At 42.5% G+C, this 72,089-nt stretch overlaps 1 protein-coding gene and 1 long non-coding RNA gene across 4 annotated transcripts in view; one reads left to right on the top strand and one right to left on the bottom strand.

The window, feature by feature from the left end:
• ID4 (inhibitor of DNA binding 4) overlaps positions 1 to 2,131 on the top strand; it is a 5,325-nt gene extending 3,194 nt beyond the window's left edge. Inside the window, exon 3 of one of the 2 annotated variants that reach the window (XM_083449717.1) lies at positions 1,711 to 2,131. The gene's annotated coding sequence lies outside the window, so the exon portion shown is untranslated. Of the gene's footprint in view, positions 1 to 582 lie in introns of both variants that reach the window. The other variant, XM_083449716.1, reaches the window with a different exon arrangement.
• A 48,548-nt stretch (positions 2,132 to 50,679) lies between these two features.
• LOC310681714 lies at positions 50,680 to 56,347 on the bottom strand. Of its 2 annotated transcripts, XR_014513542.1 has the most exons (4): positions 56,069 to 56,347; positions 55,558 to 55,676; positions 51,986 to 52,124; positions 50,680 to 51,033 (listed from the first exon to the last, which is right to left on the bottom strand). It is a non-coding gene; the product is annotated as an uncharacterized lncRNA (long non-coding RNA). The 2 variants fall into 2 exon arrangements; XR_014513541.1 differs by having other exon boundaries at positions 55,558 to 56,347.
• Positions 56,348 to 72,089: the final 15,742 nt, after the last annotated feature.

Genomic DNA, 72,089 nt, shown 5'->3' with positions numbered 1-72,089 from the left:
GGGGGAAACAATGCACTTTCTCATATTCCTTTAAGGAAGAGGAGTGTTGCATTTTTGTCTACATCTTCAGGCTTTTAACTGGTTCACAGATCAGGCCGTCTCCTTGGCATGTTCCTTAGGAGTTCTGTCCCTTCCCATGAAAGCAATGAATAATACATTTATGGAAATGTTGGTTGTCTTAAAGGAATTCTTTGACAGTCAGGCTGTGATCTGCACACCCACTTGCTGGGAAGCAAGTCCCATTTAACTCCATGCTACTTGCTGCCAAGTAAACATGCCTAGGACGGGGCGCAGTGTTTTCTTGCCCCTCTGCCCGATCTGCAGCAACAAGAGATGGGAGGAAGGACGAGGAGGAGGGAAACTCCTCCTTTCTTTTTTCTCTTCCTCTCTCCTCCGGAGAGCTTCTAGCTTGGACCTGCAGCTGTGTGTTCCTCTGCTTGGCCTAGCCTGGGAGCTGCGGTTGTTGTTTGACCTGGTTTGTTTTGGGTTGTTGATCAAGCATGTCTTCTGTTTTGTTGGTGGCGCCAGTCAGTCTGGAGCAGAATGGTTCACACCCCCACTCTATTCATTCCTCTTCCACAGGTGTGCAGCAGGCAGATCCCGAGCCAGAGACGCAGAAAGAAAGACACATTAGAGAGGGAGGGGGAAAAAAGAAAGAAAGAAATGTCAGCCACTGGGCAGAAGGAAAAATAATAATAAATCAACTACTCCAGAATTCTTTCCATACTTCCTTTAGAAAAAAAGAGAAAGAGAGAAAAATAATTTCACAACTTTGCACGTCCATAGCATTTTACACACATGTCTCTTAACTCTTTTGTTTTAGATCAGATGTGAATTGTACACTTGTCTGGGAGGGAGGGGGTTTAAATCTTCAGCATACGTAAGTGTGGCCCTTCTGTTGATAGAAGATCAAGGGCAAATCAGAGTTTAGAAGTATAACTTTAATGCGCTGAGCAGCTGAAAACTGAAGCTTTACTAATCTACCAGAGGCGTTGTAGATAACTTTTGTTTTGACATCTATTGTTTAAAATAGATGATTTTATTGTTTCCTCAGGGACTTTCTTCTCCCTGCAGGAGTGTTACATATTGTATAGATTAAAAAAAAATAAAAAATGAGTGACATTTCATACTATGTATATAGAGAGAGGTTCTATAAGTGTGAGAAAAGTATATGCTTTAATAGACCTACTGTAATTATAAAATATTTTTAATTAAATATTTTTTTGTAAATATTATAAAGCTGTGTATGTTTTTTTTTAAAATCTGTGGGAAGATTTCTTTAGGAAAACTGTTTCTGGCTTAAGTGCAGAACTGCTGATGATGAAAATATGTTGGATGTCGGGGGGGGGTCGTCTCTTCCTTTCCTCTCCCCCCCCCACCCCCTTTAGATTCAGAAACCACAGCTGTAGGTAAAGTTGGTCCTGCATGAATGCATGAGATGTCTAACCACAAATAAACTTGTTGAGTCCATACAGATGTGTTTTTCTTTAATTTGAATTTAAAAAGATGTTTGTATCATACGGTTTTGAAGCTACATTTTTTTGTCTGTTAGGCACAGGGGGTGGTGGTTTATATTACAGTGTATGCGAAACAGCGTTGAGATGTAAGGGTTTTGTTTGTTACGAACTGAGATGACTACTTTTTTCAATATGGGTACAGTGCTGAGGAATAATAATGAGCATTTATAAAATTCTTTTGTTGCCTAAACAGAAATAGGAATCACAAAACACGGAACACTTTTTTAACACCAAGAGGGATGCTACCCCAGAATTTCAGCCCTGTGGCATATTGCTTTGGAAAAACAGTGAAAAACGTTTTCTGCTTATAACCAAAGGGCAAACTATCAACAAATGTACAGTTGCTGTTTCTTTCGTCCAAAGACTATTGATACTGAAACTTTGGGAGGGGGGAATAGGGGTGGGACAAGAGGGAACATTTCAGTCTGATTACTGGTGTAAATCAATTTCAAAGAACTTAGACCAAAAAATAAAAATCAGATGACTGTATCAAGATTATTTTTCTAATATACAGCAGCATTCATTTCATTACAGCTCTGTTACATCTGAAAATCCTGTTTAGTCTCTTGTTATGTGTAACTTCTACATGTAAACATTAAACTAGATTGACGTGCCCTTGTGCTGTGCTTGGTTTCTTTCTTCAGTACTTGCAGAACTCCCTATTATCTGATCCACTTTCCTTAAAACGTGGTGCTTAATGGTTAATCTTATAGCAACAGTTTGTATAGTCCATGTTCCACCTTCTGTCCAGCCTCTGAGAAAGGTACACATTTTGTGGGATCATCAGTATTCCACACACCAGTGAGATAGGATTTTCACAGAGTGGGTGAATTAAGTAGGATTTAATTGGGTGCTTTGTAAATAGTTAGCCAACTGTGTGTAGCATGGTCTGCTTGATTTATTAAAAAAAAAAAAGTGGGCGGATTTGTTTCAGATTTTTAAAAGTGTCAAAATACTTTGGCCTGAGGATCTTTTTTATTCTGCAAAATACTTATGTGCATACTGAAATAATTTATCTACTGACAAATGTGGTAAAAGGTCACTGTTTTCTTAATCAAAATGCCTAGTATTTGCAATGAACTTAGCCAAAACACTAGCTTACAGTTGCAGATATGCTGCACCTAATACTATATATTTTTCTTACTGTAAATCCATTAAATGAATGATCTTCACATTCATGTAAGAGCCTAGACACCTGAGTTTGTTTGTTGCCCCAGCGTGAATTTGTTTGAAAGGAGTTTTAATGAACAACAATAGCAGCTGTTTTATAAAGCAACCGTTCATAGAAATGAAGAAATTCAAACGAATGAGGATTTCTTTATGGAGCATACTAAAAGGCTACTTAGAAGGATTGATAATTCACTGTCGCATTGTGACATCTCAGAAGGAAAATATATCAAGCAGGTAGGTCAGCTCTCTGCTGAGGATTACCAAAATTGTTCTCAGGCTTCAGTTTAGTTAAGGTTAAAGAACACTTACATCCACATGTGTACATGGAAAAGGTACTATTTTTGTGCAGAACAAGAGGAGAGGGAAATAATCAAAGACATGATTGACTTGCTGTTTGCAGCTATTACTGTGTCTCATTCTAAGGGCAAGAGAAAAAGGTAGTTTGGAGGTTTGGATGGGCTTGCAGTTGCCCTTGCATGTCATTTGCATGCTGCAATACCTGCTTCATCTCAGAAGTCACTTGAGCCTTTTTCACAAGTGACACTAAGAACACCTCTGAGTCTAGAACGTTTCCAGCGTGGATGTTAATGCAGCACAGTGAGCAAAATAAAGCACATCCATGCCACTTAGATCCTCTCAATCAATTCGCATAGCGGGGGTGAGAGATGCAAAAGCCAATCCAAATGTGTCTTTTCAACGCAACCTTGCTCCAGCCAAACCTCAGAACTATTTCCATCCTCATTAGCTTGAATAATAATGATAAAAGGCTCCTCCCAAAGTGGTCCATCGCTGTCGTGTGCTGAAGGCCACCTTCTGTGCTGCTGACTGCTCAGTTTGATGGTTATTCCTTGCATAGTGACATTGAGAAGCAAGTACATCCTTGTAAGTGGAATAAATGTTTGGTTTACGCTGTAAAAGCAGTGCTAGCCGGCCAGTTAAATCCGGAGTTTCAGTTGCACTGTCAACAAGCAGTTAAACTTGCGCAGGCGGCTGGAACTTGCAAAAATGAGCCAACCTTGAAATGAGAATAGGACTGACAATAGGATTCACCGGAATAGTTTCAAAGCGCCGTTCCAGTTTCTTACAAGCTACTTTTGCTGTTCTGCAGAATAACCCAATTCTTCAGTAAACTCTTCCAAATAATTGACTGGATGCTCATTGTCCGCTTATACAAAACTAAATAACCCTATCATTGCTGGAAATATTAAACATCACTGACAGGCCGTTGAGTATCCAAAGTTCATAATAATGATTGACAAAAGACATCACCATGTAAGGTGAAATGGGAAAGATCCGTTACATACAGTGGTTGCAATCTATGGCTTCATTTCCAGGCTTCTCTTACCAGTTTAATGACGGTGCCAACACTCACGACTGGAGAAACTAGGTTGAGCTGCTGTGATGTTTTTATAACACTTAAGTGCTTTTCCTCTTCACAGACACCGCTGTCTAGGCATGTGGAAGTAAGTTCCGCAGCTGTAAATGCAACTTACACAACGAGAGCCTTTCCGGATGAGGCCAAAGGCTCATTTTCTCCCAGTAGCCAACCAGATGCATATGGAAAACGTGGGACATGAGTGTAAGAGCACAGTCCACCTTTGCGATTCCCAGAAATTGCTATTCAGAAGCAAACTGTTTACCTCCAAATGTACATAGGATTTTTAGGCGGAGGGAGGTATTTAGGATGGGGAAGCTTGCATATTTGATATATTTTTAGGCAAACTTAACAGCAGAGCAAGAAACGTCTGTACGAGTGCAGTTTCCCCCAATAGGGGGAGTATTGTGCAACATCTCTTACCAACTTGTCCCCTGCGTATTCTCCGCTCCTACAGGATGTCAAGGAGAGTGGTTGCTATTGCCTAATGTAGGAGAAGCCAAGCAAATAAGTGCAATAAGATAAACATAGTACTGCATCCTGCCCTGTCATGGCTGCCACTGATAGTAGGATTGCTGACTGGAGGAGGCTGGGAAAGAGTGTGGATAATCCCTGTTTATTGCTCTGTCTGCACTGATTCCTAAATATCTGTGTAGCATCTGTACAGCCATGGAGGATCTCAGTGCAAATGTTAGCCCAATGCTGTTTATGTGAGCCTCACTTTGGACAGGTCATTGGATCAATACCTGCTCCACACCTACAATATGTTGATGCTTTTTATCTTTGTGATATATGAGTTGACAAAGATGTCTCTGGATTCCACAGTGGGAAGAAAGCACACGAGATATGAAAGAAAAAAGCTACGCATCTTTAAACAAAGTAAAAACCACCAAGTTCAGTGAAGCCCCCTGCAAGGTGCGCATAAGATTGCAGCCTTGGCTTAATAACTAGGTGGCAGTTTGCAGAGGGTTGCTAAAGCAGAACCCCATTACCGTATACTTTTTATTTCTCGGGGGGGGGGGGATTCCTGCGGAACCATAGACAAGGAGAGCAGATCTGTCTTTTTGTATTTTTAGCTGATCTTTTGTTCACCGAATGCCAATGATTAATGGACTAATACTGACTGTGTGTAATGAAAAGTAACAGCAAGGTTGTGGGTTTTGCAGTCTCTACATGATGATAAAGGCAACGGAATTGGTGTCAAAATGTAGGAACTGCTACTAACGTTTTCCTTGTCAGAAGTTATTCAGGTATGAGATGTTTTTGCAGGTAAACACATTTTAGTAGCAGAGAAGCAACTGGATATACCCCCTGGTTACCACAGGGGTTATTGTACACCAATACTCCATTAATTAACATATATAGTATTTCTAAGGAGAAAAAAAATACTCTGCAAATATAGCATTTTTATGCTTCTGATGTTTAACTGTATTTGTACCAGCAAAAGAATTTACACACTGGTTTTAGTTGCAATGCCATGTCACAAGCTGCATTGTATGTCCCAATATTTAAATTAATTCTAAATCACTCCTCTGGTTCTCAAGCTTTTATTACAGTTATGTGCAATTTGTAAAATTTAATTAATAGTACAATAAAATTCATTTCTCAAAAATGAAACATGTTTCCAAATACAAAATGTTTACCTGGAGATGTACTCTAAACTGCAATGAAACAACATGAAGTCTTGATATGTTCGCTTTTTTGTGACTTCATTTTATCCCTCATGGAGCATTCTAGAGCTTTAGCCACAGAGCTTGTGCTTACTCCCGCCTCCAACAAAAAGGGCATCTCTAATCCACAAAAGAAACATTTCAACCAACCAACATAATACACACTAGAAACAGCTTCAGCTAGACATGTTTGCTCAGAAGTAAGACCCACTGTTAGGATTTAGTAACAGCAGAATCCCATAGGTCTACTCAGAAATCAGTCCCAATGAGTTCAATGCGTAAATGACCTCAGCATTGCTCTTGGTGTCATCAATGTCTTCTAAAATACATAATTTGGGTGAAATCCATTCAATGACCAATGACTTTTTCCAGATATCTAAGTAGATTGCATGAACTGTACATCCTTACACTTGCAGGAGACCAGAAGACAAGAGCCGTGGCTAGAGGAACATGATTCCTGATTTTGAACAGTGCATGGTTCAAAGGAACCTGTGTACAAATTTGCGCCAAAAGAAGTTATAAGGATAAGAGTCTTTCAACATTAATCTCTCTGATATCCAATAATAATAATAATTTATTATTTATACCCTGCCAATCTGGCTGGGTTTCCCCAGCTACTCTGGGTGGCTCCCAACGGAATTAAAAGCACAATAAAACATCAAACATTAAACAGGGCTGCCTTCAGATATCTTCTAAAAGTCAGATAGTTGTTTATTTCCTTGACATCTGATGGGAGGGTGTTCCACAGGGCAGGCACAACTACCTGGTTCCCTGTAACCTCACTTCTCGCAGAAAGGGAAACGCCAGAAGGCCCTCAGTGCTGGACCACAGTGTCCGGGCAGAATGATGGGGGTGGAGACGCTCCTTCAGGTATACTGGACCAAGGCCGTTTAGAGCTTTAAAGGTCAGCACCAACACTTTGAATTGTGCTCGGAAATGTACTGAATATGTTTCTATCCAAGGGTGCGTACAGATTTCCTTTTACTCCGCAACCAATGTGCTCCCACCACTGGTTTGTGAAGCTATGTGCACACAACATTAGCCACAATCCACATGTATCCTGTAGTTTCTTGAGAAATGCTGTATTTTGATGCATCTTCTCTGAAAGCAGCTTCAATGCAATTTGAAATCATAGGCCATATGAAGACAAACGTGCCCTCTCTCCAACCACTGGTAGCAGACTACATAGAAACACATCCCGTCACACTGATGCATACAATGATGTGCAAATGCGATTTGAATCAGAACCGGGGAATCAGGCTTGTTGCTGTGTTTTAAACCAGTAACGTTTACCCAGCACAAATCAGTTTCCAGTCTTGGTTTAACTACCTTGCAACCTAGCAAGTTTCTGCCTTTTGCATTGCCCTTTCTTTGCATTACAGTGGTACCTCGGGTTACATATGCTTCAGACTCCGCTAACCCAGAAATAGTACATAGTACCTCGGGTTAAGAACTTTGCTTCAGGATGAGAACAGAAATTGTGCGGTGGCAGCAGCGGGAGGCCCCATTAACTAAAGTGGTACCTCAGGTTAAGAACAATTTCAGGTTAAGAACGGACCTCTGGAACGAATTAAATAATTAACCCGAGGTACCACTGTATAGGAAAGCAGAGTCCATGTTCCCAATCACTTCCTTCAAGTACTCTTCATTCTGACTCACAGCCTTTTTTGTCTTTTCGTTTTTAAAGGTGTATTGCTTCTTTTTATGATATGGGCTTGGCAGAGTTCCACTTTCTCCTGCGTAGAATTATGAGAAATGGGTGTCTGTATTTTTAATGGTGCTGTGTGAAGAAGATTGACTGACTGGCAAGTTGATGCCTGAAAGTACATGTTTCAGGAAGAGAAAATAGGCTAAGCCTAGGAGACTTAACTGGTTTGATATGATGAAGTTGGAGGAAGCATTGGTGGCTTCTACTTCCTATTCTTGCATATTTTTTTCAAGGATGGAGAGGGCTCATAGGTGACTAGAGAAGATATTCCCCATATAGAAGGTTCAAATGCTGTCATTGCCAATTAAAAGATCTTAAGTATCAAGAATGAGATACTTGGCTTGTGACCTTGTAGATCTATCAGTTGAAGCAAACAGTACTGGGCTAGAGAGACCAACAGTCTGACCCAGAGAGATATTTCTATCTCCTTTTCATCCAAAAGAGAACTTTCACATCTCTCAGGCATGGGGTGGGGGGAATGAATGATAGAAATGCGGGAGGAGCAGGAAGCATGAGGTACTTCCATTTCTGGTTCCCTCTACAACACAGGCATATCTGAAGCTGAGCTGAAGGTGGCATGAGCACCATCCAATATTATGGCATGTATTCAATACAGTGGACCCTCGGGTTACGTTACCTTTGGGTTATGTATCTTTCGGGTTGTGAATGTGGCAAACCCGAAAGTATACAATTCCAGGTTTCGCAGCGCAAGCATGTGCAGAAGTGCTTTATCGTGCCATGCGTGTGCGCAGAAGCAGTGCCTCATGTTGCAGACTTTTCAGGGTATGTACAGATCCCCGGAACGAATTAAGTTCATATCTGGAGGGTCCACTGTACTCTCATTGGGCTGGACCTACCATGCAACAATAATCCTGCTAATTTTCAGGGTTGCCACTACTTTCTTCTTCTACTACTACTTCTCCTCCTCCTCACTATTTGCTGCTACATTTTTATAATCCCCACGTAATACACCGACTCCACAGCAATGTGGAACTTCAGGGTAGAGCAATGAACAACATAACAATATGACAACTATCTACTCTCCCTCACTTATGCTGGTCCCTACAGCTGGCCTACAGCTGGCCTCAGGTGATGGATACTGAGGGGGCGTGGCTATGTGTGCCACGTGACCTGCCCTGCATCTTCCCAGCTCACCCCTTAGCCCCAACCATGATGATGAAGAGCTACTTAGAAAATGAGCTCCACCTCAAGCAACACACCTAAGACTAATGAGAGGTTTCAGAACTGCGTATGGAGACAACAACTCCTTACGACGTTTGCAAGAAGAAAATGTGAGAAGTGACTGAGCAGGCTAGAGAAGACACTCGCCAAACAAAAGGCTGCTTGGTCTGATTACATGGTTTACAGCAGTCAGTAAGGATTTCATGGAGAATACCTGGTTGACCTTAAAGCAGCTAAAGGTAAAGGTAAAGATACTCCTGACCGTTAGGTCCAGTTGTGGACGACTCTGGGGTTCATGCTTATCTCACTCTATAGGCCACGGGAGCCGGCGTTTGCATGCAGACAGCTTCTTTGTGCAATTGGTTGGCTAAATGCTGAGGGAACATGCTTAGAATCACATTTAACATTCAATCTGGAGAACTTCTGGAGGAAACAATGCTCAATTACATTATAAGCATTATGACCTAGACAAATTTGCATACTGTGAACTCAGTAATCATGAATTTTGATACACCATTATTCAGAAAGAAATTAAATTTGGATGTCTTTCCACTTTCAAAAACTGCTGGAACCCTGACAGTTTAGGGCCCATGAGCTTTTTAACAGTAGACAGAAGCTGTCAGCATCAACTCTCAGCATTCATTCCTTTTATTTTCTATGGGTCTTACCATAAACTGGGTCTTAGCTGTCTTTCACTAGATATGAGAGTGTAATCCTGCATACAAATAACATTTATTGATAACCACAATGTGACCCAAAGTGAAAGATGTTCGTTTTCATGGGTGGAATGGCTGCCTAATTGACAATGGGCTTGAGTTTCTAAATCCTAATTTGGGGCCCATGTTATTGCTCATTTGCAAATTAACATCTTTTTGACTGGTTTAGCTTGTTTTGCAGAGAACATGATTCGCTAGCAGTTGATAAAAGCAATGCTTAGACAATTTTTACAATGCATCCCATTTACTTGAAGAGCGTAATGGCTCCTTCTGAGCCGTATGTCATGTAAATAAGTATTTCAAACATTTTTTAACATGCATATTATGCACTCCATAGATCAATGGCTCCTTTGAAGCGCTTGCACTTTATCTTGTAAGTTGCATTTAGACTTTTTAAAAGATGTATTATTTATTCAATAGGCTATCACTTCTTTCAGAGATTCTTCATTCTATCATCTAAATATGTATTTAGTCCATTTAAAGATAAATATCTCTTCATGTCGTCAACAGATTGGAAGAGCTCTTCTGGAAATATTAATCAGGGAAAATGTGCTCAAATGTACCTAAAGCAGCCTGTAGCATAAACCAACATGCCTTGCTAAGGAATGTTTTTTCATGCTTGTTACTTTTACTCACCACCCACGGATTTGGTGGTTCAGAACCTATTTGGCCTGGCACTTATGTTGTGGTGCTAAATTTGAAACCTCACATCAAAATATGCAGATGTCAAAAATGAATAACATTATGGATGGTTTGCATTAGCAGGCTCAGGGCTTAGATCGGGGGGGGGGGGGGAGGGATCCCAGTTTCAATAGCACAGAAGTGTAATGGTATGAGCACAAGGTGGGTGTCTTCACCCTTTCTGGTGTTATATTAAAATCTTTCCAGAGACCATGTGGAATGGACAAGACCCATGCTAGGAATGGAAGCAGCTGCAGCCTCCACAGTGCTGGTACAAGTAGATGAACTGAAATGTTCTTTGATAATCATTTCATTTTCTTTACTATCATCCTATTAAGTGTGAAAAGATACAGTGGTCCCTTTTGGGAATCATGCATGCCAGGGAGCAGCATCAGCAAGATTGGCCCATCTGGGAGATGAAGCTGTAGGTCCCTCTCCACTGAGATTGGTCAACAACACAATTTGCCCATGTCATTCACTGGCAGCTGTATGTAAGTTCCAGTGTGGTTGTTGGCAGGTGCTGTAAGCTATCAGGAGTCTCAGACTGGGAGCTGGGATCAAACCTAATAACTTGCCACATCAGTGTATCCATTTATTGAAAGGGGGAGATTTCTCTCTCCTGTGTTTCAGCACCACCACCATGGCTAGTGGCTAAGGAATAATATTAAACTACAAGCTCGTGAAGCTGAGGGTCCAATACTTTGGCCACCTCATGAGAAGACTCCCTGGAAAAGACCCTGATGTTGGGAAAGATGGAGGGCACAAGGAGAAGGGGACTACAGAGGATGAGATGGTTGGACAGTGTTCTCGAAGCTACCAACATGAGTTTGACCAAGCTCCGGGAGGCCGTGAAAGACAGAGTGCCTGGCGTGCTCTGGTCCATGGGGTCACGAAGAGTCAGACATGACTAAACGACTAAACAACAACACAAGCTCAACAAGGGTTAGGTGACACTACGAACCAAGAAGGTTTCACCTGGCTCTTCAAAGCTGCTGGTTCTGGCTGAGCACTGAGACTGCTAGGGGCGCCTACACCCAACCAAGGACTTGTCCTGCCACCTGCATGGGGCAATGTAGTCTTCACAATTCTCTTACACCCCTTTCTCTCCCCTGCTGTACATCCACTTCTAAGTGAGTGGCAGCAACAGGAAGAAAGGAGAGAGAGATGTTGAGAATATACACCCAGAGAATCATAGCAATTCATGCTCATACAGAGCAGGCCATGCTGATGGTCCTATGAAATCACAGCCAACCCCATTATATTTCCTGGCGTTATCAAACTCTACTCCAGCCCCACAAAGTCTACCCTGTATGTCCTTTTGTGGATCTGTGGGAGGGAAATTAAAGCTTCCTTCCCTTTTAAGCATGGGATTTGATGATGAATGTTGAACCTATGGATCACTGCAAGGAGAAAAGGGTTGGTTTATTTGTTTTATTTGTTTACTTGGCCCATTATCTTTTCCCTTGCACTAGCTATACTTGCCATGGTTCTTTAATATATATGCATATTTAAAAAGCTCCAAAAGTTAGAGGTAGATAGCTGCCTGTCGGCTCCTCCATCCAGACACCAATGGAAGGCTTATACTAATTTATTTACAGAATCTGCATATCAATTTAAGCAGTTTACAACGTAAAATCATAATAATCAACAAACACTAGCCATAGAAGAAGCCCAATAAAATCTTTAGTGAGTGCCAAATGCTCCTAAGAACAGCAGGACTACATAAACTCTGTCCTCACCCTCAGACCTCCTACTTCACAACTGAGGGCATGGTTCTCAGAAGTCCAGGAGAATAAGATACCTCTGAAAAAAGATGGAACTAAGCAAGCTTCCTGAGGAAGGGCATTCTATAACAACAGGGCAACAGCTGAAAAGGCTCTGCTCTCAGTGGGTGCTAAACTTGCACCTACAAATTAATGCAGCCCAGGAAATCCTCCCTAGGCCGCTCTTCGAATTCAAGAGCGGGGAAATCAAATGGGAGAAGTTACTATCTTGCATCTTCCCTCCTCATAAAACTATTCTGTCTCTAATGGGGAAACGGAGCTGAGGGCTAACCCACAGGAAAACCTTAGTGTCACTGCTTAAAAGGAAAAGCTTGCTTTGCAGTAGCAATCCACATAGACCACTACAGGATCTCATATAGGATGAAATAATCAAAGCTTTCACTGAAACAGAAAATGTGCAGCTCTAATAAGAAGAAAGCTAAAATTACTTTCAAGCTAGCTTGCTTGTAGAACGAATGTCATTTGCAAAATCTAATATGAGTGTTGTTTGTACACTCTTCTTAAATTCCCATTCTATGTTTATTTTTATTAGCATTAACATCCAACAGAGACCTCATCATTTGCTATGGAAACACAATAAAAATAAGGAAGGGGGAGTTTCAATAAATGCACGTTTCAAAAAAATGGTTGCAAACTAAAAGTTTCTTAGCACTTGCTCGTAGGTTTTGGAACGATGGCTTTGCCAATACACCTCTGAGGGGAAAATATTTTGTGACTCTGCCTCTAATGTTTATCTTGCCACCCATTAATACCATCTAAGTCATTCACTTTGGACCTGCCATCAATATTGTATGGGTTGAATCCAGACTGAATTAGTTGAATTTAACTCCCATTGAAATCAGTAAAGCAAAGTGAAGTCAAGACTAACTTGCCCAATTGATTTCAATGGGACCTAAAGTTGTCTTCCTTAGTCTGGCTCCAAACCTTATGTATTCTGCACTTCCAAAGTTCTAGCTTTGCATCAACTCTGAACTCATACTGGAATTAGAAAATTCAGAATATGTGAGGATGAAAGGGCACATAACACCAGGAGCAATTGAGATCCCTGATCCCTAACATTTTGCAAGCCTTGATTCAGCCTCTGCCTGTTTTCCTGTGTGGCTGTACCTAGTATTATGAATAAACTGCCCTTGATACTTGATATTTCAGCATGGCATACAGAATAGCATTCTGTATAAAATTTCAAAAAAGACCATAAAGCAACAATACAGTAAAATTAAGAAGTATTAAAGTTTTAGCTTCAATAAGTCAAGTATTCTAAAAGTCATCTAAAAGTTTTTAACATGGTATGGAGAATAATATAGTAATTATGCCAGATGTAAAGGTAAAAAGTAAATGCTTCCGGTCCCACCTGCCTTAATGGAGGCAGCCCCCATGAAAGTGGGGGATCATTGGCAAATCTTTAGCTGGAAGGAAAAGAATCCAGGGGCTGTGATAAGAACGCTACAGAGATTCTGGGAGTTGGAAAGGAGTATTAAATCTTCAGCACATTTGAAAATTCCCCATTTTTTTTCTAGGCTGAGGGGGAAATGGCAAAGACCTGTGAAATGTTTTATTAGTGAGACAGAATGGTTTCTAGCAGACTGTCACCTGTTCCGAGACATTGAAGCAAGGGACAGAGAGATAAGACCTCTGAGAAACTTTGAGATTCAGTTCCGCCCCAAGACACAATGGGAGAAAATAATAGCTGGGAAGTGAAAGAGATAAGGCCATATATGGACAGTAAGAATCTCCATGGATATAACAGTTTACACGCAGGGCGAAATAACGATACTAGTTTGAGTTCCTCACTTGAAGCTTTATAAATTTATATATTATAACATCCCAAATGGAAATAATTAATTATGTAGCTGTTGACTAAGGGACTATTATAATAACTGAAATGTAACTGATATTAATTAAGATTATGGAACACAGGGATATAAGATCAGAAATGCACCCAATCCACCATGTGGGGAGCCACTTTAACTAAAATGCATTAATTGGAAGTTGATTGGCACTTTGATAATTGTATAATCTGGGAATTAATCGTTATTGTTATAATTTGGCTATTATTGGGGGTATATTGGAAAACTAATTTCAAAATTTAAAAAAGAAGGTAAAATGTAAAGGACCCCTGGACGGTTAAGTCCAGTCAAAGGCGACTATGGGGTGTGGGGCTCATCTCGCTTTCAGACTGAGGGAGCCGGCGTTTGTCCACAGACAGCTTTCTGGGTCATGTGGCCAGCATGACTAAACCGCTACTGGCGCATGGAACACCATGACAAGAGCCAGAGCCCACGGAAATGCTGTTTACCTTCCCGCCATAGCAGTACCTATCCACTTGCACTGGAGTGCTTTTGAACTGTTAGGTTGGCAGAAGCTGGGACAGAGCAACAGGAGCTCACCCCACCATGTGGATTCGAACTACTGACCTTCTGATCAGCAAGCCCAAGAGGCGCAGTGGTTTAGACTACAGCGCCACCCACATCCCTGCCAGGTGTACCAATCCTAGGAGGACATTCCAGAATCAAGGAGCCATCACACAGAAGTCACTGTTTTCCTGTACATATATAATGCATATACAAGAGCCTTCTCTTATAATCTTGTGCAGAGGAAGAATTTGTGGTAGCATTATCAATTGCAGCTTCTAATAATGGCAAATCTATTAGATGAAGTAATCCCTCAGACAGGCTGGGTTAAAAAAAGTGGGGGCACCTGATGCACAGGATAATCAAGTGTCCAGATCACAGGAAAAAAGTGAGTGAAAACTGGGGACGTAGCAGTAGGAGGAGGAAAACAAATGTCTGAAGAAAAATGAGAGGGCTGAAGAACTTTGTTCTGAGGGCAGAGTGGGAGGAACAACACCTGGGGAATATAACAGAAAAAGTATAATGCCACTGATGCACTTGAAGAACCACTGTGAGCCATTGGTTCCAGACTCCAGTTCCTAATACAGTGGTACCTCGGTTTACGAACTTAATCTGTTCCGGAACCGAAACCATTCTTAAACCAAGGCACGCTTTCCCTAATGAGGCCTCCCACCGCTGGTGCCCTTCCACCATTCAGATTCCATTCTTAGACCAAGGTAAAGTTCGCAAACTGCGACACTACTTCTGTTTTGCGGAGTTCATAAACTGAATAGTTCGTAAACAGGGCTGTTCTTAAACCGAGGTACCACTGTACATAACAAATGTACACATATGTCGGTTAATCGCTGTGCAAAAGGAATAGCTCAGTTCCTGTGTCTGTATTGTGTTCTCACATGCCTAAACTTCTATGTTCAAGGGACATAACTCTTCTGAGCAACGTAGCTTGCAAACTAATGTTTTTAGATAAACTTTTCTGTGCTGCTGTTGAAATCGACAGGAACTTTGCCATTGTCTTCTATTGGAAGAGGATTAAGCTTTTATTGAGATTGTTTGGATTTAATTTTTCACTCTGTTAAGCCTGAGTGCTAAATATGAACCATCCTATCCTGCTTTGTTTACTCAGATTCACCGAAACCTTAAAACAAACACACAATTCCAGGTAAATCTGAGGTTACAAACAATCCCTATTCTGTTCTCTGTCAGACAGGTGTGAGAGAGCACCTGTGCAACTCTGCGCAGAGTCACCCGTTTTCGGGGCGGGGCAGCATCGATGGGGGGCAAATCCTGCTCTGCAAGGATGTCAAGCTAATCTTTGTTTAACTCTTGCTGGAAGTATCTGTGGCAACAAACTGGATACAGGCAAACAAACAGCTCTATCCGCCACTCCCCCCTCCCTCCATTCCCCGCCGGCTGTCATTTTGCAGCTTACTACAGGCGCTTATTATGTGAAGCAAAAGCAGGGACTCAGTGTCAACAGAAGGTAATGGGCACGACGATTATTTGAACAGGTGTGTGAGGTGTTACTACACTGAGAGTATTCAAGAGTTGCTGGAGTGAGCGGTTAGGACAGAGCTGTGCATGCAATAACCGGAGCTCGCCGGAGTTTATTGTCATAACAATCGCGTACAGTTTTAAGGTTTCACAATGAGCTGCTGTGATTTGGCCAGTGTGTTTAACCGGTTTTCAGGTAATTGCCCTCTCCTTACTCCAGGAAAAGTCAGCATTCGTACTGAGAATGCAGCCTTCCTTCAGCAACCATTACACACACAGGTAAGCAGCTAGGGCAGTGATGGGGAACTTGTAGCGTTAGGCTGTTTGCCCCCAAACATGTTAACCTGCTCCACACCTGATCATAGCTGTCAACATTTCCCTTTTTTTTAAGGGAAATTCCCTTTTTTTAAGGGAAATTCCCTTATTCTGAATAGGATTCCTCACAAGAAAAGGGGAAAGTTGACAGCTATGCACCTGATGTGGAGTGCGGAGAACAAAAAGACACAGCTTCGGAGGAACAATTGTCAGCCTAAGAATACACTCTCGAATGGTCTTCTGCAAGCAGGACTCGTTGCCTTTTAAATTTGATGGCAAATGCAAGAACCTCTAGGATTGGCCCCATTTGGGAGCTCCGTATTATTGCTTCCAATTGAAGCCAAACCCTTCAGAAAGCAGGGCTTGCAGTCAGCGCCAAAATTAAACTCAGCACAAAGTGCAGCACCCACTGGGATAGGCTCCTGGAGCTCGCAATGAGTGGAGCCTATCTCTTCCCTAATCCAAGTGCAAACTCCCCCTTCAGCAGGGATCTTTGCAGCTTGAATTCAAGCCAGGGGGTGCAAAGGAAGGAAGCAGAGCCTACTTCAGCTGTGCTGCACTGGATTTAAAGCTGACATTGGATGGCATTGAGTGATTGACAAACGGGCATCCCCGCTGAGCTGTCGGAAGTGGCTTGTCGCGAGTAGCCAGTTCTGGATCTGGCCCATTGGCTTCAGCAGCTCAATAACCATATGGTCACATCTGCACTATACAGTGGTACCTCAGGTTACATACGCTTCAGGTTACAGACTCCGCTAACCCAGAAATAGTGCTTCAGGTTAAGAACTTTGCTTCAGGATGAGAACAGAAATCGTGCTCTGGCGGTGCGGCAGCAGCAGGAGGCCCCATTAGCTAAAGTGGTGCTTCAGGTTAAGAACAGTTTCAGGTTAAGAACGGACCTCCGGAACGAATTAAGTGCTTAACCTGAGGTACCACTGTACATTTAAAACATAACTTCCTCCAAAGAAGGGTGATGGGCATTGTTGCTCTGTGAGAGGCAAACGATAGTTCCCAGGATTCTATGAGGGAAGCCATGTGCATTAAACGTAGTTTATGTGGCCGTACAGAGCAGAGGGGAAGCCTTACTTCTCAAAATGAGTAGTGTAACTTGGGAATATTGCATACAGCAGGGTGGGGGATGTTTTTCAGCCTGAGGGCCACAGTTCCTTTTAGGCAACTTTCCAGGGGCCACATGCCATTGGTCAGTGGGGACAGAGCCAAAGTGGGTGGAGCAATAAACATTATACCTTTGTGCCTTAGGCTAGATTTTAGACACAAACACCTATCTATCCTTCATCCAAGTAAACAAGGAGCATGATCACAGTTTAAGGAGAGATCCCAGCCAAGATGTGAAGCGGGGCCAATGAGAGGTGCAGCTAGGGATGTGGGTGTTGTCTGTGGAGAGTCCTGAGCACTAGATACAGCGGCCTAGATTTGTTCCCCTGGCCTGAGATTTCCCCACGCTCACTTTTAAAACAAGGTGCTTTCCGCCTCGCTTCATGTGTGTATTAGTGCTTTTCCTTTCTCATATTAGAAACAATTTGAAAAAAGACCCGTTCTAAACTGCTCTAGGCAAAGGATAAAGAGAGGGAAATATGACATTATGTCTCATGGAGATTCTCCAAATGGAGAGTCTCCACAGCAGTAAAAGCGAGCTGCGTGAACGCAGCTTTATTGCCGCAGTTCTAGGACGTTTAGGGGCTAACGTTGATTTGCCCGTGGTACAACTCCAAGTGCTACCAAATCCGCAAAACCACTCTGCCCAGTGACCATTGTGGGGCTCAAAAAGAATGAGTGTATTGAGGGCAACAGCAGCTGTACAATAGTGCAAGTCTTTGAGAGCTATTTCTGTACACACAGCTGAGAGAAAGAGAGGGAGAGGGAGAAAGACAGAGTGTTAAACACCTGGGTATTAACATCAGAAGAGGGCTCAGGGGATAAATATGGCTTTGTTCAAACTTGGTCCTATATATGTATGTGTGAAATAATGAGAGAAACATGCAAATCAGGTCCTTTGTTTTCCTTTTTCAAAAATAAGGCTAGCATCTGTTAGAGGTTATACTTCAAAAAAATGTTGCTGGCGCGCTCCATGTCTGACTGCACAGATATATATCTGCTCGTGATTCTCAAAATGTGATTCGGGACTCCCTGAGGAGGCAGAGGCAGAGCTAGAGGGGATGTCATCTTGCTCCTGGTCATTTGAACCCTTTATTGGGACGGTTAGCCTTGGCTGGGGTATGATTAGCCATCTGAGCCTTGTGGCTAGAACCCAGAACACCGGGGTCCAGTTGTCCCCCTGCAAATGGGCTCAGCAACTCTGGTCTACCTCTCACAAAGGTGGTAGACCTATGTCTAATGTTTACCAATTCAAGGTGAAAGTGGGGTGTAAGTTGACTGAACGGTTAATAACGACAACAACAACAACAACAACAACAACGCAAATAAAAAATGCCCCGCACACCATTCTTAGTTGGTACAGAAATCCAAGTATTCTCTCTGACCTGATAGTTTTCTATGTAATTTAGTCATGGGATTTCCAATCCACTGTCTTTAGATGTACACTTGCAGGAAATAGCTCTACATTACTTACCAGCACTCTTTTGGAACTGTTTATGAAGGGGGTCATTTGTAGGAGAAAAATTGTAGGCAGGAAAAAGCGGCAGCCCTCCCTCTCCTGTTACATCTCCACTCTAAAGTTCTCCTCCAGAGGCAGCTTTTCATTTTAAAATATACTGAAGCTTAACTGCATACCCCTGCAGTTAGCACTTTAGGTGTAACACTTGAAAATACAATACAACATGAACTGGCTGTATGAGCAGCACGTGAAGCCTCTACAAAAGCCCTTCCGGACTGGAACATAACTGCACCTCTTTATCTGGAGAGGCATGTTGGCTAAGAGTGGTGTCATCACTTGACCTCTTTCACCTCTTAAGCACCATGCAAGGGAGCATGGATAGACACACTTAGGCTCCCCACATGAAACACAGAGGGGACACAGACATGAAAATGTTTTTCCGCTGCTCAGAGCAGTGATACAGGCAGCACAGCAAGGAATAAACTGAATCGAAACAAGTGGAGGGCAAAGCGATGGAGGGGCTGTGGTGCTCCTCCCATTCCCCCACATGCTGAGGGAAATAACCTATGGAGCAGGGGGCAATTTTATCCATACAGTGGTACCTCGGGTTACAGACACTCAGGTTACAGACTCTGCTAACCCAGAAATAGTACCTCAGGTTAAGAACAGTTTCAGGTTAAGAACAGTTTCAGGTTAAGAACGGCCCTCCAGAACGAATTAAGTTCTTAACCTGAGGTACCACTGTATTGGCTTTCTGCTCATTTGGAAACCCTGGAAGTTCAGAGTGCTAAATTGTCTGGGGGGGCTACACAGATTGTAAAGACCCACTGCTTCAAAAGTTATCCCTCAACACATGAGGTGCTGCGAGGGGCCAAAGGGATCTCAAGAGTGGGGCTTAATGTGCAACCCAGCCCTCATAGTCTCCATGTTGCCCTTTGCAATGGCAGCTCATGTTTCAGCCATAAAGAAATGGTAAGCTAGAAAATGAAATCTGGGAAATTAAATCAATAAACTAAGCAGATGGTATTACAGGACATAGAGAGTTGGACTAGATGATCCTTAGGGTATCTTCCAACCCCACAATTCTAGGATTTTCAGAAGGGTCTGTTTAATAAATGTTGTGTGTGTTGGGATGTTCTTTCAGCAAGAATGCAGCGCTTTCTTTTTGTGAATTGTTTGTACATCTTTAATGAGAAAAAGGAGGGAGGGGATAATTCTTCATAGGCATCCTCTTTGTACATGGATTTTCTTAACAATTCACTCAGGAAGAGCAGCTACATAAGATTACACAATGGTGGTATCTCCACAAATTGCTTAAAAGATGCTACAGACAACTTGACAGTACTTTTATTCATTCGTCAAATTGTTTACAGCTCAGCTTTCAAGGGTTTTAAACATCAAGCAAATGATGTTTCACTCACGCTTGATCGTGGCATCGGCTACAAATGTTTTTAACGAGCAACTTTTTATTAAGCTGAACGAGAATAAAGTGATGATTGTGTAATTGTCCCTGTTGTCTTTTCCCCACCTTAAAGTTACACTGCGTGCTGGCTGTGGGAAATATTTGTTTTAAAAAGTAAAGGTTGCAAAAAGTTCCAGTGCAAACCACTCACAAACATACACACACCCCTTCCCTGGAGAACAGGAGTGGGGGGACATTTCTCAGTTTGGGGGCCACATCACATTCTGGGCCTGTGGCTCACATACCATTGGTGGGCAGGGCCAGAGCCAAACGTAAGCAGAGCAATGAATGTGGCTTTTTACCTTTTTACAGTAGGCTGGGACCACTCCCTATCTTCCATGCAGGGAAGGAAGAGGCATTATCAGAGTTCAAGCACACATGCCATTGGGGTGGGGGTGAGGGAACCAACACGTTGTGAAGCTGAACCAGTGTGGACTGGGAAGAGTTCAGAGGACTCAGCTGCTGGGCCTGACGTTCCCTATCCCTGCTGCAGAAGGAAAGAGAAGATCTGAAAGAGCAAAACACTTAGTCCTTTCCCCCACCTGTTTCTAAGAGCCTCCTCTCTACCACAGAAGTCAGGGCATGGGAGGGGAGAATCTATCCTCAGAGGCAGATTTAGGGCAGCTTGATCCATTCCCCCATATAGGCCGGGGAGGGGTGACTTCCCGCCTCCTTCCTAAAGCCTAGTAAGGCTGGGCTTTGGGAAGAAGGTGTGAGGGCTCTGGCAGGGTCCTAGGATCCTCATGCCTCCTTCTCAAAGCCCAGAGCTTCACTTACCTGGCTTTGGAAAGGTGGCACAAGGGCTGGGAGGGTGGCATCAAATTAGGCCTGGCACAGGGCACTATATTATCAAGGTCTGCCCCTGCTGGATGGATGGCAGAATAAGAGCTCAGCTCCACTCCCTTACACACACACACACACACACACACACACACACACACTACTAGGGTTCCTAGCTGGAGAGCTTCAAAATAAGGAGCGTATTGTATACACTCACACACCCATTGTATCATACTCACAACAGTGGTGCCTTCAGAGCAGGACTTTGGGGGAGAACCCCAGGGCCCCACTCAGCAGAATGAGCAGGAGTGCTCCCCAGATTCAGAGAGATTGTCTTACCACATCTTGTAGGAATAAATATTTCTGTCTAAAGAGGGTGGGCCAGGTGAAACAGGCACTTTTAATTGTTGTGTTGAAGGGGGAATTTCAGCAAGCACAACTTGCCACACTCCAACCCATTCATGCTGGATATCCGTCCGAGAGATTCGTAGTTGAGCACAGTTATTGGGTACGTGTGACTCTCATCTGCTTGACCTTCATATCTCAGAGCCTGCTGCTGCAGGTTGGTTTGAAACAAGGTTCAGTAAATATTTGCTAAATATGCATAGTCTCCCCTTTTCTCCCCCTGCCCTTTAGTCACATTAGTAGGACTGAGGAGGAAAAGTGGGTGGAAGGTTTCTGAGGGAGAAAGAGAGACAAGCCACAGAGCTGCTTTGAAATGTAGACACTCTGCTCCCATCCACACCATACATTTAAATCGCTTGTATGCTACTTTAATAGCCATGACTTTCCCCCAAAGAATCCTGGGAACTGTCATTTGTTTAATGGTGCTGAGTGTTGTTAGGAGACCCCTCACAGAACTACAGAGAGAATTTCATGGGAGCTTCAACCACCTTTCATTATTTCTCACAGACAACCGTAGGAAAAACCCAAGCCCAGAGAAGAACTGAGTCATCATTATAACTTTTGCAATGCCCTAAACACCTCCTCCTCCTCCTCCACTTCCAGTTAGGGATGGGTGAATTTGGGTTCACATATTGTTTCAGGAAGTGCAGGTGAGGTAGGCTGAGATTAAAGTTCAAACCAAACTCAAGTTCTCCCCTGCTTCCTTTTGACTCCTTCCTTGGGAGGTGCCTCAGTCTACCAGCTGTGACAAGCAATTCTATGCGGCAATAAGGACCTGGAAATACATTTCAACAGGTGCATCTTGGTTTGGCATGAAACCAGATACTGTTTTGTTGCAAAAACAGTCTGTCACCACATAATGCAAACTGCTACTGATATTCACCGTAAACATTCGCACCAAGTTTCCAAAAAGAGCACAGGGATTCCAGAGACATTTTGTGGCACCATATTAAAAAACCTGCTCAATTGAACCTGAATATTAGGAAACAACATATTTCAGCAGACAAGTACCACCTCTTGTTCCCTACAGAGTAAGAAAAGCAGCGATTTTTCCCTCACCATCCTCAATGGCTGAACTGTGTGACTTTCACTATTACTATATAAACAGCGTTTGCTTGAAAAACCCAAGAAACTTACGCTGACTCACATTCTGCTGTCACAGGGCCACTTCACATGCCGAGAAATTAGCGGCACATCTTGTAACATGTGAAACAGAAACTTAACATTGCCACCGAAACCCAGGCTTGTAGCTGCAGTATCCTCTGGAGACTCCTCAGAGTGTAGAGGATAGAGTTTGCAACTAAGATCAGGGAGATCTGGGTTCAAATCACCATTCAGCCATGAAGTTAACTGGGCGTGGTGACTTTGGTTCGGACACTGTCTCTCACCCACAGGGTTATAGTGAGGGGAAAATGGGAGAGGGGGAAATAACCACCCTGAGCTCCTTGGAGGAATGGTAAGATAAAAATGTCATGAACAAATAAATGAGGAGCAGGAAGAGGATGGGCTGACTGCATAAACAATCTTGGAATGCAACCCAGTACTAAAAAAATTGTCTATCCCTCTATGCTATGAAAACAAAGAGTTATGTTCAACAAAGCCATCCCGCTTGCGCAAGGGCTTCAGCTTGCACAATGGAACTTCCATGCCCTCCCGTCCCTGGCACATCCTAAAATCTGTTCTGGGTTTCTCCCCAACCCTCTGGAGAAATGTGGGGAGGGAGCCTGAGGGGAAAGGAGGAGGAAGGGAAGTTTTACAGCGCAAGTGGAAGTCCTTGCACAAGCAAGGCAACTTCATTGGATACAACCCAAAGAACAACTGAAGGGAGAGAACCGGCCTCAGCCCTTGCTTGTTTTGACAACTGGCCTGAAAGCAAAAATACTGGTTGTTTGGCAACCGAAAGCCAAATATTGGAAGTACAACCATTGCCCTTTTCGTGGCATGAACACTACCATTTTCATCTCCCTCCCCACAATGAAAGAATACAAGCTATATTATCAAAGAAGAGCAAGCACATCTTGAGTGGTGGATAATTTTTTAAAGGGTGACTATTACGAGATGAAAAGGATTGTCAGTCACTCTCCCTATAAAATTAGACACAGCTCCGTTGGCTTCCCCACGGATGCTGTAGCATGCCTACCATAATGGTTAACCCAGACAGGAACGTTGCAGTCCTTGAAGAAACATGGATTTATTTTGCACCTTTGCTGGCAAAGCTGTGCACGTTCTGCAGCATTTCCTCTCAATATGTTGCATCAGGGCACTGTTCATTTGGAGGAACAGTCGTCTTGATGCACGTATTTTATAATGACAGTCACGGATGTGCAACAAGGAGTCATTATTTTTAAGAAAGCCAAATGAATTTGCTAATAACTGCGACCAATTAAAAGCATTTCTATGTAAATATACAGTCTCAAGAACATAAATTCATTGTACATTAAAATTAATCTCTCAGAACATGATGTGTGCTTTTCATAACTACCAGTTTTCGCTTAAGAAATTCTTTCCCCGACTTGGATTCCTTTGCCTTCCTAGCAGCCTAAGTAAAATGCTGCCCTCTTTTGAATTTAAAGAGGAAGTGCGCTTTATCCAAGCAAGAGTTGCCTGAACGAGAGAAAGAAAAACCTACTGGCATGACTATCGCAGGGTTTTAGCTGTCACCCATGACCTGTGAAAGACGTTACTGTCTCCTATTGTTGCTTGGAATTAAAATACTGTATAATATAGTTGTGTGAAGTGGAGCACTCTTCACATGTTCAAATCAATGCACATCACTTGAGGATGGAGCCCTGCTGCCATGATCCTGCCATAGCTGTCAACTTTTCCCTTTTCTTGTGAGGAATCCTATTCAGAATAAGGGAATTTCCCTTAAAAAAATGGGAAACGTTGACAGCTATGGATCCTGCTTCCCAGGCCTGCCCATCTGAATGTGTGAAGCCCTTGCCAAGGGCTTTCTCTGCATCACTGGATACCTTGCTTTTCCAGGGTTCTTGATCGTATGAAGAAAGCCCTGAGAACATGCATACTGGCTTTCTTCATGAATTAAAATGAATGAGAATAACTCAGCCTGACAAAACCTTGATCCCCTCATGCCCATCTGCATTTGTTTGAAGATCTACAGTGGGCTACAGGAGGGCCTTCTTGGTAGTGGCGCCCACCCTGTGGAACGCCCTCCCATCAGATGTGAGGATTTTTAGAAGGCATCTGAAGGCAGCCCTATATAGGGAAGTTTTTAATGTGATGTTTTACTGTGCTTGATGTGGGCGCCAGTCACATGGGCAGCATATTATTGTTGTTGTTGTTGTTGTTGTTGTTACAGCCTTACCCAACCTGATGTCTTCCAGATGTTTTGGACTAAAAGTCCCATGAGCGCTAGCCAGCATGGTCAGTGGTCAGGGATGAAATCCAAAAGAACTGGAAGGAACCAGGTTGGGGAAGATGGGGCTAGAGTTATGAGTTCAGGATGCTTAAGCCTGTTCTCATGTTGTATGTGCCCACCCATTAAGAAAGGCTCAGCCCACATATTGAAGCAAGATTCAGCCCAGAGATCAACCCAACTAGAGCAAGCAGTAGTGCAATGAGCTATTGAATGTTGGGATCTTCCACTTCCCCGTAACTCTGTTTACAGGGTCCTCCACTACTTTAGAGATTTAGTGCTGTGATCATACGATTCATCCCTGCCTCCTGTGTAGAGGAAGTTAAAATTCAAGCTGGCCGCCCTTATTTACAAAGAGTTGAAGATGGCATGTTGCGGCTGTCCTTTCCCATCATATGCTTTCTTTCATTCCTATTTTTAATGTTCCACTATGGCCTCCGTTCAAATAATATTTTATATTGCACTTTCGGAACTCGCAAAACCTTTGTCCAGAGACAACCGCAGGACATAAGAAAGGGCGCTGTATACCAGAGACAGCAAAGGCTCTAAATTGCAACTTCAAGTCTCTTTAAAAACAAAAGTCTTTTCCCATTCCGTGTGAAGACCCTCTTTCCCTCCAATCATCTGCTTGGCAAGGATGAAGGAGGCAGGGAAAACCACATGCGTGACTCCTCTTGCGGGTCCCTGGAACTGAGGTGACTTATGCAAAAATATGCGCGGCGATTTCACAGAACCAAACAATGCAATTCTGTTACTGTTGCAACTGATGGCGAAACAAAAGAGGAGAAAAATACTGTAATATTTTCTTTTCAGAGCTTGCCGTACAGTGTCTGGAAAGACCTGAAAAGCACACAAAGGTCTAATCTTCATTCATTTCCCCCTGAGAATAATAGATCAGTCAGTGCTCTGATGCTGTTTTAATAATGTACAATTTACAATTCATTGGTTACTAAGCGCTCAGAGTATAATTAATTTCCACAGACCCTTCCTGTGAATTCACACACAGTCTAGAGTACAATATGGAAAGAAGGTAGGGGAAACAATCTTCTTTCTTTCTCTCTCTTCCCCCCTCCTCCCCCCCTTTGGTAACAAAACAAACCCTGGATTCCAAGCCATCTGTGTGATTTTGACAGGCAGTTGCTGTGTGCTTCTGAGTGGGAAGTGGGGTTTTGATTTCCCGTCACTCACTACATATATGTTACTGGGAGGCAGCAGAATGTGGCACAGCAGACACTGTTGACAGTGTCATGGGAAGAGATCTGATCAAACCACATTAGTTGAGTTGCCAAATCACACAGCCACATTAGCATCATTCTTTCAAGGCACAGCTGTTCGGCTCCTTCTGGATGCGAGATGTGTGTGGCCCACCCTGTTGGTCCCAGGACGTGTGTGGCAAACACTGGAACACAAGCTGGGGCGAGGGATGCACAGATTCTAAAGGATAAAAGGCAAGTGGGGAGCATTCAGCTTTCACACTGACCAATGCCTCTCCTGCCTTTCAGAGCCTCTTTCTCTGTTACACAGGCGGCAGCTGTAAATGTGGGAAGCCCTGGATGTATGGGAAGCGATTCACACCGAGGAAGAAGAGGCAGCAAAGCACAGGCTCAGGCATGCCACAGATTTCTGCAGATGCCGTTCTCAAACTGATGATGAAAAGAAGCATCTGTATAGCACTTTTCAGTGCCTTAAGGGCTCTGCTTTCACTATCTAGTTGTAAACAGTACAACAACTCTGTCCGGTAGTTTTATTTCTGCCTTCTACCCCATTGCGGATGAAGGAGGGATTGAAGTAAAGCGAGTTTGTGGCAGAAGCATAGGAACCAAGTCCTAGTGGCTGAGGTCTCCTCAGCCTCCCCCAATAAAATATCTGAGGCAATTGACGGGCATTGTCATTCAAATGGGTGCTGTGTCTTGTGAGGGATTATGTGGGGCAAGGCTCACCTGGGCCCCGACAATATTTTATTCAAGTTGGCACCCCTGGGCAGAAGTGAAAGTCAAACTGTTGACTTTCTGACTCCAAACTCAGTCTCTGTTCATAGGCTGAGCCAGTTATCGGAATGTACTACTGAAATTCCTTCATTCCCAAAAGTATATTAGGCTGAAGTTGCACTACTTCAGGCTACGGTGAAGACTTATGGGACTGAATGTTCCTACCACACCAGGGGTGGAGAGCCTATGGCCCTCCCAATGTTGCTGGACTACAACTCCCATCATCCCTGACCATTGGCATGTCTGTGGCTGACAGGAGTTGGAGTCCAACCACATCTGGAGAACCTCAGACTCTCCACCCAGGACTGCTTGAAGAGGGGACTTCCTCCCTCATGCTTTGAGTCCTTTCACTGCACTACACATGAGCAAGGGGAATGAACACAGGCAGCTTCCCCCAACATCAGAAGGAAAGGGGGCGGCCTCAACTCAGGTGGAGCTTCGTGTGCATCTGGGAGACTCGCAGATCTTTGGATTGCATGTAAAATAAAGATACGAGACATTTGAAAGTTATTTTTCTATTCATTACAAGAAATAAAGTTCAGAGACACACAGAGAGAGAAAGTGCACATACGCTACGTGCTAGAAAAACAAAGTCATTTTGTCTAGCATGAAGATGTGGATGAAGAGAAGCTATAAACAGTAATAGTCTGCAATCTGCATACTAACCAACACTTGCCAAACAAAAAAAGGTGCACTTACTGTAAGTGAGAAAGCAGCAATGGGATATCATCCCAGCAGTGTGAACAATCAACTTCTTCTAGGCTTGGTGGCTGACACATCATCCCATTATGCAATCTTGGCAATTCTAATATTTCCTATTCCAAGCTCAATATAAAATGCATTTGAGGGCTACTTTAGCACCATCCAATCCTGCTCTGGGCTGGTGGGGAACCTGGATAAAACTCATGCATCACAAATATTCAAAATGGATTTTTACGCATTCTTTATTTTAATTGTCTCACGACAGTTCTGCAATTATTGTACATGCAATGCTGCTTTCAACACATGGTAGTAGCTTTCAATCCCCAGAAGAGAGAGAAAAACAGGACAGAACTTTTACAAATAAATCAATAAATCAATGTGTGCCAAAACACAAAGCTGGTGAATTATTATGGCAGCCTTCTACTACAGCACTCTCTGCCAAGCAAAGATAAAAAAAGATATCTCTGATTACACAATATATTAAAAATTCATTTATCCTTTCACTTTCTTCCTTAGATCTATAACAGAGGAGCCTTTATATCTAAGCAAGAAAGTGAGTAATGTGAAATAAAACACCTTCTATCACACAGAGCCCAGAGCACCAATGTTAAATTGCAGCACTATCCAAATAAAACAAAACTTACCGACAGCAGAATGAATAACAAGTTATTAATATTTTTTAGACCACTCGGGTGGGGGATAGCACAGAGATCTGAGTGAGTCAGTAGCTCCACCACCCAAACTTTGGTTCTTTCAGACATGTCTTCCTTCTCATCTTCTAATGTGACACATTCCATAATCTGTCAACAAAGCCTAAAGGCAGTGCTTTTTTCTGGGGGGACGCAGGGGTACACATACCCCTAAACATTTTGTAAATCTAAGTTTGGCTTCACTGAGGGGCAATATTTCAAAAATGAGTAGGAAAATGCGAGCACCCCTAAAAGTTTTTTTGGGGGAAAGCACTGCCTAAAGGTGGCCATTCTTGAACAAATAAACTTCAAAGGCAAACACAGTGTGAAACTATTGAATTCCATCAAGAGGTTCAATGCTACAACTTGTGTATTGAATAAGCACAATGGATCTTTACCATACTACATAACTTACCAATGCCAGGATGTCTGTGTTATTAAGTACTGGGTTTGGGCGCTTTTTTCCTGAATGACCACCATTAATAAAGTAGTTATTGCTGTATTATCTCATTTCATTTCCTTTTGACCTCACTGTTTGCAGTTTGTCCCACCGCTATCAAGTATATATGTACAGTGGTACTTCGGGTTAAAAACTTAATTCGTTCTGGAGGTCCGTTCTTAACCTGAAACTGTTCTTAACCTGAGGTACCACTTTAGCTAATGGGGCCTCCCACTGCCGCCGTGCGATTTCTGTTCTCATCCTGAAGCAAAGTTCTTAACCCAAGGTACTATTTCTGGGTTAGCGGAGTCTGTGACCTGAAGCGTCTGTAACCCGAGGTTACAGAGGTGGACTATAGTCCGTGAAAGCTAATACCATAATAATTGTATTACTCTGGAAACTAGACACAGGGTGGATCTACACACAGAAAAAAACCCTGCTATAAATGCCATAAATTAAATTGTTATAACAAAAGAAAAAGAAAACTCCATGTAAAATTGCATCAAAACGTTTTGTGCTCCACAGCACCATCTGGTGTTGCATGTTTATAACACATTCAAAACACTTTTTTGACTAATGTAGCTGAGTCCACAGTTGTTAATAATGGAGATTTTGGGGGGTCACAAAGCTGAATATGCTCTATGTGAGGCTTCCCTTGAGTCTAGTCACAAATGTACAGCTGGTGCAAATTGCTGTGAACAGGTTGCTGAGTGGAGCCCTGGACACACATGTATTACACCTGGGTGCAGAGGGAAGCGTACTGGTTGTGAAACAGCTACAGGGCCAAGCTCAAGGTTTTGTTACTAACATATAAAGCCCTGATCAACTTGGATTTCTGAAGTACCGCCTGTGCCTCCCCCACCCCGACCTGTAAAATCACTGAGATCTGAAAACAGGTATTGTCCACCACTGTTCCCTGCATTGTAGAATGCCTCTCTCTCTGCTATATGTGAAGCACCATCTCTCTTGGCCAGGGATAGCGCAGTCAGTAGAGCATGAGACTCTTAATCTCAAGATCGTGGGTTTGAGCCCCACATTGGGCAAAAGATTCCTGCATTGCAGCGAGTTGGACTAGATGAAAATCTATGATTTTTAGTTCCTTCAGACACCATGTAAGGATATATCTTTTCTCCCAGGCTTTCGCAGACCCGTATGACTGGACCCTTTTATCACTGAATTCCTTTCAGATGTCTTTATTATGCTTAGCTGCATCTGTTTTTATGATACTGTTGTGTTGTAATTTTTTTATCCTGCTGGGCAGTTTTTAAATATTGAGCTGTTTAGAAATGCTTTTAAAGACGATGCAAAAGAACTTCCTGACAGTAAGAGCTGTTCGGCAGTGGAATTTGCTGCCAAGGAGTGTGGTGGAGTCTCCTCCTTTGGAGGTCTTTAAGCAGAGGCTTGACAACCATATGTCAGGAGTGCTCTGATGGTGTTTCCTGCTTGGCAGGGGGTTGGACTCGATGGCCCTTGTGGTCTCTTCCAACTCTATGATTCTATGATTCTAAATAAATAAATAAGCAGGAGCCCATGCCTCCCATTTCTGTTTTTCTTTTTAAAAAGCTATTCACTGCCCCAGACAAAGGTGATCCTCTGGCTGCAAAGGCAGCCTGCCCTCTGTCTGTAACACGGGGACAGGGATAGCATTGCAGATGGCCTCTCTTCATATAGCAGTAGCCATCTGCAGGATTATAGCGATGGGAGAAGACCTCCCATCTGGACACAGTCTGCACTTCTTGTGAAATAGATATGATGTGTTATGGATGAAAAGCACACAGAGGCTGCAATCTCCACTTACCCGGGAGTAAACCCCATTGAATTCAATAGGCCCTGCTTCTGAGTTAGATGTGGTTAGGATTGCAGCCCTGCTTATGTGTAGTCCATGGTGAGATGGTGGTTGCTTGCAGGGGGGAAAGAAAGCAGACATGGAAATTCAGTGGGCCAGCCCAGCAAGAAGAATCACAGAAGCCTCAATCCAGGTAAATGACCATAAAGGTTGATTGAGGTCTTAATGAATTCACAGCAAGCCCTTTGCTCTTTACTATTTTTTTTATATTAAATTGTCAAAATAGCTGTGTATTTCAGAATTTGTGATAGCTGCTTTTCATATTTGATAATACCCAGATCCTAATTGTGAATAATAATCAACTGTAATCTGAAAAATAGGGTGCTGTTGTCCCACATTCCCTAAACTTCACCCTGATCACATGATGTCTAGGTCAAGACCACTTTAGTTAATTAAAACTTTTACACATGCCTTTATTTTTATTTTTTTTAACTGTGTCTGTTTTAGGTAATGGGCCCATCAAACAGATGACGAGATAGCAATAGCAAAAGGGATTGTTTCTGAATTTTGTTTTTGAAGTTTGTATCAATAAACAAGATGCAACATTGAACTTTAAATTAAAAATGCTGCCATGTCAGGGCATCAAAAATTCACTGAATCACATGTGAGGGGGATTACATGTACCCAACAGCATTATGTGCAGGCACCTTCTTTTTCATGTCTCTGAATTGCATTGTATCCTTATTTGAACTTGGGCTTATTTCCTGCTGACCTGACTAATCTTTACGGAGTGCATACTAAAATCAAGGAAGCAAACACTCATTAAAGCAAATAACCTTAACAAGCTATCAACAATCAGCCGCACAAGGTCAACAGCAGCACTCAAGAGCTTCAGCACAAGAAGTCCCCGAAGAACAAGCAGTGTGCTTAATAAGATCTCCCCAAACGACTCAGACAATGAGTCATCAATATTGGGAGACATGGCAGGTGAGTTTATGGCTCTTCCAACATGAAATACCTGGCAGTTCCAAAGGAACAAACTAACCACAGCTGTAATCTACCATGATCTGGAGCATATTCACTGATCACAGCTGTGTAATTTCAGGTAACATACTTCTGTTGTTTAGTTTTGTTTAACATTGTTAAATATATAGTCAGACCATCTGCACAGTATTTTTTTAAATTGGAAATTACAGCCATAACTTCCTTTTTATATATCAATAAACTAAACAGCAAAATTTCAAAGGGATCCTTCTCCACCAAACTCTGAGGCAGAATGTTTGTCCCACGCCACACCATTGCCTAATTGCACACTAATTGGACAAACGTGATTAAATATTTCAAGATCTTTCCTAATTGCCTCTATTTTAGCTTTCAAATTTGCTTGCCACCAACAAATTTAATGACACTGGTGTCTAGTCATCAGCAAAAAGCCCAAGAGTTGCTCTTTAAAATGTACATAGTCAGAATATTTACTGATTGTGCATTGTTGTTTCCAATGTAGCTTAATTAGAAATCCAATCAGTTCTCTAAGTCCAATTATACTTGATTTGTAGATTCAGAGTATGATACATAATGAAGCTAAGCAGCTAACGATAAACGTGCTTGAAATGAAACAAAAAAGAGAAATATTTTAATGTGTCTCTTGTTGTTTTATAAACTTGAAGTAATATATGATGAAAGTGAAACACATCAGGATATACTGAAATTTATGACTCAACGAGATATTTTTGGCAAAACCTGTTTCCATTGTTTGATTAATGAACAAAGAAATTATGTGGGCCTGCTGCTGTAAAATCTTTTTACTTGATAAGACATGAAGAACAACAATATATTTCCTGAATAGTTAAGACATTAAATAGGTACATTTTCTGGTATTTGAGATTCGCGTGGCACAGAAATCTTCCCCTGACCCTCATTAGAAAGAAAGAACACAATACATGAGAAAATATGACTGGTTTAAAACAGCCACAATGTTCATATAATTCATCCATTCATATAAAAGGATATAAATAAAAAATACCCGATTTATTTCCATATCTTTGTATGGGATATTTACAAACATTTGAAGAAAAGTATGTGTGTTGTTGACCATGGTCCTGAGCAAGAAAAGGAACAGTGCCGGTGATAAAACGGAATGTATCCTGCCTAATAAATTTTGAATAAAAATGCCCTGCTTTGATAGGGATACAGTGGTACCTTGGTTCCTGAACAGTTTAGCTGTTGAACAAATTGGTTCCTGAACACCGCAAACCCAGAAGTAAGTGTTCTGGTTTGTGAACATTTTTCGGAAGCAGAACATCCAACATGGCTTCCGATTGAGTGCAGGAAGCTCCTGCAGCCAATTGGAAGCCACACCTTGGTTTTCTAACAGTTTCAGAAGTCGAATCAACTCCCGGAATGGATTAAGTTTGAGAACCAAGGTACCACTGTATATCTTATTTTGTTCTAAAGGGACTTGATCCGGCAATTAATTCTGAGCCGAGAACTACATACATGCCCATGCCAGCCTTCTCCAGTGAAGCAGGTTGATAATACAAACATTCATTTGTTAGTGGGAATTGTTTTTCTCCACTGAAATACGTGAGAATGCTTCCTTGATATAGCAGAAGTTCCTCAGGCCTTGTTTTTACCACAACAGTCAATGTCCTGGCCTTGGAACTGGGAAGCCCCAGGTCTGAAATTGGGATGTAGCTGACATAGATTCTGTATATGTAGGTCCCAGACCTCTCTGAAGTTGCATGAGGTAAAAGGGATTTACAACATCACACCCTATAACTGTCAGGCAATAGGAAGCTTCTGGACTGCTCAGACCTGGTACAAGTACAGCTGGTTTAAGAACAGCTTAGTTTATGAACAACTTGGATTAAGAATGCTGCAAACCCGGAAGTAGATGTTTTGGTTTGTGAACTTTGCCTTGGAAACAGAACATGTTCCGTTTTCCGTTGAGTGTGTTCCATTTGTAAATTGAGTCTGCCGCTGCTATGGGAAAGCATGCCTTGGTTTAAGAACACTTTGGTTTAAGAATGGACTTCCGGAACGGATTAAGTTTGTAAACCAAGGTATCACTGCAGTCAGAACAGAATAACACTGGGAAGTCACACACCAGTTTAAATGTCCCACAGCACCCTGGAGAAGTGCAACATTAGAAAGTGCAGGAAATTTAAAAGGCGTAGCAGATTGTGGCTGCTTGACACAGACTGCGGCATTGCTGCTGCCCGTCATATGTCACTGCCAGTTAGCTTCCCAGGGTGGGGCAGTGATGTCAAAGGGGACCCACAATGATAGACAGCATCAGATGGCATTTTGCCAGGGGTTCCCCTTCACCTGGAGCTGCTTCTGACTACAAATTCTGTATCTCAAGATACTGACATCCAGGATGCAAGCTAGAAAACACATCCTTCATCTTGTAGTCAGACAAATTATTTTAAGCATTGAAACAGAATACTCAAAATACAGCTCCTCATACCGGACAATATTAAATAGTTCCCTGTGTGCATTCAGCCTTGAACATTTCTTCTACCTGTGCTTTTTGATCCTCTTTAGATTATAATGTCTGCATAGAAACATCTTGCCCTGCGTAGCTCTGCTTAGGGCATTAAAATGCAGCCATCGTGTTTTCATTTTGTTTTGTTTATAGGGCATTGCTTTTATTGATTAATGCTTCCAACGAGCAAAATGCTAATCATGTGGGTGTATTTTTAAGCCAAGAAATGCAACACACAGACCTGCGGCAACAGCAAGGAGGGGGAAACCCCTTCATTTAAACAGGAGGTTCTTTTAAATTCATACTTGAAAGTATTCCTACTCCCAGGGATATAGCAGATGGTGCAAAATGTGGCCCCTAAGTACATATTAGTGGCAGCCAGAAGGAACATCTGCATTGTACTGGTTGCACTGGTTGACAGCACATTTCCAGGTCCAAGTTGAAGTGTTAGTGATGCCCTTTGAAAGTCCTAAATGTTGGGGTTACTTCACTCATATCTGCCTGCCCTCACTTTATGATCTGTCTCTGAGGCCCTGTTTGTGTGCTTGTCTATAAGAACAACCAGGCTGGCAGGCAGTTGGAACAAAGCCTTCTCTGAGGTGGCCCTTCTTCTGTGGAACTCAGTTCTAAACAAGACCAGACAACCCGCATTCCTACAAGTTCTTAAACAGGCCTGAGTTCTTAAGCAGGCCTGAGATACACTTGTTCTCTGTTGCTTTTATGGAGTTATTTTAATGTCTGTAGTAATGGTGGTACTGGCTTGATTTATTTTATTTTATCTGTGCGTGTGCTGATTGCACTGGGCTATTTTTATAGGCTGGCTATTTTAAAGTTATTGGGTGCTTAAAGTTTTAAATTGTGTTTTACATTGTTATTGCATATGGTTCAATTTCATGCTATTGTATGCTGTTTCATTTTATACTGTGTGTGCTGCTTTGTGAGTATATTCTCCTGAAAAAACAGGATAAAAATCTATAAAATAAATAACAATTCTTACTTTTACCATTACGAACCAATAAGTAGTTCCATTTCCTTCTAGGAACCAGATCAATTTGCACAACCAAACTGGCTTATGTGGGTTGAACAGATACAGAGTTTAGTACACAGTGAAACAGACAAACACAGGCTTCTAAACTGACCCAAATTTTTCAGGATGCCAAAAATGCTAAAAGGTGGATTGGATAGTGAGAAGATCAATGTGAGCTGATTTGCAAACTAGGCATGCGGTTTGGTCTCACACGGTCTTTGGCCACATGCTGAGCTCCAAATTTTGTCATGACACCTCATATTTAGAACATCAGTTTGTATAAATTTACCAAAACATTTGTCCATGGAGTTTGATGCTTTTGGAATTATGGTGCTGGAGGAGACTCTTGAGAGTCCCATGGACTGCAAGAAGATCAAACCTATCCATTCTTAAGGAAATCAGCCCTGAGTGCTCACTGGAAGAACAGATTGTGAAGCTGAGGCTCTAATACTTTGGCCACCTCATGAGAAGAGAAGACTCCCTGGAAAAGCCCCTGCTGTTGGGAAAGATGGAGGGCACAAGGAGAAGGGGACGACAGAGGACAAGATGGTTGGAGAGTGTTCTCGAAGCTACCAGCATGAGTTTGACCAAACTGCGGGAGGCAGTGGAAGACAGGAGTGCCTGGCGTGCTCTGGTCCACGGGTTCACGAAGAGTCAGACATGACTAAACGTCTAAACAACAACAACCAAAACATTTACCTGTGTGACACAGAATCAATTTGATGCACCATCAGAAAATCCACTGTCATGGTAAAATAAACATGCCCTGAGTTCCAACATAGGAAGACAGTCATGTGCAGGCTACATTTCTGCAGGTACACCAAAACTGATGCCAATGAGTTTAGTACATGACAGTGTAATGCATACATCTACCTTGCTGGAGCTGATTCAGGTGGGACTTACCATGGGTTAAGAATATTTCCACACATTATTGATGTAATTGGAAGAATACTAGACTAAAACAATAAATTAAAGAAGGTATCGATGAGTGGAATGCAGACTCATTAAGTCATGCTTAGTGTAGAAGACTGAAAGCATCAGGCCTTATGAATCATGATTTCAGTGGGGCTACTCTAAGCATGACTAAGTCTAGATCCAGCCCAGTCTGTCCCAAGGAGGGGCAGATAAATGATTCAATGTTCTGTTTCCTTTCTCCTTCCCGCCCACTGTCTGTTGGTCACACAGAGTGCAGTCCATGGCCATTACACCACATACCTAAGGTGTTGGGATTCGGGAGAGAAGAGAAATACCTGGCTGGACGTAAGGAGCACACATGGGCCCATCCCATCTATGCCACGATCAATGTTCTGTGATGGGCAGCGTGCAGTATGCCAACCAAGAACATAGGAGCCAACTCGTAGTGGCTGAGGTCCCTTCATTCCCTTCATAAATTATTTGAGGGGCAAATATTGTATGTGTGCTGCTTGATTATGTGGGGTAGAGCTTACCTGAGGCCCCCCTTATTATTTTAGTAATGTTGGCACCCTTCACCAAGAGCCAGTCAAGGATGGCAATCGAGGAAAGAGGGTCCCATTGATTCTGCAGGGAATCCTTATCCATGTGAAAATGGATTGTGTCCAGATGGCACAGCTCTGCCATTTTTAGGGGGAAACTAGCTATTACCGGTAGATCAATAGCTAACAATATATTTGAGTTTAACTTTCTCCCTTTAAGTCCAGCACTGGTACAGACACATTCCTCAGTGATTTCAAGGTCATACAATTATTATAAATAATTTCCTATGTTTTTTTATTGTTTAATAAAGAAATTTATTACTGCTCTTTATACATAGATATTTGGTAGGTTCCTGGCTTTATCCTCTCCCTTTTATAATAAGGTCTGACCCTCTTTAGCATGCAACAAGAGTCTAATGAGCCATGCAGGCTTTCTGTAAGTTCTTCATTGTTGCAAATGCCTGACACTAATCTATGTCATTTATTCTAATAATAAGCAAATCAGCTGATATTTGGTGCAATGAAAATCTGCTAAATCTGTTTTAAGGCTGTAGCTATTTCAAACAAGTGCTTTGGCTATACCTTGGCAACAGACATAGTTGTAACTGTTGTGTGATGGAATCAAATGTTAGTGGCTATGCTGGGGGCAAGTCACATGGTTAGGTGTGATGCCTAGGAATTATTTATAGCTGGTGTTAAGGCACTGAGATGTAAATCAAGAGGTTCAAATTGTGCCTCTGCCATGAACTCACTTGGTAGCCTTAGGCACAGGCCTTGTATGATTGTTCCCCAAAATATAGGATAATCACATGGACATAAGTGACAGGGTTGTTGTGAGGATTATAACATGATAATGTATGCAAAGCACTTTGAAAATGCTAAAGGAATATATAAATGCTAAGTAGTAGTAGCAATATTGTATGAAGGCAGTGCCCATCAACTGATATTTTCACTTCATCACAACTACCTAGAAAATAGATTGTGTCAGAGATAGGTAAGGTGGTTCACTCTAGATGTGGTTGGACTACCTCTCTTTTAAATCGGAACCAGTGAAGGCAAGGGATGTCCTGTGTGAGTGTCTGGAGGCTTTTGGAGGATAGATGGCGGCTAACAGATTGAGGTTGAATCCTGACAAGACAGAAGTACTGTTTTGGGGGGAGTCATTTTGGACTCACAACCATCCATGGAGCCACAGGTCAATTCTGTGTCCAGGGCAGCTGTTTACTAGCTCCATCTGGTACGCAGGCTGAGACCCTACCTGCCTGCAGACTGTCTCGCCAGAGTGGTGCATGCTCTACTTATCTCCCGCTTGGACTACTGCAATGCACTCTACGTGGGGCTACCTTTGAAGGTGACTCAGAAACTGCAATTAATCCAGAATGTGGCAGCTAGACTTGTGACTGGGAGTGGCCACTGAGACCATATAACCCCGGTCCTGAGAGATCTGCATTGGCTCCCTGTACGTTTCCGAGCACAATTCCAAGTGTTGGTGCTGACTTTGAAAGCCCTAAATAGCCTTGGTCCTGTATACCTGAAGGAGCATCTCCATCCCCATCATTCAGCCCGGACACTGAGGTCCAGCACCGAGGGCCTCCTGGCAGTTCCCTCACTGCGAGAAGTGAGGTTACAGGGAACCAGGCAGGGGGCCTTTTCAGTAGTGGTGCCTGCCCTGTGGAATGCCCTCCCATCAGATGTCAAGGAAATAAACAACTATCTGAGTTTTAGAAGACATCTGAAGGCAACCCTGTATGAGGATATTTTTAATGGCTAATGTTATTTTTTTATGTGCTAGAAACCGCCCAAAGCGTCTGGGGAAACCCAGCCAGATGGGTGGGGTATAAATTATAAAATTTTCATGAGGGTTGTTTTTTGTGGAAGAACAGAAGCCTTTCTCAGAACACCTAAAGAAATATTATAGTATGATGAATTTGTGAGCAGGATTTGGACTATGAGCAACAGAAGGAATTAGAGATTATTGTATGGTGATTAGAATATAAGAGAGAGTATAGCATGCAGGAAGGGAGAGAAATTAAAAGCACCATGGAAAACAGGAAGGGAAAATGTTTTGGAGTGTATATGTGAAATTTTTGAAACCTAGTAAACAACAACAACAACATTTTGAGATTTTTGCAATGTCCACAGAATAAGAAGCCTAGAACTGGCTTGCTTCATTGGAACAACAACCAGTGAATGCAAATGGTAGAAATATGCTTATCCTTAGGATATCAGAGCACTTGGAGTTCAAGCCTAAAATAAAAGAAGATATTTCTAAAATCTCTCCCTCCCCACCACTCACAGGAGAGTGTCTATATTTGCATAAAAGATAATTGGCCAATCATCAGCTAGTTAGGAAGGCCTAGGTTTTACTATTTCGGTGATAAAGGAAAACACATACTGAGTACAACAAATTAGCTTTTCTGACTCCCAGAATGAAGCTCTTCACTTTTAAAATGGAAGCCAGTAATGTGTCACACTGGCTCGACCTAAAGTGTGCCAGGGTCTTAAGGACATTAACCCCACCACTTGTGCAGGGGTTAGGTTTGATGGATTGCACCTAAAGCCAAAATTGTGTATAGTCAAAATCCATTGCATTCAATGGCAGGTGGGGTTGCCAAAGTTATTTTTTCCTGGAACCCTGCCCACTTTCTGCTCCTTTTCATTTATTTATTTTTAAATTGCCAGGCACGTAAAGCTGAATGCACACAAGTTAAATGTGCATAAGTTGCGGGTTTCCTGTACAATTTACCAGGGCTGCTCAATATTTGGGATTTTCATCTGGAGTGATAAAGCAGCGAACTTGGGCAGAGCACCCCGAGCTGCAACCAGGAGAAATAATGCAGAGATTAAAAATGGCAGGAAAAAACAAACAAATGCAACAAGCTGGGAAATGGCTGGGAAAATTGCAGGAGAAAAGCAAATACCATGTAATCAGTGAAAACTCAGAGATGGCAATCCTAGAGTGTCCTAAAAATAAAACAGATGGAAACTAGTGGCAGAAAAACTGAAGGCATGATGTGTTAGTTTATTAGAAGAAAAATTAATCCAGGGGCTGATTTACAATGTGAAATATCATTTATACCCCATGAATAGTAACTAAAACTATACAATACAGTGGTACCTCGGGTTAAGTACTTCATTCGTTCCGGAGGTCCGTTCTTAACCTGAAACTGTTCTTAACCAGAAGCACCACTTTAGCTAATGGGGCCTCCTGCTACCGCCGCGCCACCGGAGCACAATTTCTGTTCTCATCCTGAAGCAAAGTTCTTAACCTGAAGCACTATTTCTGGGTTAGTGGAGTCTGTAACCTGAAGTGTATGTAACCTGAAGTATATGTAACCTGAGGTACCACTGTAATTTGTGTACTCTTATTCTGTACTCTGTACTCTAATTCTGTACTCTAATTCTGTACTCTGCAGAATTCTTGCCCCCCCCCCCCCAAGTGAATAGAAAAAGAAACAAAACTAATAATCCATGGTAGGGACTTTAAATTATGAGGGACTAGAACACAGCCTTCATTTTTGATCCAGATCAAATAATCAATTGGCTGTTTACAGAATATTTATGGAGCAAGCCAAAGACATAAAAGACAATTGACTATTAGTCCTCCTGTTTACCTAGATATCCTTTTTAAAAAAAAAGGTTTATTGCCTTCATAGGTATAAGAACAAAGGCAAAGTGTGTGTGTGTGTGTGTGTGTGTGTAGCAAGTTCATAATTCAAGTGTTCCCAGGGTTATGTACAAAAATGTCCTATATGCACAACCCAAAATGTACTCTTGATTGTGTGAATGCTTCCAAAACAGAAATTTATGGAGATGCAATATTATGCAATAAGATATTGGTATACTGGTAGTATACTTCTAACAATAATCAGAGGCGTTGGCATTACTGGAGTTAACAGCAGAGGTGGCATAAGACTAGTTTAAACTGGTTTTATGTGCATATGTTGCTTTTCTCTTTCCTCCAGTGACATGAACATCTGTGCTCATGTAAATGATCCCTCGCTTACCATTTATAACTACTAGTGCCCAGAGTGGCATTTTCCCACACACACAATGTGCTACAGTGATTTGCATAAGGAGGACACAGAAGCCATATTGAGACATTTGGTACCAGTGGGCAACCAGCACTGCTGGTGGTAGCAAGAATATGCAGGCTGGCCCTTCTCTACCCGGACACTGATATGTTCACTGGCAATGCCCCCGGGATGTTGCATGTTTGCCATTAGTCCAATGCGGCACACACAAGGACAGGTGTGCATGTTTAGGGCTTCCTTCATGGGGACAGGATGAAGCATAATGGGAGAGGATGAGGATAATGTTTTAAAAGCATATTTTCTGGATCCGGAGAAAATCCAGTCATGTTTTCAGAATCATTGCCCAGAATTTTCTCAGCCCAGGGCTATAGCTATTTGCCCTTAAAACAGATACAGCCAGCTGCACTATTGGACTCAAGCTAGGAACAGTGTGAACAACTTTTTAAAAAGTAAGCAGCTGTCTATATTGGGACTTTGACAGGGGCATTTATCCTTCACCCTCACAGTCCTAGTCCGGATCCGAACTCCTGTGCTGGGTATTTGCATTGGACAGAAAGTACCCATTCAGACCATTCAGGAAAAATGCACACTAAAATGCTGAAGAATTATAATAACTTTTGGGTGTTTTTAAAAAAAATAATAATCACAAATTACTGTAGAAATGTGGAGAATTGATTATAAGGTTGGAAAACGTAGGACCTGAGAGAACCAAAAGTTGACAGATTCATCCATCCCTACTCAAGACTGCATTGTGTACATTGTTGTTTAGTCATGTCCAACTCTTTGTGACCCCATGGACCAGAGCACACCAGGCACTCCTATCTTCCACTGCCTCCCGCAGCTTGTTCAAACTCATGCTGGTAGCTTCGAGAACACTGTCCAGCCATCTTGTCCTCTGTCGTCCCCTTCTCCTTGTGCCCTCCATCTTTCCCAACATCAGGGTCTTTTCCAGGGAGTCTTCTCTTCTCATGATGTGGCCAAAGTATTGGAGCCTCAGCTTCAGGATCTGTTCTTCCAGTGAGCACTCAGGGCTGATTTCCTTAAGAATGGATAGGTTTTATCTTCTTGCAGTCTCAAGAGTCTCCTCCAGCACCATAATTCAAAAGTATCAATTGTGTACATTAGTTATGCTTAATGCCCTTTAGCTGTATTATACTCAAAGTCATTGTATCTTCCCATCTTGCCAGCAAAACTTATTTGTGAACCGAGGAATCAAATCATGTTTGTTTTAGAGAGTATGGACCCAGGCACAGATAGTCATTCTGGAAGAGTCAACATAGGATAAACCTTTTGATCTTCTGCATGTGGCACTTGTTGCATAGGATTCTGAGATCCTAGTCATTAATCCTGCAGCAGACCTAGATGATGCTAAATTTCCACAATAAGCTTCTGGCGCCATTTTGATAGGCCTAAGTGAGTGCAATGGTAAACAAGCCCCACAGATGAGTGGAACCACATGGGAGTCCACTGCCCCAAATTGTCCTGCCTTACACCATTGACTTTTTAATGAGGCACTGGCCCATACCTGTTGTTCAGTCTCTGAATTTCCTCTGCACCCACAGAATAGGAAAACACTTGCCAAATACAGAACACCCGCCATAGTGAAAAATGCTTCAACTTTGTAGAATGCCAAACTTCTATTATGCTGGGAAATGCATTTACTTTGACTTTAGTGGTATTTTCCTGATCTCATTGCCTTATATTGCATATTGAATCACAGTAAAGTAACTAGTCATCTATACGCTCAGCAGTCTCCCCGCCCCTTTACTCCAAACCAAAAATCACTGAGTCAAATTCATTGTAGACCTTTATGAGATACTGCTGCTAGAATTCCTTGTTCTCCCAAACTTAGATGGCTTCTGCTTAAGCATTGTTATGACATTGACGGGTGGGGGTGGGGGATTTGTTAACTATTGCTGTCCAATACTATGTGTTTCCACTTTTCTTCTTCCTTACCAGTAGTATTCATTACTTTACAATATTAGGCTCCGGATACAGAACAAATGAGAAGCTGCAACAGTGCAAATCTGCTTAGTCTGCTGCCCCAACTAAGCCTCTGAGTAAGCTAGTTTCTGGCTTATCATACACCACCTTCTAAATATGTTTTTCCAAACTGAAAAGATTGCTTAATGTGAGATGATTTCAGTCACTGCAAATATATAAATGATCTTGGATGCTCATTTGGCTCCCTTGGTGTGGCTTTCATTTATCCTAGTAATACTATTGCTGAATTTTAGGCTCTCTCGCTCTGTCCCTTGCCTCCCCACTCCGCGGACAAATTCTGGGCATGCACATTCCAGCACTGCTATCTGCACAATCTCCCCCATCATAAAATGTATAAGTCCCTGAACCTGTCTGGAGGGATGATCAAAACAAATTTGGTTCCTGTCCAGAATCGCAATGCCCCTTCCTACCAAACCAACTCCTTTCATCTTCTACACTAAAAGTTAAAAAACAACAACAACCAGCAAACAAAATATCTGGCATGGAAAGCTGCTGGTACAATGTCAACAATGACATCGTTTGTGTCAATTGTTCCATTATTATCCTTATTGTTATTACCTAGCTGCTGAAACCTGACGAAATGGCAGTTGCGGCACTGTGGGAGTCCAACATTAATTAAAATGGATGAGTATGTATAAGCAGTATATGTATGGATGCCACAGATTTATTTTTCGCTGTACAAACAAGCGTGGTGCAAGGCTATAATTCAGTTCTATATGTTCACAGAGGCACACGGAACATTATTGCACAGCCCCTTTTGCAAAACCGCACTCCACGTCCCGGTTTTTTTGTGGCTCAAACCCCGTACGGACGCACACTTGGTGCATGCATACATCTCACGGCCCTGCATCTCGACAGATGTTAGCTAATGTGGTTGTAGAAGGTTCACCGTGGTTGCTGCGAGCCCAATAAATCTTCCTCTTAAATGCAGGCACTCCACCATCTCAGCATCTTCAACCTATAATACATTTTAATTACTTGGCTATTCAAATTATACTAAATTAGATCTGCACAGAGTCGTATCACAGATTTCTCAATTTACATTTAATCCACTGCAAACAAAATCATAATAGCAAAAGTGTGGGATTTGGAGGGGAGGGCGGTGCTGGGGAGACAAGGAGGGGGGGAGACTTCTGTTAGAATTTGCAGGCGTTCCTGAAGTTTGATCCTCTTAAAAATTATTAAGTGACAAAATTACTAGCAGTAAGGTTCTACTTTGCTTCCCCATTAGCCATTTAGGTGACAGCTGCTGCATTACACATAAAGATGAACCATTCCTTGAGGGATGATAGTGGTTCCGCTGTGACACTACTGGCATAAAGCATTATCAGACCATAGCTGTGCTTAGAGCCATCACAGTCTCCTAGGCACCTATCAGTACCCTCATTATCTGCATCACAGAGTGTCTAGAAAGAACACTGCCAGGCTTCACAGCTTTGCAGCTCATTTGAGAAGCGGAAATTAAATGTCCCAGGAGAAAAAACAGGCACATTGTAACGGCACCAGAGCTATACCACCAATAACATGTTGACTGCTGCAGCGCACTGACTTCTGTCTCATTAATTTAATAGGCTCCTGGAATGGGGGTGGGAAGGGGTGGGGGATGGGAGAAAGAGAGGAGGAACATCTACAAGTAGATTACAGGATGCTGCTCTCATTGCGTTCTCATTGTACACTCAGTACCTGAGCACTTAATACTGGGTGTCAGCAGAGTATCAGATCTCGGTTTCATCCGCTGGAAATACTGCATGGTAAAGCAGAAAGTGCACACAGACACAAAGACTGGAGAACAAGGACCCCAAGCATAGGACTGTGGCCACACGCTCCCATTTATTTACTTTGCATCCAGTGTGCTCCCACTGTTGGTTTTGGAAGAGTGTACACACAACAGTAGGCACAATCCACATCTAGGATGTATCTAACCTGCTGTTTCTTATAACATACTGCATGTTGCTGCACTACTCTCCAAACCAGTTTTGGTCCGAACTGGAAAAATAATAATGCCCCAGCTGCATTTTAATATGGTAGTGTGTACACAGACATTTTCTGTCCCTGATTAATGCCAAACTTGGCATGTGACCACAGGGCCATTCTTGCAAAGCAGCAGGATAAAAGAACCTGCTTTAGGTGATACCATGAGAGGGGGCAGAAGAAGACTGGGATTGGTATCATAAGGACGCAGGAAAAACTTATAAGGGTCTTAGCTGGGACTCAGTGGGGAGAGGAGAGGGTCCCTTTGAACTCCACATGAGGCAGAAAGTTGTCTTGGATCGGAACTCTGTGGCTGTGGCCAAAGCAAAATTTGATTATACAGAACGTAACAGGGTTCTTTTTTTGCTATAGCAAATATATTCATTGAAAGATACAGTATGAGGTGATTAGGAGCTCATTAAACAGGGATTTGAAACTGTCTTTTGGCAGAACTGTTCCACTGAGATATATAATCTGTGGGATAATCAGCCTCATATAACCAACATGCTTACGGTAAATCTAATTAACACGAAGTGGTTAATACCACAGAGTAAGCTTTCCTGCTAGGCTTAGCAATATCCACTTCCCCTCACCTTGAGAGGAACTAGCTTCCCAGCTTCTGCCAACCTAGGAGTTCGAAAGTATGCCAGTGTAAGTAGATAAATAGGTACCACTGCGGTGGGAAGGTAAACAGCGTTTCTGTGCGCTCTGGTTTCCGCCACGGTGTTCCATTGTGCTAGAAGTGGTTTCATCATGCTGGCCACATGACCAGGAAAGCTATCTGTGGACAAAAGTCTGCTTCCTCGACCTGAAAACAAGATGAGCGCCGCACCCCATAGTCGCCTTTGACTGGACTTAATCATCCAGGGTTCCATTAGCTTTAGCTTTACCTATTTGCCTTGCAGGTTAATGCACAGGTTTGGATCATAGCTTACTGTAATTGAGTGTGATTGAAGACTGAAAAGGCACAAAGATTCTCCTTCCAGTCTGCCTGAGAAGCTCAGCATATAATGAGGTTTGAGGTGGTTGCTCAAGCTCAAACCACATGGCTTTCTTCAGCCATTCTTGAGTTTCTATACCAAAAATTTTGGAATCTTCAGCACTAACCCAAGTTTTAATGCCTGTGCAACTTTTCTGAAGCACACGAGTCTGACCTATTGAGAGATTTTAATTAAAGCATTTTTTAACTTACCAAACTGGTCTTTTTTCTAAGGTAGGGGAAGAGGGAAACCTTGGAACTCACTTGAAAGGGCATATTTTAAAGGTCTAACACATGGGTAGGCAAACTAAGGCCCGGGGGCCGGATCCAGCCCAATTGCCTTCTAAATGCGGCCCGTGGACGGTCCAGGAATCAGCGTGTTTTTACATGAGTAGAATATGTGCTTTTATTTAAAATGCATCTCTGGGTTATTTGTGGGGCATAGGAATTTGTTCATTCCCCCCCCCCAAAAAAAATATAGTCCGGCCCACCACAAGGTCTGAGGGATAGTGGACTGGCCCCCTGCTGAAACAGTTTGCTGACCCCTGGTAACAGCCTATATTTCTATGCTTTGCTGCATATTTGGTGACTTCAAATCTCTGCCGGAGTTCTCTCACCAAAGCGTATTTGCCCCAAACTTGGATCTTGGCATCCTGGAATTCTCCTTTTTTACCTATTTCTTCCTTGAGCCAACATAGTATGCAGCAGGAGGCATAAGATTTGGCCCTATGAGGGATAACAGTGTTCTTACAGCAGGACTATGAACACAGCCTTTCACATCTCCAAAAATGCTCATGAGCTGATTTAGACAATCCACAAAAGGTGAAGGGAGTTCCGTGATACTATATCAGCTACTGAAAGCGCCCTTCCTTGTGTCCTGGTTATCTGTGACATGGCTAAATGCACAAGTGGCAACCACAGCCCTTCATGTTCAGGTGCAGTGCTGTCTCTTCCACATCTTCCACATGAAAACCACCAAACTCATCACAGTTACTTTCAAGCATAGTAACTTTTGTACCCTCATGTATTCACAGCATCAGACTCCATAACAGGGTAGGGGGCAACCCTGATGGAAAGCGCCCTGTAAGTTTATCTTCATATCTTGGTGCGATTCTTAGGAGATGATTTTCCAGCTAGTTGAAGCTATCATGGCAGATCCTCCAAGTGTCCCTATTTTCCAGGGACAGTCCAGGATTTACAGAAGCCATCCTGGTTTCTGATTAGATCCTGAAATGTCCCACTTTTCCTTAGGATGTCCCTATTTTCATCAGAGAAATGTTGGAGGGTATGGAACTCCCGAGCGAAAGAGATATGTAACTATACAACCTTTAGAAGATATCTGAAGGCAGCCTTGTATATTGACATTTTCTTAATGTTTAAAGTTTTATTATGTTTTAATATGTTGGAAGCCACCCAGAGCGGTTGGGGCAACCCAGGCAGGTGGACTGGGTATTATTATTATTATTATTATATTATTATTATTAAATAGACATCCTTGTTTTCATCAGAGAAATGTTAGAGGGTATGTAATGGAGCAAAGGAATTGGACTCTTACTGCACAGTCCTCCTAACCCTGTTTTCTCAGAAGTAAGTCCCACAGATTTCAATGCCACTTACTTCTAGGCAAACTGTTTTGGAAATGTAAGGCCCAAACCCCTTTGAGGCTTTATAATGGAGTTTTTTGGTGTATGAAATCATTTCTCATTTGTTCCATTATCTCCCATAACTGGGGTTGTAGCAGGCAAAATAAACGTATCCTACTGAAAAGGAGAATAGGAATGCCATGCTGGAACAGTAAAGACTACAGTGCAGATTGTAAAGGAAATTTGTGCCTGAGTAATGAAAGCACTGACAGACTCTTATCTCACTTTACAAGCTGCGAGGCTCCAGTATTATAAACTTGATTCATTTCTCTCAAGAAAGGGTCACTTTTTGCACAGACTGCGCCTAAACTTTATAGAAGCTTTTTAAAAGGCCATTAAAATAGAGATTTTGGGAAGGACCCAGTGACAAACATCCGCCTGCAGGCAATATATATATATATATATATATATATATATATATATATATATACATACATACATATACAGAGAGAGGTACCTCAGGTTACGAACTTAATTCATTCGGTCCGTTCTTAACCTGAAACTGTTCTTAACCTGAGGTACCACTTTAGCTAATGGGGCCTCCCGCTGCCGCCACATGATTTCTGTTCTCATCCTGAAGCAAAGTTCTTAACCTGAAGCACTGTAACCTGAAGCGTCTGTAACTTTAAGCATCTGTAACCCGAGATATCTCTGTATTTTTTAAAAAAATGGTTTTTCAAAAACGAATGCAGTCAAGAAGTCACTGGCAGCAGCAGTGACTCTGCAGCTCAGACACTTCCAAACCCTTTTCATCCCTCACAAAAGGCCTCTTTTTGTTGTTTCTTTGTTTTGCTGACCTACAATATGGCTGCTGGTGCCTGCTCCTGATAAGCAGTGAGCCATACAGAACTTGTTAGGTTTCCCTCTGTTCAGCCTGCCAGGGCTGAGTCGCAATGTGTGACAAACAAGCAAATAGCTGGTGACACTCCCATTCCTTGCCGCAGTCCAAGAAACCTCAAGTCATACAAGTATTAAAATTTACCCTCCATAGAGCTCTTTCCTGAAATGACTATTAAGCCCTGCTGAAAGCCGATAGCGAAAAGGCGGTCACCTAACCATGAGCTGCACCCCCAGCCTGCTCAGTAAGGTTGGCGGGAGAAGAAAGGGAAAGGAGAAAGAACTGGCAGTGGTAGCAGAACAGGCACCATCTTTGTCCAATAGGTCTGTACAACTTGTGACCTTTTAAGCCAACCACAAGCCACCAATCATTTTCCACCTCCCTGATAAGTATGTGTATTTACAGTATTGATGCTTTTGAATTATGGTGCTGGAGGAGACTCTTGAGAGTCCCATGGACTGCAAGAAGATCAAACCTATCCATTCTTAAGGAAATCAGCCCTGAGTGCTCACTGGAAGGACAGATCCTGAAGCTGAGGCTCCAATACTTTGGCCACCTCATGAGAAGAGAAGACTCCCTGGAAAAGACTCTGATATTGGGAAAGATGGAGGGCACAAGGAGAAGGGGACGACAGAGGACGAGATGGTTGGATAGTGTTTTCAAAGCTACCAGCATGAGTTGGACCAAATTGCGGGAGGCAGTGGAAGACAGAAGTGCCTGGCGTGTGCTGGTCCATGGGGTCACGAAGAGTCGGACACGACTAAACGACTAAACAACAACAAAACTGAGATCTACATTATGGCAGCCTAGCATTATTACTGATCAGGGGTGCCAACTTAAATAAAATATGGGGGAGGGATTTGCTAAGTGAGCTCTGCCCCACATAATCACTCACAAGTCATGGTTCACACATGCCATTTGAATGGCAATGCACATCAACTTGGGGGGCAACCCCCTCAAATACTTATGGAGGGGGACAAAGGGAACTCAGCCCCTAGAAGTTGGCTCCTATGTTACTGATCTTTGTGAAAAATCATACAGAAGCGCGTGTTTGGCAAAACTGCTTTAAAAAATTGGTATATTAGTAAATATACATTGAGATGTGGGTGAATTTCATGAGAACTTTTTTTTAGAGAATGAAAATCACAAACTGATGCAAAAATGTGGCAAACTGAACTTAAGATTTAGAAACTGGATTGTACCAACTAAATTCTGCTCAGAGTAAGCATGAGACTCTTAATTTTAGGGCCATGGGTTTGAGGGTTGGACTCGATGAACCTCGTGGTCCCTTCCAACTCTACCATTCTATGATTCTATGAAACGTATGGACCTAAGTTAGACATGCCGAGCAATTTCAGAGTATATACTCTGAGAATGACTTACAATGGATTCAATCTGCTAAAACTGACAGATTTTGCCCATTCCTAACAGAGGATGGGGACATGGATGGTGCTGTGGGTTTAGCCACAGAGCTGAGGACTTGCCGATCAGAAGGTTGGCAGTTCGAATCCCCGCGACGGGGTGCTCTGTCCCTGCTCCTGCCAACCTAACAGTTCAAATGCACGTCAAAAGTGCAAGTAGATAAATAGGTACTGTTCTGGCTAGAAGCTAAACGATGTTTCCGTGCGCTGCTCTGGTTCGCCAGAAGCACATTAGTCATGCTGGTCACATGTCCCGGAAGTTGTATGCTGGCTCCCTTGGCCAATAAAGCGAGATGAGTGCCGCAACCCCAGAGTCGGCCACGACTGGTCCTAATGGTCAGGGGTACCTTTACCTTTAACAGAGGATGATCCCATTCATTCCCTGGTCAAATTCAGTTCCCAGATCCACTGATAGCACTGGTCCAACTGAATCAATGTCTGCTGCTGTTTCATCATGTATAGGTTCTTAATAATGTGCTGGGCACATTCCTAGGTCAAAATCTAATAAAAAGTGTAAGAAATGCTTCCCCCCCCCCCCACCACTCCAATCTTGAGAAGTCTCTGGTACTCTCAAATATTTTTTATGTTGCAGGGTGAAAGTACGAGTGGTTTTCCACAGGAATAACTTGAGAAATAATAATTGTGTGAACTCTGTGACAAGTTCACATCACAGGAATGTGGAATAGAGCTGCTACCCGACATGGAACGTCAATTAATAAAACAGTGAATGTACCCTGAATTTTATTTACGTTGTAGATGGGAGTTGAACCCAAACCTAATGAAGGAAATAATGTGATCTGTCAAAAAGAAAAGAAATGAAATGACAGTCCTATTTCTTGATTCACACTAGTACATTTTGAAATGTATTTTACTGGCTTTTCTATTAATAGGTACATTTATGTAATGGTTCTAGGGGTTGCTCGTGCGTAAGCTTGTCCCAACCTCTGGCTGGGTTACCTGAGTGAACCTTTCCTGTCCGGGCAGCCACTCGCCCGTGACTGTCTCAATCGCTGGCAGAATCCGTCAGTGGGCATTTCTTAAACTTCTTCCAGCAAGAAGCTCTTTGACGCCAAGTCTTCTCCTACTCTCCCTGCACAGAAGCCTTCTGCGCAAGGAGGGCGTAGGCAGTGGAGGACTCTTCCTCTCCCCGCTGGTCCCCGGCAAGGAGTCATGGGACCGCCTTGCCGCTTCAATCATCTGCCCCCCTTCTCCACTGGAGCTGCGTTGATTCTCTTCCCCAGAAGACGGGCTGCCTCTCCCACTCCCGGGACGCTCTCTGGGATCCCTTTGGAGCTTGCTCTCTCCCTCAGACACTGATGGCAGTTCCCTGACAATTCACTATGAGCTATATGTTTTCTTTATGAACTGGGGAGGAGTGGGGAGCCTAGTATCTTAAAATCTTTCTCAGGACAAAGGGAGCTAATCATCAATACATTTAAATGGTAATTATTAAATTTTCATTTTCAGTCTTCCATTGCGGTGCATTTTGCATTTTCCTGTCCCTTTCCTTTGAAAATAGGTGCAGAGATCAAGCTGATATTTCTACTTTAAATCTAGAATTGTGTTCCAAACATGAGTACCAGATTTTGTTCCAATGTCTCAGTTTTCAAGGAAATATTGCATTAAAAATAAATAAATATAAAAAGAGTGAATCCCAAATAAATGAGTTTAAATGAAAAGCATAATTTTGTCAGACAATAAGCTTGTTTGCAAAGAACAGGTCCTGCTTTCTGAAAACTCAATATGTGAAAATTCACTTATCCGAACATGAATAATTATGCCGAAACATTGCTACACACATGGCTAATTCAGATATCCAAACAGCCAGAGTTTGCCCACTTCCTTACTTGTTTCTGCTTTGCCGGTTGACGGCAGTCATTTTCAGGCAAAAACCATGGAAAGAGGGAAGGGGGAGAGAGAGATTGGATAAATCAGAGAGCAGGATAGATAAGGCAAATAGGTTTTTCCATTGCCTCTCTTTTGCTGGTTGGCTGCAGCCATTTCAGGAAGAAACTATGTTAGGAGAGGGGAGAGAGATCACAGATTAGGAATGTTCCCATAGGAAATAATGGAAATTGTCAGCTTGTTATCCGAACACTCGTCTAACAAACAATGTATTGGGAACACACTGTTTTTGGTACATGGGACCTGCATGTACTCAGAAATAAGTCTCATTGAGCTGAGTGATGTGCCTAGGACTGAACCCAAGTCCCATTACTTTCAATGAGTATGTCAAGCCATTTCTCTGGTTAAATAACGTTATTATTTATAGATAGACAATGCAACCATCTGCTTGTCTTTGGACATAAATTTGTCTATGTGGATTTTCAATCACAATTCCATTCAAGGCTCATATTTCTGAAAGAATGTAGAACCCATAAAGCACAAATCTGAGGCATATAATACCAATTTATTGAATGTCAGTGCATACTGACCTCCTATTACAAACACTGGCAGATGGCCACTGCTTCAGTGCTCAAGAGTGGTCTGAATAGCAAATCAAGAATTGACTTAGCTTGGTGTTTTGTGTGTGTGTGTGTGTGTTGTGTTTGCCTCATCACCATCGCCCATAGCAACACTCATTGGTATCTACATGAACATGGTGACCAGTCCCTTTGCAGCACAACAAAACTATTGGAGGTCCCATGGATACCTTATCCTGCTCTGTCAAATCTACCAAGGATCAAGGCTGGCCTGCTGGTGGGAAGAGAGAAGCACATTGGCTGCTTGGCAGAAGTCCTAAGAAAGGAAGCAGCAGCATTAGCCGGTTTCCCATCGGAGCCATGAAAGGCGGCAAAGAATGGTAGTGGTAATTATTTTCATCAAGAGGCTACAGTCCTCAGTTTCACAGAAGGAAGCCCGTGACTAACTACATCCCTAAACTGGTCCCTTCATCTATAGTGCGAGCACATCTTAGCCCCGAAGCAGCCCAGTAGCGAGAGCATACATTAATCTGAGCGCTGACCTTTTCCTAAATGCTTTCCATTGTTAATACTTTCTTAACTTCATTGCCACCAGCTTCTTCAAAGATTCCACAGAGTTAATGTTTCCATTCCTTTTCATTTGTTGGTAATGATGACCAGGCTCTACACAGCTGTGAGGAGCTGAAAGGAACAAGGATAAACATTGCCCACTGTTCTCTTATCTCTGTTCATTCTTTGGCACGGAAGTGGGCCTGTACAGTATGTTGCTGTTCAGAGGATGTGGTGACATTTTCCTTCCATCGCTGAAAAAGTTCTTTACAAAGCAAGTTCTCTCCCTCGCGCTCTCTCTCTCTCTTAAAAAATACAATTTCCTTCAGTGAAAAGCCAGCCCAGTTTTTCCTTGGCATAATGTACATGGCTGCACACTCAAAACGTATCACAGACAAATGGCTAGATCATGCTGAATTATTTTACGATTCAATTATCCCAAGGTAGCCAGGGCTCATCTGCAGTCATGATGAGCTAATGCTACTCGCCTTTCTTTCAAGCACGTAGATTTATTCTCAGCTGAAAGGTAGCTGTCGCATTGTTTTGAAGATCTACTTGTACGGACAAAGCACACACCCTCCAACGTTCCTCAGATGAAAACAGGGACATTTCTCTCTCACTGCCCCCAACTGACCCTCCCCAGCCACCCATTTTTGTGTGTGCCCACCCCCACAGAACCTTTCCTATCAGATGAAGGGCAAGTGCCATGACCATGACATCAGCAGGACACAGTGCGCATGCCCTCTTAACCCCTTAATCCCGATTTGATTTCATTTTATTCTTTGGTAGATTTACAAGAAGAAAAACACACACCAATAAATAAATTTTAGAAATGGGCAAGATTAGACATGGGCACACAAAGCAATTATTATTATAAAAAAATCAAGACTCCTTGCTACATGTCGCTATTTCAACCACTCAGATACTCTTATACTTTGATAATTATCATTGTGTATGTGTGTGTGCATTGCATTCTGTTAAAAATAGGTTTCTCAGTGTAGTGGACAAACAAATACAGTGCTACCTCGGGTTAAGTACTTAATTCGTTCTGGAGGGATGTTCTTAACCTGAAACTGTTCTTAAGCTGAAGCACCACTTTAGCTAATGGGGCCTCCTTCTGCTGCCGTGCCGCCAGAGCACAATTTCCGTTCTCATTCTGAAGCAAAGTTCTTAACCCGAGGTTCTATTTCTGGGTTAGCAGAGTCTGTAACCTGAAGCGTCTGTAACCTGAAGCGTATGTAACCCGAGGTACCACTGTAGATGCACCATGAATCCCACTGCAGAATTCTGTTATTGATAGGATTTCTTACAGAGTGGCCAAAATCCAAAATGGAACATTTCTCTCTGTTTAATTTGTTTCCCCTTTTGTGTGATTTTTTTTTTTTTAACAATTTGGCAGCAAGTGAAGAGAGGTTTCCCAGTGTTCTAATTAAAAGCAGTTTCTGAAAGGTTAATCTAATAAATTACAGGATATAGGATTTCACTCTAGTTCTGGATAGTTACGTGAAATTAAAAAAAAACCACAGAGAAAAGCAAAGCCAATAGGCCAGGTACGTTAGTGTCTCTCCACTTTTGCTTACCACATGTGGTTTTCCCCAGCATACATGTTCTCATCATTTAAAAATTGGATTGCTGTTTGGACTGCCTGGTAGTGGTTTAGGCACTCGGCAGCTAGGTTCCCCATTTATTTTACTAACTTACATTGTCTTTAGATACTTATTGTTACTTAATTATGTTACTTAAAACATGGGATCTGTTATTATTAACAGTTGTAGCACACTGGATGTTGAATTTGTATTATATATCATTTATTCGTTCATTTTGTGAAACACCTTCCATAATATATCTCCCAAGGGTGATGTATGTTCCATCTTTAGAAACAGGAAAAATGCTTTTGAAAATAGTATAAGAACAACCAAGCACAGGCACGAAAACAACGCAGAACGAAACCCAAAGCAATGACCTTTCCGTCTACTTGGAAAAGCCTGTTGAAACAAAAACATTTTCAATTGTTTCCGGAACATAGAGATAGTGGGAGCCTGTCATATCTCAACAGAACTGCTGCTCTACAGAACAGCAGTAGCTAACTTTGAAAGTCCTGCTCTGAGTTGCTGTAGAGAGGGCTTCTGATATTTTGGGGAGAAAATCTCCAGCAGAATGCAGCGACCTTGATTGACAGCCAATCCAAATCCCACGAAAAAGATGTTATCATATGCTGACGGCAGTTTGCCCACCACAAGCAACCTTGCTTCCACGTTCTGTACATTCTTGTTGAGATAGGGAAACAGTTTAGAGATTTCTGCTGAAATATGAAGCAGTATACAGTGGTACCTCGGGTTAAGTACTTAATTCGTTCCGGAGGTCCGTACTTAACCTGAAACTGTTCTTAACCTGAAGCACCACTTTAGCTAATGGGGCCTCCTGCTGCCGCCGCACCACCGGAGCACAATTTCTGTTCTTATCCTGAAGCAAAGTTCTTAACCTAAAGCACTATTTCTGGGTTAGCGGAGTGTGTAACCTGAAACGTATGTAACCTGAAGCGTATGTAACCCAAGGTACCACTGTAGTTATAAGGCATCCCACACAACATATACTTTTGCATACAGCAGCCCCCTAGACAGCAGATGCTGTGAGCCGGGAATGTTGGGAAGGTATTATAGGAGAAAATTGTGAGTGCCGTACAACCCGCGCTATCAAACCTACACCAGCCTGCTGCCCCATCACCAGTGCTGAAGTCAGATTCAGCTACCAGTCCAACTGGAATGGGGACACACATTGTCTTGTCATTTTACCCTAGTGACAAAATGTCCTGAGTTAGCCCTGCACATATCACTTTGCAACAGGAGTGGGGAAACTGTAGTTTTCCAGGTGTTGCTGGATTACAGTTCTCATCACCCCTGTTGACCATGCTGACCTGGGTGGAGGAAAGCTCAAATCCAGCAACACACCTGGAGGGCACCAGGTTCCCCATCCCAGCTTTACAACATGCAGAAGTGTGGTTGCAGTTCCATTCTGCTCATTGCCAAGTATTTTCAATGGACATTTAGCTGATTTTTACAAGAGACAAATAATTCAGATATTGTACCTGAAGGTGCAGATGGGGAAAGGGAAATTGCTCTCTCCCCTGGACAACTAACCTTCTTATCATTTCCCAGTTCTCCTCTCAATACTTTCTCTTTTGTCAGCACCTTTCTTGAATTAAAATGATCAGACCTCCTGAACCCAGGGCTCTAAATGAGGTCTTCCCAGTGCGATCAAAAATGGCACAATTGCTTCCTGAGTTTTGAATATAATCCTTATGTTAATTTGCCCAAAATGGCCTTGACCTTTAATGGCATGTTCAACAATGATTTTCAATGTCCTGTGAATCTTAGCGCATATTGAAAATTATATTTTGGAGAACAGTCCCCTGCGTCGGACTACCACAGTGTCCCCAAAGCGCCTGAAGCATCCAGATAACAATTACATTAAACTGAATAATTGCAAATGATTTGGAGACTAAAATCTTCCATTTCTAATGCTTTTCAGCATAAGGTTCTGCCTGTATGTTCACACCACGGCACACCTGTTGGAGAAAAAGAAGGCTTGGTGCTCCAAGAAGCTAAGGAAGGGCAGCTGCCAAGCAAGGAATCTTAATTTTCAACAGCAGTGGAAGGAAGTTGGCAGGCAAAAAATCCAGTGAACCTGCAGCCGGATACAAGAAGAAGCCTGTTAGGACCATGAGCTCACTGGGAGAGAGGGAATCCACAGGGAAAGGCTTGAGCATGTGGAAGTGTAGGCCTTGCCGTAGTTTGGGTGGCAGCCGTCACTGTCCCACAATGCCACGTAAACTGAAAATTACTAGCTCTGCAGTTCAATAGTATCCATATCCAAAATGCATGCTTTCCTGGACTGGGATCTGAACAAATGAAATTAAACGTATTATATAAATAGTTAAAGAAGCAAGATGATTGTATTGACAACAGCCAGCAGCAGTACCAACAACAAAGATCTCCCAGCCTTATTAAAATCTAGCAAGGCTAAAAAGTGAAACGGAACACACTCTCGAACGAACAAATACGCAGGCAATTACATACAAAAAGTTGTCGTCGTAGCTGCCAGGATCAAGCCTCAAATCCGAAAATACAGCTGTAGAATAAAGGCAGATTCTGACCATCAAAACCATATTCAATTATCGTATCTATGTTGTTTCTCGCTTTCTGTGGTTAAGAAGCTATTATTAGGCTCCCTTGATTTCTCTGTTGCTTTTTTCGTTTTCGTTTTTAATAGAAAATCTCCAAGTAATGCCTCTATATCACATTCCCAAAAGCAAATATGGGCTGCAGTCTATTTGGTTATTAGTTTCCCAGAACACTCTGTCCAGTCCTGTTTTGTTCTCTTTAATATAAAGCACAGACTTTGGCTGAACCCACATGAAGCACTGCCCTAATTCCTGTCCCCCCCACCCCACCCCTCCATGCCAGCAATAATCATGCCACTTACCCAAGACTGCTCTGAGATGCAGAACAATACCCTTAACCTGGATTAAATGGGTGGACACGGAAAACATTTCCTTGAAACAGGTTCACTCCCTTGTTCCTTGAAACAGGTTCACTCCCTTGTCCTAATGGTTAGAAAATTGCACAGCAAGCCTCTTGTCTGTAGTCAGGTTAACAATCAGTTTAGGTTTTTTCCAGGCTAGATTAGCGACCGAAATGGGAGGAGAGCTGGTAATGAATGTATCTTTAAACAGGTGAAGTAAACACTGGCGCAGGATAAGAAAGTGAGTAGGTTACACAGAGTAAATGGAAGGCAGTACCCAAGAGCGTAGCATGGGTTGTCAGCACCCGGGGCAAGGCAAGTAATTTGTGCCCCCTAACCCGTGGATTTGCGCCCCCTAACCCTAACCCCCAGATGTTGCGCCCGGTGCGGCCGGCCCCCCCTGCACCCCCCACACTACGCCACTGCCCAAAAGATCTCTTTTGTCCCTGTTCTTACTCTGATAGAGACTGTTTACTTCAAGGTGTGTGTAGTGTTCTCTGGGATTTTCCTCAAGATGCCAAGAAATGTGACTGAGGTGTGTGACACAGGTGTGTGTAGGTATCTGGGTACAAAGCCGCTCCCCAAAGGGCAAACTGTGTGTGTGTTTTATAGGAGGCTGCTATGTTGTTGTTTTCCAGCCACCTTTAAGCAAAATTACTATTATTATTATTACTACTACTACTACTACTACTATACTATTTTGTACCCCACCCATCTGACTGGGTTGCACCAGCCACTCTGGGTGGCTTCCAGCATGTATACAAACACAGTAAAACATTAAACCTTAAAAAGCTTCCCTATACAAGGCTGCCTTCAGATGTCTCATAAAAGATATAAAGTTACTCATCTCCTTGACATCTGATGGGACGGCGTTCCACAGGAAGGGTGCCACTACGGAGAAGGCCCTCTGCCTGCTTCCCTGTAGCTTCACTTCTTGTGGTGTGAGAACTGCCAGAAGGCCCTCAGTGCTGGATCTCAGTGTCCAAGCTGAACAATGGCGGTGGAGAAGCTCCTTCAGGCATGCAAATCCATTGCAAATGTCTTGTCTTTTATCATCACCAAAGTAAATGTGGAATAAAGTTGGTTATTTAAAGAGCAACATCCATGAAAGATGACACAGGTAAAAAAAAAAGAGAAAGAGGATGGGGGAGCTAACTTCTGGCAGCACCAAGTATGGTGCCATCAAACCACTATTGATTCTTTATATTTTAGTCTTATGAGTCACTGTGGCGGGGAATAATTGTGAAGGCAAAGCCCCTCACTTGTTGCATTGGGCTAACATCAACAATGTAAGTCACTGTCCATGCTGAATGTGCATTGCAGCACACAGGAACTTCAATGGGCCTTAGTACATACCTAACCCTATAGGTGTGTTCCTTTTGCCTGGCTTGGGAGAACAGCTTCACACATTACATTAAGTGGGTCAACAAACGTCTGTTGTGTTTGATGGCTTTCATTGATTAAGAACAAAATGAAGAATTAGCTCACTGTCCTGCAGGTAAAAGCTGATTACGTGTCCTAGAGTGCCTTATATTAGGATGAGGAGCAGAATGACCCACAACTGGCATTTCAGTCAAAAGTAGCTGTCTGCCAATATATCGTTCACTACATTGACTCTCCAGCATTGAATTCTGTCTGCAGAGTGAATCGGTGCCGCAGGCTCAAAACCTATGCACTACCAAGCGACAGAAATAAATCCCACTGAAGTTAATAGAACTGAAGCTGTCGGAAGGTGCATGGGATTCTGACTGCCGTCATGCTACTAGTGTGTTGTTGTCGTTGTCGTCGTTGTTGTTTTTACATGTTACTCCAGCTAGTGAAGATTTGAGCGCACATCTACCTCATCCCCATGTCTTCTTGGCATGCATAAGGCAAACTTTTCCCCTGCACATCTTATTGAATGTTTGACAATCTGCATATAACCCGTTTAAGTTCATTAATACTGAAACATCCAAAGTTGCTTTCAAAGCAAAATTGGAAATTATGTCTGGTAAACATCTATGATGATTCTCTCCCCTCCCCTTTTTGCTGCATTCAAGTTACCTGCTGCTCTTCTGCCCTGAATTTAACACCATTCAGCTTCCTTGCTGAGAGCAAAGAAGTGATTGTGTAATCAGTAACTCACAGCAGCATTTTTATAACAGGATTTCTCTTTTTCTTCCCCCCACCCTCTCTTGAAGCATGTAAAAGGTTCTTTTCTTGTAGGCAGATGGACAGAGCTTGGAGGACTGTGTTTAGTAGAGAGAAACCAGATTTGAAAACTTTTAACAGCCGGCATGGTATCTGGTTCATTTTCTATCAAAATGAGTTCATTATCGTTAATTTCTGCCAACTGCCAATCAGTCCTTCCAATCACATCTCAAATTAGGTTAGTTGGGGGGTGGGGGAGTTTTCTTCTTCTTCAAGACTCCCCCCGTCATAACTCATCATTATTGCACTTCAAGAATTTTCCTAGGAATATTCTTGCAGTATAATATTGCTATAATAGGTAACCAGTACAGAATTCCATCCCCACGGATCATTAATTAAGCTTATTGGCCACTTTACACAACCATCTCAAACTGACCATTAACAGTTAAAATAAACAAGAATGAGGAACGGGGAACTTTTCTGCCACCATGCCTGTAATGTTTATGAGTCTGCCCTAAGAATCCTGATTCCGTCATTTTGGTAGTTTCAGTGTACCAACTCTGTAGCAGTTCCAACCCATTTTTGGCTATTGTTCAGCTTCTCTCAACAGGCTGGACCTGGGCAAGCAAAAATGAAAGACTTTGGTGGTCATCACTCTGTAGTTCCTCAAGGATGTTCAGCAGCACATTCAATGAATATGTATGGAAGTACCGGGGCATTAAACTCTGCCTCCCCAGCGTACTGGCATGACCTGAACGGTTTCATTTGAACACAGTTGTGCACATGGGAGCATTCAAGTCAGTGAGCATAGGTCAAGAACCAAGTGCTGTTTCCCCATTCGTGCCATCTGTAAGCACTTATATTTCCAGTTTGCAAAGCTCATTTATTTCCAGTTTATTTGGGACACATACACACAAAACAACCGGTTTGCATTGGCCACAGCTGAAAATCAAACCACAGGGTGCTCTCAAGGTCTTTCCTCCCCTTTTGTCTTGTTCCTTTGTATACTCGCTTCTTGATTTTCACCATAGGTTCCCAGAGGACTTGGCAATTTGTGATGTAGTCTATGCTTACTATGTCTCCCCGCTAATCCAGACCCTGAGACTCGCAGGTTGGGGACCGAGTGATATCATGGTGAATGCTACCACCTTATTCTGCTATTCCAGCTCCTTGCTTCTTAAACAGGAAGACAGCTTTCCTGCCTGGAAAACAGGGATGGAACAGCACATGAAAGGACAAGGGAGAGGGGAGGAGGGAAATCATGAGCCATAGGTAAAGGTAAAGGGACCCTTGACCATTAAGTCCAGTCGTGGCCGACTCTGGGGTTGCGGCGCTCATCTTGCTTTATTGGCCGAGGGAGCTGGCGTACAGCTTCCGGGTCATGTGGCCAGCATGACTAAGCCGCTTCTGGCGAACCAGAGCAGCACACGGAAACGCTGTTTACCTTCCCGCCGGAGCGGTACCTATTTATCTACTTGCACTTTGATGTGCTTTCGAACTGCTAGGTTGGCAGGAGCAGGGACCAAGCAATGGGAGCTCACCCCGTCGCGGGGATTCGAACCGCCGACCTTCTGATCAGCAAGCCCTAGGCTCAGTGGTTTGACCCACAGCATCACCCGTGTCATAAACTACTGTCTATTGCAAACAGCATCCTTGGAGGCAAACAGCTTCCAAGGACTTGGGGGAGTATGCCAGCTATGGGCAGGAAACATTACAGATCAGGGTCCTGTAGCTGCTTTTTCTTCAAAATAAAAGTAGCTAATATATATACTTTTTCTCAAGTGCATGAAACACAATCAGTAGTTAGGCCTCTTGTTGAGCTTAAGGTCATATGCACACCATATATTTAATCACACACTCCTTTAACATGCATGGTTTATCCCAAAGAATCTTGGGAACTGTCGTTTACCCCTCATAGAGCCATGACTGTTATTATTGTTAATTATTATTTAGTAAATTTGTATACCACCCGTCATCCGAAGATCTCAGGGCGATTCACGACATAAAAAATATAGAATAAAACCACAAAGTGCATAATAAAAACAAGAGCAAATAAAACAATAACCCTCCTCTCACAAACACATTTAAAAGGACATTAGCCAAAGGTTTAAAGAGGATTGAGTTCTCCTGTCACCTAAAGATATATAATGAAGGTGCCAGTCGAACCTCCCTGGGCATTCCACAAACAGGGAGCCATGGCAGAAAAGGCCCTTTCTCATGTTGCCATCCTCTAGACCTCTCATGAAGGAGGCACACAAAACTGGGCATCAGATTATGACTGCAGTGTCGGGGTCAGTTTTTATGGGAAGAGGTAGTCCTTGAGGTATGGTGGCCCTGAGCACTTTGAATTGGGCCCAGAAACTAACTGGCAGCCAATGTAGTTTCTAAATTATTTGTATAGATACACAAAGATGGCTTGCTAAAGCCATTTGGTATTGGCTTGGACTTGGAGCAATCAACCTAAATGTCCTTCCTGGTGCAAAAAGGTGGAAAGTGAGAGAACAAAGAGTTGGGTAGCCCTTCCCTCCAAGGTGAGGGAGTGTGACCTAGCTAAGCCTAGAAGAACAGCTTCCTCTATGGTCTTAACCCCTTCATGCATTAATTAGAGTTAAGCATGTTGGTTGCATGAGGCTGGTTATATCCCACAGAAATTTTTAAAAACCACCTGACATTTTCAGAGAGAGGGCTGTAGCCTGGTTGCGCTAGTGGACCAACTTCCACTACACCATGGGGATTGCAGTTCCCATGGCAAAAATAATGTCTCAATTGGCTCTCGCACATCAGTGTATTCTCAATTTTATGCTTGGTTCCATGCAGCCAGAGCTGAAGCCCTGTTCAGGCATTCTTAAATTCTACCTGTGGCAGGGCTGTGCAGATTGAGTGGGAAAGTCTAAAGAGAAATTGGGCTCCAATAAGTGCTGGCGCTGTGGGTTAAACCACAGAACCTAGGACTTGCTGATCAGAAGGTTGGCAGTTCAAATCCCCGCGACGGGGTGAGCTCCCGTTGCTATAGGCCAGCTCCCTCGGCCAATAAAGCGAGATGAGCGCCGCAACCCCAGAGTTGGCCACGACTGGACCTACCTTTACTTTAAGTGTTGGAAGTGTAAAGAGAAGGAAGGCATGTTTTATCATTTATGGTGGAATTGTAAAACAATTAAAAATTATTTGGAAATGATATATAATGAAATGAAAAAAAATATGTTTAAGATAACCTTTGTCAAAAGCCCAGAAGCCTTTTTCTTAGGAATTTTAGATCAAGATTTACCAAAAGGTAAACAAAAACTTTTTATGTATGCCACAACCATGGCAAGGATGTTATTTGCACAAAGATGGAAAAGCGATGAAATACCAACTAAACAAGATTGGCAAGAAAAACTTACGGAATATGACAAAATGGCAAAATTAACTGAGAGACTTCAAAATAAGGACAAAAAATCCTTCAAGAAAGACTGGGAACCATTTTTGGCCTACATACAGAATCAATCCAAAGACTTGAACTCATTAGCAGGTTTTGAATAATCATCTACAATTAGCAAAAGTTATATTTTATAAGTTAAAATATAAAAAAGGAGGGGGAAGGGTAATATGCAGGAATGATATTATTGTGAAATTAACCAGAGAAGGAGGTTGAGGGAAATTTTGAAATTGTGAATAATAATAATTGTTATGATGTAATATGGGGGGGGGTGGAAAATTGAATTAAAAATTTATAGAATAAAGAGGAATTTTAAGTACATTGATCAAACATATTTATAGTCCTCTGACTGAGCAAGGTTCCCAAGCACAGTGAGAACTGTAAGAACATTCAGCCAAATGACTTAGAATCATCCTTCAAATCTTCCCGCTCACCCCAGAAAGCTCAGGGGCAAAGAGGTTGGGTCTAACTGACACAGCCTTGTACCCCTTCCATGGATAGAATTTTTTTAATGCCTGAACAGGGGCTTAAGTTGTCCTCTTGAATATGCGAAGCCGTAAATCAGAGGTTTGCCACCAGCTCTTGCTCCTTCTTCTACATCACTGTGCGACATTACAAGGGAGAAGCCAGCTGAAGAACAACCAAAGCAAACAATCTGCAACAGTGAGGCACCCTTGATAGCAGCTCCACGCAAGCTAGCGATCCAAGAGCGGCTGTGGTTTGCCATGCGCACACACACAAAAAGCAGCAAATCACAAGGGTCAGCATGCAAACTGGTCTGAGAAATTAGCTCTCGTTTCATCACAAATGAAAGGGAGCCTGCCATTGCAAGGAAGAAGAAGAAGAAGAAGAAGAAAAGGTGAATTATCCCAGCATATTGTTTTCTTTAAAGAAGGAGAAAAACACAGAGTCAGTTTTGATGAGCTCAAATTCACAGCAAAGCTTTTTAATATTTCCTGAGGTCCTAATCAAAGAAGAATCTTTGTCCCGCGGGGAAATGTAAGATGAAAGAAGCTGACAGTGATGCCCACTCTACCTTGCCTCTGTGGTGCTTTGCCCATCCCCCACCTTCCTTGTGTACATGCTACTAAAAATATCTTTGCGGGTAAGAATTGGTGCTGGGATATTAATGAAAAGGCACAAACAAATGCATAAACACACACACACAAAGTCCGCCGCAGAACACAGCAGACCACCTTTAAAATTTTAACATCTATTAAATTAAAATCAAGGAAATTGACACGGATCGCATGAAAAAAGATAGAGCACCTCCAGCCTATGCCAACTAAAAATAAGAATTATTAATGAAGCTCAGCTTTTCTTCCGCTGTGCACATTAATTATTTATGATAATAATACTCCACACTGCCATATTAAAAGAATTTTCTTTTTCCCAGCTTCCCGGAAAGCTCCATCTTCAGGAACCTTCAACACGTTAAAGCCCACAAAAGAATGCCTCCCTTTCAGTGTATTTATTATACTGGAAGATGAATATAGACTTGGGTTATTAAACTGGAATGAAAAACACATCTTATTAAAAACTTACATGGTGATTTTTATTCTCACTAGTTTCATATAAACTTAATGATGCAGACTGCATTTTTATGCTCATCTATTTTAAAATGGTGCCTGAAGCAAAGGGGGTGGGGGGTGGATAAAGCTTCCATTAATGCCAGTTTGGTGTTTCAAATACAATTTGATGTAATTTACGTCAAATATATGTGAACAGAGAAGGATAATTTTGAAAGCCGTTTCTGGCTTTAGATGTAGGCTAGCTCATAGCAGCAATTTGTTGGCATAAGTTCTCCGCAGAATGCGGGGGAGGGGGAGGGGGAGAGGAATCTGAATTATTTTGCATAGGATAAAGCAAAAATTTAACATTGGTTGCCGCCCCCCAATGGAATATCCAGTGTATATTATGTTATTTTAAAGATTAGATCAGCCATTATTCATGTTTATAACCCTGGAATATTATGGAACTCATTTAATATATGAACACAGTCAGGTGTATAAGTGGAAGAGAAGCTCAACTTCCCATTAGTGAATGCTATGGAAAGTCTACAGTATATAGTTATGCAGAGCAGTGATATTAAAGTTGTTGTTGGTTATGTGGGCGTTTTTATTAAAGAGAATTTGTATGCCACTTAATTATAAATAAAACCTCAAAGCTTTTTAATGACTCAGATCTATAGAAGATTGGCCATCTTTGTTCCACTTAAATAAATGAGACTTTTAGACAATTAACTTGTTCTGTTCATTTCAGCAAGTCTTGTGCCTATGAAAAGCGGAGTATAGCAATATCCACAAAGAATCAGAAATAGTTAAACTATACAGACTGATTTTGATTAAAAACTCACCTTCCCTTTAATAGATGTGCCCTAATTTTAATGGCTACAGCATGGTACTTGGGCGGCTATATTTTCTGCAATCTTATGAGTTGGAGTCTGCCATTAAAACTGAAACATAGGGTTCACCTGAATTGCCAAGCGCAGCGAAAGTACTGAAGAGATATTTCATATTTCCCAATGAAAATTACAGTGTAGAACAGGGTTTCCCAAACTTGGGTGTCCAGCTGTTTTGGGACTTCATTTTTTAATTTAATTTATTATAACATATAAGACGCATACATTTACATTTACACAATACATATACACAACACACTACCTTATTTTCATAGCATAAAACATACCTACATTACTCTATATAATACCACCTATACCATATATATCAACACAACTACACACCTACCCCACACGGACACCCACCAAGTGACTTGACTTCCAGCCGTTCTTGTTATGCTACTTTATTTTTCCAACTAGCTTAAATGCATTTCATTATTTCTTTGATCTCTTCTTCTATCTTAACCTTGCTCTCCTTTCACTCTAATCATTTTCTGGAGTCACACAGTTTTTGGACTTCAATTCCCATCATCCCTGACCACTGCCCCTGGTAGCTAGGGATGATGGGAGTTGTAGTCCAAAAAGAGCTGGACACCCAAGTTTGGGAAACACTGGAAGAACTGGGGCTAATGTCCCAACTGAGCAGCTTTCACAAGGACAGTCCCTCAATGCCAAGGCAGTATGATAAATTTGACCTGTCACAACTTTTGGTTCACCTCTGAAGGAGGCATGAGGTCCTTTCTGCTCATGCTCAGAACACGGCACAGGTGACAGGATGAGCTGTGGGAGGGGCACAGTGCGGATCCCACAGACGCTTTCCTAGGTTATCTAAACTTTCCTAGGTTATCTATTTTTGTGGCTGCTCTTGCTATCTCACCACCAGGAAATGACAAATCTGTCAATTTCAGTCTCTCAGTTTCTCTTCTTCCCCTCCCTTAAGTTCAGTTTGCCACATTTCTGCAGCTTGCAGTTAAAAATTAAAGGCCTGATGACAATTTTTCAGCATTTTTGTGTTCATTGCTCCTCATATACACCATTTTGCCTGTGAAGAGTGGAGGCTGGTCCATTAGGACAGATGGGGTATTGCTCCACTAACCCCAGTCTGCTCACAGCCAACCACCACTTGCCTGACCTACCCCCAGTCCAGGGGATGGCACTGACTGTCACCTTCCTTCTCCATAATCTCAGTGCTGCCATTGCGGAACTCTGTGGGGAGGAGGATGGGGGGGCACTAGATTCGCTGGCACCACCAGTCATTCTGTTGTCCTCCCTGGGTTCTGCCCTACCAGTCCCAATGAGCAGCAGCCGTTGTTGCCAAAGACACATATTTTTTGCAAGCAGTGTTACCTAATATGGGACATTTTTTGTATGTTATTTCCACTGGTAAGCATTTTACACACACTTTCCCCAAATTCGTACATTTTCGTACACATTATTTCATCAGAGTTTTGTATTGCAAAATTCGGAGAAGTGTGAATTTCAGTTGCATTTTGGTTTGAAAAATGCAAACCGAATTGAAATCCTCTCCCATCCTTCATCACCACTTGGAGGCATTTTCTCTGCAGTAGTTGCATGTTCAGACCCAGAAACCTCCCCCCTAAATAAATTCACACTTGACTCAAAATTTTGGTTTGGTTTTTGGCAGAATTTAGGCCACAACTTTATTGATTACAGAAAGTGACTGGTTGCATAGGCTCTGGTTCGACTAGCTCCCTGCTATGCAGGTAGCGCTGACCCAGGCTGTCAGCCTAGGGTGAACACCTGGATAAGCGGAAAGCCGGGCATGGGCTAACTCCACCACCCAAATGTCCCCCTGGACTCAGGCACGGGCACAACCCCCTCACAGGGGTTGACCAAACCATCAAGTCCCTGGATTCCTTTAACGGAATACCCTTCACATAGGGATGGCGAGAGCGTTCTCCCGCCCCTATCACTTGAACCAGAGCCTATCCGGAACCTTACAAGTTGTGACAATTTGCTACGTGGCAGGCGAAACCCAAATGCCAACAGCCAATCATCCAAGTGCGTAAAATTCCTGCTGTGCTCCTCTCCCAACGACAGATGACACACGATGGCATAACAAGGTCAAGTGCAACAAGCCCTAAAGGTAGGGAGAGATGGGGGGGGGTTCTGAATGCATGCGCCAAAAGAGGAAGCTCTTGGTCTCGTGCTTGGCATAAATAGGTCCCTCGAACTGTTTGGACTGTGTCCCATTGGCCAGATTGTCCCCAGCTTCGAGGGACCTACCAATTGGGTGTTGTGGCTTACCAAATGTTCCCACCCACAACACAGGGAGTCGGTTGTCCAGGTCTCACCACAATACATGCCCTCTTTAAGGGAGGACCCAATTTATCAAACTGAGAGGCCTCCTGTACGAACTGTACAATGCCTAGAAGATGGACCTGTACGGGGCATGCTGAATTGCTGAGGATGTGAATTCAGTTGCAGTCTTCTGCTGCATTCATCATTTCAGCCTTGGGTAGACTGGAGAGACCAAGGAGAAACTGAATTCCTGCTGACACAGGGGCTGATTTTAGCTTACAAGATGAAAGAATAAATAGAGCATGTACACTTTATGAATAAAGTTGCTCTTTGATCAATGGGACAGGAATCTTCAGAACTACACTACTGGCAGGAATAAAATCTGGAGCTACACACAAAACCTGAAGCCTGTTTAACTTTCACTGCAACTAAACAGTATTAGCAGCAAGCATAATGGATTGAATCCTCAGCCGGTGTGTGAAACAGTTAAGCACTTGCTCCATTGGCTGGGACCCCTATTATACAAACTGTATTACTGCAGCCAAATGTTCCAGCCTGCTCCAATCTAGCACATCTGTTACAACATATAACTGATTGGTCAGAACAAATTATGACAGCAGAACAAGTGACCCGAAAATGAAAATGCTGGTTACAAATATTGTATGTGTATATATATTTATCAGAGAAAAGAAAATCATCTTTACTTGTTGGACAATTACTGTCAAGTTGATAGTTATCAGTGAAGCTTATGCATTTAATTCCCCGCCTCCAGCCAGCATTATCTCTTGCATTGCACAGTGCTGATCTTACTTAAAAGCATTTTTAAAAATATTTATTTTGAGAACTCCTGCCTTTCAGAACACAATGTCTTCCTCGAGATGGCTCACAGTAAATATAAAAACAATTTTAAAATGGCACCGTTATCCAAAACATTTAACCAAGAGCAGCATGAGAACACACCAACAGAGTCTTGGTTCAAGATTATCCTCATATGTAGACCCTATGGATCTTCTTTGTTGATGCCACTAGTGGATGGTGTGGTAGAAAGGCAGTGCTTACTGGTTTCCCCAACAGTTGAGTTGCCACTGCTTACTGAGGGGTGGAGTGGCATGAAGGTCAGCATGGTGCAAATGCACTCATGGAGCCTATCCAGAGCTCCTGACAGTGCATTTGCACCATGCCAAGCTTCCTGCTACCTCATTTCTCTCTTTTCCCTTCCAGTAAGCAGCAGCAACTTGGGAGATCAAATGGGCAAAGTCTCCATGCCACACCATCCACTACTTGTCAGTGTATCTACAATGTATTTATTTACCTAAGCCTATGTTTCTGTAATGTCAACTCTATTGTAGTGTTTTTCAGTTTGGTCTGCCTCAGCCAGTCCTTCACAGCTGACAGTGTTTCAAGATTTGTACTGCCTCCCTATGATCATATATGAATGAGAAACAGAGCTGGGTATCATCTGCATATAGATGACTCCGCAACCCAGATCTCCAGATGACTTCTCCCAGCATTTTCATATAGTTTTGAACAGCATGGGGGACAAGATGGAATGCTGATGAACTCCATCAGCCATGGAGAAGAACAGTAGCATCCCTCCCACAGCACTACCTTCTGGTCTCCCATCCCTTTGTGATGATCCAGAAGGACACCACAGTTGGTGATTTCAAACAGCAGCACTGAGAGGTCTAGGAGATGTTTCCCTGCCAACTCTTGAGACAGGTTACGTACTAGGGTGACCCAGGAAGTTTCCATCCAAAAGACGTTTCCCGTCCCAAATCCAGATTGGAAGAGGTGATTCCAAATCCAGATTGGAAGATGATCAGGTTCTTCCAGGACGCCATAGAATATGTGTTCCAGTAGTCTAATCTGAAAAATATCAGGCATGGCTATCAGTGCTTAGAACATTCTTACCTAGGAGAGAATGCAATGAGCTGATAAGAAGAGATCATGGCCACCGTGGTTGAGAGCAACCATCATAAAAAAAACCTGTGGCTTTCAGGTGTTGTTGGACTCCAATACTCACCAGCACCAGCTAGCTCAGAAAATGGTTAGAGATTATGGAAGTAGTCCAGCAACACCTGTAGAGCTACAGATGACCCACTTCTCTGCTAGAGAGCATCACATGCATTTGTGGCTGTTTCATGTTCCTCTTTACTTCTATGGGGGAAAGCAAGAAAAAGGTTAGTGTATTAAATAATATAATGTGGTCCATTGATTGTATACTTGCCTTTGGGAAGCCTAGCTGCCATGGATTCACTATGTGGCTTTCTTCTAGTCACTTTTTTCAGCCTTAGTTCCCCATCTGTATCAAAACAACATTTGCATTCATTTGCAAGGCGATGCTTTCTGTATTTCTCCGCTCTTTGATGAAAGGAGAGGTTGAGTAGCGCTGGAAACATCAGTGAAAAAAGTGAATCCCTAGCCCTCCTCTGAAGAAAGTTATGAAGCAAAATGCACAGGTATGCTTCTAAGCAATTTGTGTGAAATGAGCCAGCCTGGCTGCTCTTACCATCGGTGTTTTAGTCAATGTGCTTCCCATTGTGGTTCGAGGACCCGATCCCCGCGAAGTGGAATGAAAACACAAGGACATGTGATATAAGGTTAATGGGCAAGAAAAGGCCACAACTTTATTGATTACAGCAAGTGAAAAGGTATTGGCTTAGGCATTGGATTATGTCAGCTGACTCCACCCCCTCAGAGAGGGGTGAGTCTAAAACAGGGGGGGTTATTCACCAGTAGGTGGAGCCTGTTGATGCTAATCCAACTATAAGCTCTCCCCTGATGTCACCGAGGGACGACGAAAAGTGAGGTGAGGCCGGAAGGCTGGTGCCGCAGCAATTTAGGCTGCTAAACATGCCCCCTCACAGGCACCTGGTTGGGTGCCTGCCTGTGGGCGTGGGTGCCAGCCAGGTGAGTGGGAGGCAGGGGGCTAACGCTCCCTGCTTGAGGCGGAGTCTGTCTCCCGACCACAACCACTCCTCTCTCTTGCAGGAGGAGAGTCTTTACATGAACATAGTAAAATAGACATGAGTGCAATTGTCACAATAATCATCTGCCTGCTATTTCCTGTGTAAGAGATCTGTCAAACTCCTGCAATGTGGCCCTTGAAACTGCACATGTTCAGAACACAAACGCTAACTTCATTGCTGCCATGAAATGGAAAATTCATGTTTTTGCCCATTGTGTATTTACTCTCCATAAGGGTGTTTGGGTTTTTTTGTTTTTTTCAACCCAAATTGACTTTAAATTCAGCCAAGCTACACATACATATGCTATCCCAGACTTCCAAGCATAGATTTTCTTACAATCTCAGTACACTTTTGAACCATGGTTGGTAAAAACAAACAAAACAAGTTGAGGAAAGAAAAATGAGGGGGCAAATCAGTGCCCAGACATGATTTGCTTTGTTTTGTGTTTTAAAGGAAATAATTTGATAGATTGCTTTTCAGAAAAAGATTGCTATGCATTTTGATAATGGCTTCACATATACAGTAAGCTATCTCCTTTATCCCCTAATGAATGGGCAGTCCATTGGCTTTCAACTTCATTCGTTCCTTGACGCTATATTAACACATGCAGTGTGATATGCCTGGAGTGACAACGTGTCCTTCAGGCATTAAAAACATGGGTCTTGTGTCCACACTCTTCTTAGCCACCATGATTTAGTAGAAGACTTGTTCTGCTGTCAGATTCACCAATTTGAGACTCATCTCCCAGTGAAGTATATATGCTGATGAAAAGCTGCTTTAGCAGCAAAGAGACTGCTAATTGTTTGATTATACAGGTCTTCACATTAATGAAGCACTATTCCATGGATTTGGAGCATGGCGTGCAACCAAATTACCACCCCAGCACTCAAGCTGTGAAATCTGATTATTCATTAGCCAGTCGGTGAGTGGTACAAACATCTCCCTCCCCCCCAACAAAACCATCAAATGAAAGTGACTGGGTTTTTTTTCCCCCCACCCTCTCCTATTAATAAGAATATTAGGTTTCAGATTTTTTATCTTTAAACAAAATCAGTGATAGTAGCCCACTCAACAGCATTAAGAATTAGCATGTTAGAGGAAACAACATAAGAAGTAGCATTCCACACACACACCCAAACTGCTGCGCATATCATTTATCGTCCAAGTTTGTTTGTTTTTATCCCTGTCATCCTGCCTTCCACCCCTAAAGGCCTTTACTTCCCGGAGCTCATCATTGGTTACCTACTGTGGCCCATTTTACAAACTGAGAGACCTCTATATCCTCCCCCAAACTGACAAGATGAAAACAGCAATTGACTTTAAACAAAACAACACACCGAATCAAAGTAAGGATGGCTCACACTGTGTCTTCTTCTACAAGACTGACTGGGTCCAAGATAAATGAGTCTCTAAAAGTCATTCAGAGCTTTTTGTTTTTAATTACTTTATAAATCTTGTTCCTTTAGCTGGGAAAATATCACAAATTCCCTCTCCACCTAGTGTAAATAGTGAGTCATTTTGCTGAGAGTAATTGGAAAGGAAAAGACAGTATCTCTCCCCCACCCTCCCACTACATCCCAACTATTCTGCATCTCCCTGACATATTTTTTATACCAGCAGAGCATAGACAACTCCAACCTGAGGGAGATTCCCACTCCAGCTAGACTGTTTATACAACAAATGTATCTGGGATCGGTTACAAAGTGAGATGATGAGTGGAAATCCTTCCTCACATAGAGGCGAGGTACTCCTGACATCTTCAGCAAATGGGATTATCTGTAATGAGATTACACATAAAGAGATTAAGATGTGAACTGACGCTCCTAGGAGATACAAAGGGGGCTCTGGAGACAACAGAGAAATGAGGTGTCAGAAGCAGAAGGTGGAATCGCTTCCTTAAGAAGATTTTTCATGATAATGATAATGATCACATTGTTATAATGACGCCTTTCATCTAGGGACGAACCCCCAAGAGCGGCATGAGTTATGTACGCGTATCTTATTCCATCACTGAGCAGTACCCACCTCTGTGTGGAAGACAAGAGTAGATCACCAGTGGGCATCGTTAGACTGGAACAGTCATGATGAATTCAGCCAAAGGAAGAGAAAATGTAATGGATGGAATTTGAAAGAATCCGATTGAAATCTCATTCCAAATATGAGTTTATCATATCAAGAGATGCATTAGCGCATTAAGAGAAACCTCTTAAGCAGCCAGATAACATTTGGTTGATTAGATTTTTAAAAAGCACAAATGAAATAAATTGATTGGGGGACAATTAAGGCATTGCACCAGCACCCTAAAAAATGAGATGTACAAGCAGAAAAATACATAAAAGCATTTACTTACTTACTTACTTACTTACTTACTTACTTACTTACTTACATACTTACTTATGCAC

Source organism: Podarcis tiliguerta, assembly GCF_965153285.1.
Source record: "Podarcis tiliguerta genome assembly, chromosome: 7".
NCBI lineage: Eukaryota > Metazoa > Chordata > Lepidosauria > Squamata > Lacertidae > Podarcis > Podarcis tiliguerta.
The sequence above is the reverse complement of the archived record's forward strand: the minus strand, read 5'-3'. Positions and strand labels throughout refer to the sequence as shown.